Genomic DNA, 72,089 nt, shown 5'->3' with positions numbered 1-72,089 from the left:
CTGCTCCAAGACCTGGCTGGCTGGCTCTTCATTGGGAGTTTAAGTTGTCTTTAAACCCTCAGACTCTGCATGTGGAGGCTGTGGTGAGTATAACCCAGGCAGGAAGCCTGGAAGCCTGGGTGGCCATCGGGACAGGAAGAGCCTTGGCCTGTTGGAGGAATTCTCCTCATCCTACAGTGTGCCATGCTGAGACAGACAGGCCAGGCCAGAAGCGGGTAGGTGCGCCTGACAGACTGCTGCTCAGAAGAGAAGAGCAATATGATAAAAAATGGAGGTTTGGAAGCCCAGAAAAAAAAGGTGGAGGGGAGAGAGAGAGAATTTCAGGGAGTGGGTCTGTCTGTGTGTGTGTGTGTGTGTGTGTGTGTGTGTGTGTGTGTGTGTGTGTGTTTTTCAGGCAGCTTCTGGGGAAGAATGATCAGGGAAGCTGTTGGTTGCTGAGTGAGGTATGCCTCTGGAGGTAGCCAGGCCCTTAGGGTTCCTGCAGGGGTCTGAGACAGCCTATCTCAGAGAGACTGTGAAATCTAGATGAGGCTGGGCCTCTAGAGGGAAGAGGCAGGTTCCAGAGGTGAGCCAGGCCTGAAGATAAGCAAGGCTAAGCAGGGCTCCCTAGGATATCACAGCTCCACAGCTTCCCTGAGGAGAGAAGACCCCAAGCCCTGATATCACACCCCTGGGAGACTGAGGCAGCTGCGGTGAGGAGGTGCTCTTGAAGGGGCTGGAGTTCATTCCGCCTTGGAAGTGTGCATACTAGCCGGCTTGAGTCCTGCAGACTGGCCTGCGCCTTACAGACCTGGTTTTAGACCAGCTCCTTTATCAGAGGAGGAGGAAAGGAAGGAACCCCGAGGCTATGAAGCCGGAGACAGAGGGAGAGACAGACAGGCTGCTGAAGGGAGGAGGGCAAGGGCAGGGAGAGAAAAGGAGAGGAAGAGGTGCTGCCTGTGGTAGCAAAAGAAGGGGGCTGGTGGTGGGGGAGGTGGGGGGACAGGAAAGGACAGAGTGAACAAAGAGGTGAGAGGCTAGGGAGGGGGAAGAAAGATGTAGGGGGAGGTAAGGGAAGGAGTCTGTGGAGGATGTTGCTTGTTCACAGAGTAGGCTCTGGGGTCTGAAGCAGGGCTCCTACTGGGCTGCAGCTGACAGCTGTGGGTGGCCTTGCAGGCTGAAGTACCGGGATTAGTTCTTGGGGGGAGGGCAGAAGATAGACACCCAAACCCCAGTCACTTACTATTGACAGAGCGTCCTAGCCAGGGCTGCACCCTCCTTTCTGGAATGCCATTTCCAGGGAACGCAGGCCTGCCACCAAACTGTAGATGTGGACCTTCGAGAAGCAACTGTGGGGAGACTTGGCAAACCTAAGAGCGGCTCTGGTTTCACATCCCACCACAGAGGGGAAGGAAGGGCAACTCCTGCAAAGGAGAGGGGGTTCTCTACCGGCAGAGTGGGTGGGGCCTCCCATGCCTCATGCTATCTGTAATTTCCATCTCCAAGGAAAGAAGAAAACTGTGTGTGTGAGACCAGAGCAGAGCCCCAAACAGCAGTGAAGTGAGAGGGAAACGGGCAGAAAAGAAGCAACTGTGAGGCAGCCTTGAGGGAGGGCTGGGTGCAGGGGCAAGAGGCCATGGCCTTGTAGTACTGTACACCACTCTAGGGCCACAGCCAGCCAGTCCTGGCTTGGCCAGCACTACTTCAACTCCGAGAGCTGTCCCTTCCTATGTGCAGCGAGGAGAGGAGAGATTCTGACTCCATGGGGCTGTTGGGAAGACAGTGTCCCACAGCGTGGCCTGGAAGATCAAACACTGAAGGAGAGTGAGGGAAGGGCCTTTGGGCCTGAACCACCAGTGGGCCCAGGTGTTACACATTCACCACAAGTCAACGGTCATTGATTGTGGTGGTGGGCTTTTCACCTTACCTCCCACCCCTCCACTCCCCCACCCCACTCCTGCCCAATCCCCTCACCAGGCATGGAGCAGCTAGCTCTGCCACCATATCTATGTTGAAGAGGAAGTGTGGGGTTACAGGACTCTACTTAAAGTCTCCTAGGTTTTAAGGAAGGAAACACAGGAAGGAGACACAGTGAGACTCTGCCCCAGTCCAGGAGAAGGAAGGCAGCCTCTATCTCTGAGGGATGGACAGCTGTTCCCTGGCGCTTAGCAGTTCTGGCTCGCTCTTGCTCTTCTGACTGGATGCTGGCCAGGGTTTGGAGAACTAGAACTGAAGAGTACTGGCTTTAGGCTTAGGAAGGGAATGAACTGGCTCCTTTCCGTTTTCCCTGACCGTTTGTGTTCTGAGATGCTGGAGGGTGAGTAGAGTCTCCAGGAAAAGGCAAATGCAGAGTGGCCAGCAAGGCCCGACCTCACAGATGGAAGTCCTGATTGAAGAGTGGAGGAGGCTGGCCACCCAACAAGTAAGGCACGTGTGCGTGTCTGTGTGTGCAGTGTGAACGTGTGTGTGTCGCAAGTAGCATGTGGATGTGAGGTGAGTGTGTGTGCGGTATGTGATGGTTGGGAGGTGTGGGGGTGTGATATGAAGGGGAGGGTAGCCCTGTGGGAAGGCTGGCAAGGGCTGAGGAAGGGGGGACTGAGAAGGGGGTAGTGGAGGCCAAGGCAGAGGGAGAAAAAGAGAGGGGAAAGTTCCTGGCTACAAGGCCACAGCAAGTCCTCACAGAACATCCGGGTGGTCTGACAGAAAACTGCCCAAGCATCCCCTGTCCCTCTCTCTATGGACACCTGCCTGTGTGGCCCTCTGCCTGATGACAGGCTCCACTGGACTCCAGTGTACATGTCCTGGCCTCCCCTGCCCTGCCCATCCTGATGAATCAGACACAGGGAGCTGCATTGGGACCATCGGTTCTTGACATATGGAAGGGATAAGCTGTGTTTTTGGTTTGATGTTTCGTCCAGTGGTTTCCTCATTTGAATACTGTAAGGACTCAGTGTACCTCAGTGTGGCTAGGTGAGATGACAAATGGGCTGATGGTCATTGGGTGGTTATATTGTGGTGACTAACTGGCTGTGAGTGGGACCAACCCCGCCACTGGTAGGGGAAACTTGTTGAAATGAAGGATGCTTGAATGAACCTTCTGGCTTCAGTTATGTCTAGTGCTTTTCTCACAGATGTTAAAGGTTGTGTAGCTAAACAATATGTTTCCATCAGCATAACAACCTCTGACACAGGTCACAGGGTTACTCTAGAAGTTGCATAAGTTGCTTTTCAGGAACTTGGAGGCAGCTCAAGCTGGTTGAAACTGGGGAGCCTTCCCTTGGACCTATGTCAGTGGCTGATGACCCTTTGACATCAAAGGGCCAAAAGTCCACTTTCAAGCATGTGAATGGCTCCTCAAAGAGCCACTCTCAAGCATGTGAATGGCTCCATTTCTAAACACACACCCTGGGAAGAGCCATGAAGCTCCTGGGCCCAGACACCCATAACTTCACTTTTCTGTTAATACCTTCCCCACACCTCAGACCTTCCTGCTTCTGTGTTCTGCAAATCTGGGGAGACAGTTTGAGCCCTATGTTCCTGTTTCCACACACTGGACAGCCTCGAGAATAAATTATTTGGGGCTGGCAAGGTGCCTCAGAGGGTAAAGGTATCTATAAATGGGCAATAAACATTTTGAAAATGAAACAAAAAAACAGTTGCATTTTACACTTGCCTCAGAAAAGAATAAAATGGGCAAGGAAGATGGCTCAGCAGGTTAAGGCATTTGCTGCCAAAGCTGTCCTCTGGCATACACATGCAAGATGTGGCACTCATGTACACACACACACACAAACACACACACACACACACACACACACACACACACACACACACACACACTTTTTTTTTGGTTTTTCGAGGCAAGGTTTCTCTGTGTAGCTTTGGAGCCTATCCTGGCACTTGCTCTGGAGACCAGGTTGGCCTCGAACTCACAGAGAGCCGCCTGCCTCTGCCTCCCGAGTGCTAGGATTAAAGGCGTGAGCCACCAACGCCCGGCTCTCTCTCTCTCTCTCTCTCTCTCTCTCTCTCTCTCTCTCTCTCTCACACACACACACACACACACACACACACACACACACTAAATAAATAAAAAACATAAATTTTTTTTTTCCGAGAAAGGATTTCTCTGTGTAACAGCCCTGGCTGTCCTGGAACTCACTTTGTAGACCAGGCTGGCTTCGAACTAACAAAGATCCCAAGTGCTTGAATTAAAGGCATGTGACACCACATCCCAGCAGATAATAAAAAAAATTAAGGGTAAATTATTTCTCATTCCAATATTTAGGACTGTATAGCAAGCAAAACAGGGCTATTCTAGTGACAGTGTGACAATCATGGCTGACTGCAGCTAGACTAATGGATAAGTCTGACCAACTAAAGGATGAGTCAATCAGGAGGCTGACTCAGAGTCTGCATGACTGACTGTATGGCTAGTTGATGACAGTGGGTTAATGGATGGTCAGTTGGTCTGGTTGCCTAAAAATTCATACAGCCTAAATAACCAGTCAATAACTGACTGATGGATGACTGACAGACTGAATTTGATCTCCTGAGAGTGTCCAGTGAAGACCTTGATTGATGGCTGTGACTGACAGGCTAGCTGGCTGGGAGGTGGCTATCTTTTTCAGACTAATTGTATGACTGCATGTCTGCCTGTGACCCCCGAGTGGTGGCTGCCTTGATGGCATGTCTGCTCCTTGGAGAATTACTGACTGGCTGTTGACCCATCAAGTCAGACTATGGCTGCCTCTGATGGGACTGACTGCTCAGCAGACAGAATGTGACTGTACCCAACTGACAGGCCTGGCCACTTGCCTTCATTATTGGAAAGTGCTCGTGTGGCTGTCCTACAGAGTCTGCCTGGCTGGTACCTCATGGTGTGAGTGGCTGTGCCTGAATGGATGGCTGTGACAAGGAAACTGAGTGTAGTTGTGGAATAATATCCTAAGGACCAGGCTTGACTATATGGCTGACTGATTCTTATTTGTTGTCTGGGTGACTGATGCCTACTGACTAGCCGCTGGATGTTGACTGGCTGGCTGGCTGACAGATTGAGACTGACCTGGAGACCTGCTGACTGTAGTACTGACTCAGTGTTAGTGGGTGTGGTATGTTAGATTGTAATTGAATCTGCCCCCAAGACAGTGTATGGCAGATTGATATTGGCTGGTCATCTAACTGACCCTAGACAAAAGCAGCCATGACTGAGTGTCCCTGATGATGTGGCCAAGTTTGGTTGTCCTTCATTAGCCAAGTGTTTGCCTGACTGGGTATGCTAACGGGCAGACTGGTTGATGTTGGCCAGACTGCTGGCTGGTTGTGACTCACAGTGCAAGCGACTGTGTCTTGCTGTGTGGGCCTGGCTATGTGTCAGAGTCTGACTGTTAGACAATGGCAGGCTGACTGACTTTCCTGGCTGGCCTGTAAACACAGCCTCTACCCTTCCCAGAACCATTAGGGAACCGGGTGGGAGCTGGCTCAGTGTGAGGGGACAGAGCGGCTTCTGTGGAAGAAGGAGGCAGGAGCTGCCAGGGGGAGAACAGGAACAAGCCCAGCCCTGGAAAGTTCTCTGCATCACCCTTGCAGGGGCTGGGTCACTGGCACACATTCTCTTAGCTATGTTTTTGGCTCAGTCTTACAGGGCCTCTGTTTGGAGTCAATGTGGGGAGGGGATGTGGGGGAGCCTATAAAAACATTTAAGCCAATAACTCACCGACAAGGCTCCAATTATAGGGGATTGGGGTGTTGGGGTGGGAGTAGGCTCAAACCCGCCGACTGCCATTTATGGGGCTTGGATTAGGGCCAAACACTGCCCTAGAAAACCCAGGCCTTGTAACGCAGGGCTGGGGAAACCTTAAGGAGATGTAGTGTGTCTGACAGTCCCACCTCTATTACTGACGCCATTTTATAGCTGAGGAAACAGAGGCTCATAGCCCTTGAAAGCCCAGGGTATTGTCTCCAACCCAGGTCAGCTGGGGCTGGGCTGACCCTCTAGATCCCGGGCAAATGTCACCTCCAGTCCTCTCTTCTCCCCTGCAAAGGAGCAGTCAACCGTCTGAAGCAAGTTGCCCCACCTCTCAACCTCAGTTTTGTCATCTTGGAAAGGGTTAATTTTGAATGCTGTTGGCAGAACTCAGAGTGCATGCACAGGGGCCTCTCCCTGACTGAATGTGTGCCTTGATTTCCTCTCGAAAGGGAACATCAGTCATATGCCTCTCCTGTGAGCCTGTGGAGAGAGAAAAACACACCCCAGACATGCTACTTTGTCTCTTTTCTGTGACAGAATGCCTAATAACAACTTCACGAGAGGAAGGGTTTATCTTGGCCCCTGGTTCAGAAGATAGAGTCCACCATGGCGGGAAAAGCATGGCCACGGGAGGGAAAAGTGGCTCCTTACACCGTGTTCACAGTCAGGATTCGGAGAGAAGTAATGTTAGTGGGCAGTTGCTTCCTTCTTTCTCCTTTTTTATTCAGCCTAGGACTCCAATCCATAACGTGTGCCACCAACATTCAGGGTAGGTCTTTCCCCCTCCGTTAAACCTCTCTGGAAATGCCCAGTGGTGTGACTCCTAAGTGATTCCAAACCCAGTCATGTTGACAAAGAAAATTATCACACCAGAAAAAGCTCAGTGCCTGGCTCAGGAAGCCATCAGATGTTGTGAACGTCTCATGATTATTAAGACTCATCCCTCAAAAGGTATATTAGGGTTAATTAGGATCTCCTGTGCAAAGGTCTCTGGGAAGCCATGATGCATTCCCTCGGTGTGACTGCTGTCCTTTCAAAACAACCAGTGTTGTGCACACACCTGTAATTCCAGTGCTCAGGAGGGAGGAAAAAGAGGAGCAGAAGGTTAAGGTTCAAAGTCAGCCTGGGATCCAAGAGACTGTCTGAAAAAAATGAGACATAAAGCCAAACAAGGGCACTGGGTGAGTGGACATTTAGACAGAGAAAGACAGTGTTTACTCACAGGGACAAAATGTCCATCTACGACACAGGAGACAGGCCTGGGACAGCTCCTTCCCTGTAGCCTCTTGGGATGCAGCCTTTCTGTCAGACTTCAGCCTCCAGAACCAGGGACAATTGATGACAGCTGTGTTTTTTAACCACCCAGGTTTCACAATAGTTCTTGTGCTCAAATACAGAGACTTGTCAACCTCAGACAGGTCGAATGAGACTAGCCTGAGGCCTCTTTTAGTCCCAGAGGGCAGGTGCTGCTCTTACTACCTCATAGGCTCCCAGAGCTCTGTCCACCAGGTACTCTGTTCTGGGAAGGCTGGGATAAAGCAGATCAAATGTGAATTCAATTATGGCTTGGAGGTCACAGATGAAATGACAGCAAGGACAAAGCCAGGACTTTGCTGTGAAGCCTGTGAGGGGAAAGTGGTACAGTTGTCTCCACAGCTACAGAGCAGAAGAACAAGGCCTGCCCTTGCACACAAAGGAGAAAAAGAAGACATGGGCCTAGATATGGTGGCTCATGCTTGTAGCAGCAACACTAAGAATGCTGGGGCAGGAGCATCACACTAGTTTGAGGCTAGCTGAGGCTACAGAGTGAGTTTGAAGCCATCCTGAGCTACATAATAAGAGGTGGGACAGCCTGGGGTGAGTAGTGCTAGGTTAGCTAAGAATACAGCATGAGTTCCAGGCCAGCTTAGGCTATATGCATGCGGCTGTCCCCTCATACCAGGCCACATGTGGCAACCACAGCTCTGTGAAGCATGTGGGAACTGAGGCAACCATGAATCTGTTCGCTATTAAAATTGGTCTAGTTTTCCCCTCCATTTAGCAGAGGAAGCTCATGTTACACAGAAAGGTTAATTACCCCCAACTTCCAAAGGCTCTCTGTTGCAAGCTCCAGATTCATTTTCTGCAGGAGGACCCCGTGAATTCCACATTGAAGGGTTTGGCTTAGTGAAATTGCTCTCTGGTTCTGACAGACCCCAGATGTAGCTGCCTCCCAGAAGGGCCATGCAACTGAGACTACCCAGGCACCACCAAGCATCTACAACGTGGGCTTGGTGTTTCCCCAGTGTGTGTGTGTGTGTGTGTGTGTGTGTGTGTGTGTGTGTGTGTGTGTGTGTACATGCACGTATGCCAGACAGAAGACAGCCTCCACTGTGTATGTGTGTACGTGCATGCATACCAGACAGAAGACAGCCTCTGGTGGTTTTCCTCAGGAGCTGTCCATTTTTTTTTCTTTTTGACAAAGTCTCACTGTCCTGCTGTTCTAGGCTGGCTGGCCAGCAACAGTCCTTACCCCATAGGGAACCTCCCGTCTCTGCCTCCCCAGCACTAGGATTATCAATGTGTGCCACCACGCCCAGCGTTCTCACGTGGATTTTGAGGATTGAGCCCAGGTCCTTGTACTTGACAAGTACTTTACCAACTGAGCTGTCACTCCAGCCCCTCCCCTCCTTAGAAAAGAGACCACCATCTTTTCACAATATGGTTGCAAAAGAAAGAGGGTCTCAACTGGGTCGGTGGTGGTGCGCACCTTTAATCCCAGCACTTGGGAGGCAGAGGCAGGTGGATCTCTGAGTTTGAGGTCAGCCTGGTCAACATAGTAAGCTCCAGGATTCACAGTGAGACCCTACCTCAAAGACAATACAAACAGTAAATAGTCACAAATTCTGAGATTACAGGGAGATTAATCTCAGGGCTACATCCACAAGGTCTGTTTGTTCCCAGCTCTGGTGAGGCTAAACTGTCTATTGCTTCATAAGTAAGGCCTCAAGGAAGCCTGAGAGACCTGGAGTTTCCACTGATAACTGAAATGGCAGGGTGCAGAGCAGGCCTCCAGCACCAAGCCTGACCCTTTCTCCTCTGACAGACTCTTCCCTGCTTCAACCCGCCTAGCATTCAGGTCTCACCAGCAGCATGTGAGGACTTCCTTAGAGTGGGATTGGTATTCGTCTGCCCGGCCATTTTCTCCTCCTGCTGACCTCAAGTCCATGTGGCCTTGGTGGGCTATTGCTGTGATGGGGTCCTGGGAAGTAAAAGTCTGTGACCATGCTGAGCCTGTGACAGTACTGTGGACCTAGCTTTGGCTCCGGGGAACTGGCATATGACCTAAATTCCTAGGACTTACAGCAAGCAGATAAAAATAATCCATGCATGGATCATTTCTGAGCAATATGGATATAGACCAGAACTCATAAGAGGCAGCTTTCTCTTCCGACACAGTACCCTGACTGCTGGATCACAACACAAGCAACTGTGATAGCTTTTCTGGGCCAAGCATTATTCAAGGAATATAAAACCTATTAAATCCCCAAGATAAGCACTGTCTCCATCCTCATTTAATATAGGTGGAGAGGCCAAAGTTAAGTAACTTGTACAATGCATAAATAATGGTGCTGGAGAAATGGCTCAGCGGTTAAGAGCACTGGCTGTTCTTCCAGAGGACCAGGGTTCAATTCCCAGCACCCACATGGCAGCTCACAAGTATCTGTAACTCCCAGATATGACACCCTCACACAGACATACATGCAGGCAAAACACCAATGCACATAAAATAAAAATAAATTATAAAAAAGAACAAAAAATGTATGCATAACAGATAATAGCCTCAAATCCAGAGCAAGCAGGAAGGGACAAAGTCAATCAGGTCCATGGTTGGACCTGATTCCAACCATGCCTGAAGCTGGCTCCAGATTTCTCAGCAACACAAGCCAATTCATACCTTGTGTTGGTTTGCTCAAGCTGCTTTGTTGTACTGTCTGGTATACGTTAAAAAAGAAGTCCTGCTGAAGCCATGGCAAAGTATATTCTTGGATGGGAGGCAAAAATTGTAGTGTTGCTATGATCCATTTAATAGGATTTTGTCTATGGGCCTAACATTGCCTTCTGTGGTTCTGCTGTTAAACTTGTTCTAAGTATGAAATGAAAGCCACTAGTCCAAGACTAGATAGTAAGCAGCAGATGAGTGAGAATCCACTTGGGGCTGCCTGACTCTAGTGTCCATGGCCTTGACCACTTCTCCCCAGACTTACAATTTCATGAAGTTGACTTGTACCACACAACCTAATTACTTCAAAATCAGCATCAAGGACTGTAGCAAAACCACTGGTACTAGCTGGGTGGTGGTGGCACACACCTTTAATCCCAGCACTCGGGAGGCAGAGGCAGAGGCAGGTGGATCTCTCTGAGTTTGAGGCCAGCCTGGTCTATAGATCGAGTTCCAGGACAGCCAGAACTATTACACAGAGAAACTCTGTCTGGAAAAACCAAAACCAAAACAACAAAACCCACTGAAACCAGAAGTTAAAGTAAAATAAACAAAAAACAAAACACAAAAACCAGATTTGGGGCTGGGGATATAGTTCACTTGGTAAAATGTTTACCTAGCATTCCTGGTGACCTGAGTTTGATCCCTGGCACTGCATAAAACCCGGCATGGTGGTGCCGCCCTGTAATCCGGCACAGGAAGACCAAGATCATAAGATCAAGGTCATCTACAGCTATTAGTGAGTTTTGAGGCTAGCCTAAGATACCTGAGATCCTGACTCAAAACCCAACTAAACCAGATTTGGACTGAGGGTATAATGCAGAGTGAGAACACTTACCTAGCTAGCGTTCTTTTCCACCCCCAGCATAGAAAAGAGTTATTACATGGGTTAGTCAAGCTATGTAATTTTCATGTGCAATTCAGTTCACAGTGGACAGTTCACTGGGGTTAGTAACTCAAAGTGACCAGCCGTTACTGGCCAATTTCAGAGCATCTCCCGAGCCCTAAACTACCTTGCAAGCTAGTTTTTCCTTCCTCTGTCCATCTGCCAAATGATAGTTCATAGCGGCTAAGTCCCATGAGATACAGGCTCCAGTCTGAATTCTTTCCACTTAGGAGCTGTACAAGCATCTGTACTTTGTTCCATCTTATTGCTAACTCTGGAAAGCACATGACATACTACATTTTGTTTCTCCATTTCAGGGTATCTGAGTTTTACTAGTGGCAATTATGATTTCACCACTTTTTTCCCCCTCTTTTTGGGAAATGGTCTCATGTATCTTAGGTTAGCCTCAAACTTCCTCTTCAAGTGCTGGGATTACAAGCAAGTCACCAATGCCCAGCCTCCTGAGGAGACTGCTTATTTTTCCAAAACAGGGTTTCTCTGCGTAACCCTGGTTGTTCTGGAACTCTGTAGACTAGGCTGGCCTCAAACTCAGAGATCTTCCTGCCTCTGCCTCCCTGAGTGTAGTTTTTATTTCTTGGGTTCCATTGTTAACCTTTTGGGGGTTCCAGTTTCTGCTTGCCAACACTTGTAACTATCCATCTTTATCTTAGCTGTCTTAATGGGTGTGGGATTCATTTCACCAAGGTTTAGATTTGCATTTCCCTTCAGCTAATTACTGTGAGCACATTTTATAGGCTTATGGGCCATTTTTACGATTTCTTACAATGTCTGTTCAGATCCTTTAGCCAATTTTTAATTGGATCGTCTTTTCATTATTGAATTGTAAAGGCTCTGGGTGCTTTTTCAGCAACACTCATTTGAAAAATGCCTCTCCCTTCTGTGAGCATCTTTTCACTTTAGTGATGGTGCCCCTTGAAGCCTCAGAGTTTTTATTTAAGGGAAGAAAAGGCGAGAATGGTCCCCGGACCTATCAAAACTTTCCCAATATTGCCATGTTCCCCCTACTCCTATGCCCAAAAGAAAGGCTGATGGGGCTGCTAAAAGAGATAAAGACTAGATGGTGGGTGAGTCACATAGAAAAACTGTAAGGTTGTATGCTGAACCAGCTCCTCCATGGCTGGATCTTGAGCGTAAAAAGGCTCCTGCAAAGTTGGGAGAGAAGGTACCCAGAAGGAAAACAGGTGAAACTAATGCTGGCAAAGATGAGGGAAATCCTGCAGAAAATGGAGATTCCAAAACAGGCCAGGTAGAGAAAGGGGTGGCTGAGACCACAAGCAAGTGCTACACCAGGCCCAAATGGCTGTGACAGGCATTTTTGCAGTCTGCCTTCTTTCCCATGATCCATGAACATGGGAGACCTTTCTACTAACCTAGGTATTTGATTTCTTCCAATAGTTTCTCAGAACATAGGTTTTACACTCACTTGTTACAAATATTCTTTAAAAATTGCATTTATTTTACATTTTTGTTGTTAACCTTTCAGTGTGTGTGTGTGTGTGTGTATGAAAGTGCACACACAGTGCACATGTGGAGGTCAGACTTGCACAATTCAGGGTTCCAGGGATTGAACTCAGGGTGTGAGGCTTGAATGCAAGTACATCTATCCACTGAGCCATTTAGCTGGCGGATCTTTTTTCAGGGAGCCAAGCAAGCTCGGAGTGAATGTGTATGGAGCAGATGAAGTCCTCAGTGAATGTGTATTGTTGTCATGGGCTCAGCCACATCAAGGACCAGTGCTTTAGCCCCATGGAAGTGGTGCAGCCTTCCCTATACAGGTTAGGCTAGGAACTGAGAAAGCCTTCCTCTGGCCTGAGTACAAACGTTGGTGGTACACACAAAAGCTAGCAATTGCTGCTTCCTCCTCCCCGATGCTGACAGCCTGAGACTGCTGCCTAAGGAGACTAGCCACCCCTTGTGCCGTGTGGTTCACAGTGAATACACTGGTGGGGAGTTGATGCTGCTCCGTCACGGTACACACAGTACACCTGACCCCAGTTTTTCTGTACATGTTAGTGTGGTTGTCTTTTTCTAATTTCCTCACTGCCCCTTGCCAGGTTTCCAGGACTAAGCTGTTCTGGGTGCAGCACATCGTAATTGTCCTACCTTCATTTCCAGTGTGTTGACTGCAAATGTATGGAAGTAACATTGATTTTTTTACACTGTTCTTCTCATGTGCAGTACTCCTGAACTTCTTTCCAGGTTCTTTCTTGCAACAGGGTTGGGTTTTTTGTTTGTTTGTTTTTGTTTTTTTGTAAGAGTGCTTTGGACTGTGGGTGTAAAAGATGATGTCATGCTTAAGGACAGATAATTTTACTTCTTCCTTTCCAATACGGATGCCGTTTACTGCATCTTCTTACCTAATTCCTGGCAAGAATTCCAGTAGAAATGAACAGAAGCGGTGACAACAGAGAACCTGGTTGCGTAGAGCCTTAGTCCTCACCCTGGGATTTTACCCAGATATTCTTTGTCAGGCTGTGGAAGTTCCTGCCTAGCTTATTGCCCACCATTGTCAGGAAGGTAAGTATCAGTTGAACAAAAAAAAAAAAAAAAAAGAAAAGAAGAAGAAGAAAGAAAACAAAAATTAATGCTTTCAGGTAAAGATGGATTTTTTTGTTTGTATTATTTTTGTGTATGGGTATTTCATCTGCATGTATATCTATAAACCACATTCATGCCTAGTGTCCATGGAGACCTGAAAAAGGTGTCAAGTCCCCTGGAACTGGAGTTACAGATGATTGTGTGCCATGTGGGTGCTAAGAAGTGAACCCTAGTCTTCTGGAAAAGCAGACAGGGTTCTTAACTGCCAAGCCCTTTCTCTAGACCCTGTTTGCTTTTAAAGCAAACATACAACAATAACAAAAAAAAAAACCCCACAGGTCTGGAAAGGAAAGGAAACACCAAGAAAATATTTGAAGCTAGGAAACAGATATGCAGGTCACTGCCTTGAGAAAGCCAAACGCTAAGCCAGCTTGCAAGAATCAAGAACCAACCAAATTCTCCAAAAGGCCAGTGATTTATGAATCTGTGGATCCTTTAATTCTAGACACGCAGAAGGCTGGAGAGAATTGGTTAAAAGCTGCTGAACAGATCTTCAGATCTGATTCTTGGGCCTCTCCTTCCCCAACAGCCGCTGGCAAACACAGTGGGGCTTGAAAGCTCACTGTCGGGACCTAGAAAACAATCCACCAAAGTAAGGTGCATCCATGTGCAGAGCTTGCTGATCAAGAGCCCTGCAGGGTCTCTAGCACCTTGTGGTGCCTGGAGACTATTCAACAGACCTTGTTGGTCCAAGAAAGTATACCCCAGCTCAAAGGGGCCTTTCTGTAAGCCTGACTCATTCACCTATTATTTAGCTACTTGTCTCATTGCTAAGATAAAATACCAACCAAAGCAACTTGAAGAAGGAAAAATTCACTCTGGCTCACAGTTTGGGGAGGTCCATCATAATGGTGGCAGGAGCTTGAGGCAGCTGCTCACGTGGATCTGTAGCCAGAGAGCACAAGCAAAGGGATGCCTTTCTCCTTTGTGTTTATGTACCACCCAAACACAGAGTGAATCTTCCCACCTCAGTTAAAAGAATCCATAAACTCCCTTACAGACAAGCCTGGTGTGTCATTCCAAGGTGATTCTAAATGCTAACAGGTGGACAATGGAGACTAATTAACCATCATACCTACAGACAGTTTCTAACAGACTTGGATTGCCAGAGGTTCCCTTCCTGGAAATCTTACTTACCAGGTCAGAGGAACTCATTGTACCACCAGGGAAAGTCACAGACTGGCACAAGCTGCCACTTCTTCCATGGGACTTGTTTTGTAGACAAGGTTTCACATAGCCAACTGGCCTGGAGTTGAGTCTATAGTTGAGGATGGCCTTGAACTCCTGTGCCTCCTGCTTCCACCTCCCAAGTGCTGGGATTACAAGCAACACTCTTGGTTCTGAGGAACAACCTTCTATATGACTGAACTGAGCATCCCCCCAACCTCTCCCAACCCCCACTCTGGTTCCTCCCCTCATCTTCCCACAGTGGTATTCAAGAACTCCCAGAAGCTCCAAGTCTGTTCCTTATAGCTACGTAGCAGTCACCAGGCCCTTCGCTGAATGTGAGTTTGCTGTGACACTCCCAATAATAAGAATGAAGTTAAAGCTAAAATGGCTTTTCTTCTCTTAAGTCTTGCTATTGAGTTTGTTTTATGAACTCAGTGATGAGGAGTGAAAGAAAGTTTTTCTCTCCCCTACATCTTGGGTTAGCAAATATTTCTTCCTCCCCACCTAGACACTGTATTTCGGGCAGGTACAAAAGCAACCATTCTCGAGCCTTCTAACACAAGCACTTGGGGAGATAGAATAAAAACAGGGTCCTTCCAAGTCCCTGGATTTTGGTCCTGAATATATGTTGAATTTGCCTGTCATTCCCACTCCACCGCCTTGTTAACATTACTTCCTTCCTGCAACCCTGCAGCAGTCTTCTGGTCAGGTCTCGGGTGGTGGGAGATCTTCACAGGCACTGAGGTGGATGGTCATGGCCAGCTGCCAGCATCTTACCTGCTTTCGGGAAGAAAGGCTTGTGGAGTGGGGAAGGACTCATGTAAGCTGCAGTGTGACTAAAATGTTATCTGGAGGGCCTTGTTGGCATGACAGCTAAGGCCAGCAGAAAAAACAGCATATTCTGACCATCTGCCAGGAGCCAGGAATTCTTCGGGTCATAAAGCCTTGCAAATATCTGATCATCCCACAAAGCAAGGATCACGGAGGTGCGATGTTCTCCAAGTAACAGAGCAGTTTGTATGTAGTACTTAGGCTCAACAGTCCTTTGTTGGAGCTTGGGATACTCAGTTAACTGTTCTAATGGGATGTGGCTTGGTTGGTATAGTATAGTGCTTGCTTAGCATTCAGGAAGCCCTGGGTTCAAGCCTCAGCAGCTTCTGTGGGTTAAACTTCAGTTTCATGATGGCAGGTATTTAGACTGTGAATTCTCCTTCAGAATTATAAAGGAAGAAAAAGTAGCAGAATGCAGTCAGTCCTATTTAGTCCTAAGAAGAATGAAATTATATCCTCTTCAGGAAAATGGAAGGAGCTGGAGATCATGTTGAGCAATGTAAACTGGACTCAGAAAGACATATTGCATGTTTTCTCACATATGGAGAGAAACATGTTAAATTTGTAGAATGTAGGTTGTATACGTATACCCATGACACAACAATAGAAGAGGGACTATTTGGGAAGAGACTGGACACGGCAACCCAGGATAACTACAGGTAAAACTCTCAACAGAAAAACAACTTGTTGATATCCCCAGGAAGGCCAGAGGACATTGAGGTTGAAGCAGAATGAATGAGAGCCGGAGGATGGAAAGGAGAACCACAAAATGCTGTCTTCTTGACGTAATGTGACCATGGCAATCACAAAAACACAGTAGCTGTTATCACCTACAAAGGACCAGAGGTAGGGTGGCTAATAGGGCAAAAGAGGTCTGCAAGAATGGGGAAGAGTAAGAAAAGATGGGGAGGCATCACAACAAACACACTATATACAAGAAACTTCAGGCTGGCCTCATCCTTAGAGATCTGCCTTCCTCTACCTCCCTAGTGTTGGGATTAAAGGCGTTTTAAAGGGGACAAAAAAAGTAATTAAAACAATGAGGTAAAATTGATAACCAAACAAAATATTAATAGGATAGTAAACATTGAAAACTCAAACTTTTAGTGGAAAGCCACATTGAGTGTTTAACACGGGTTGCACTGGCCAACTGTCAAAGTCACCCCTGGATTTCATTTATTTATATGTGGCCTTTAACCAAATGGTGCCGCCTCTAGGCCAGGAAAAAACAGTACCAACTAAAAAGCACAATAAACCAATCATAAAACAAACTCCTGTTATCAGTAAGGTTATCAGTGGATATAAGAGGACAAATTCAAAAAAAAAAAAAATCTGTCTCTTACAAGAAATGGTTCAATAGCCACCTCTCAGGGCATCAGAGACCTGGCAAGAGACCAAGGTCAGAGTGCATGCTCCATCTGTCTTAGCAGGGACTACACACCTGTGAGGCTGACTTGCCCAAGATCACCCAGTCCTCAGAGGTGAGCCTCTCTCGGCGCCATCTACTCCACAAGTCACTTCTGGCTGATCTGGCTTGTGATTTATGGCTGAGACTGACAGAACTGGGAGATGTAGCCTAGGTAGATCCTGGTCTAGACTACACGGTGGCACTCAGGTGGCAAGGTCCTTGGATCAGGAGTCTGAGGATGCTCTTCAGGCTTCAGAGCTCAGTCCTGGCATTACTAGGAATCTTCCAATCTGGCTATGTTCTGCAGGGAGCCAGATTCTTTGAAGAGTTCTGGGTGGTTTCTTCCCTCTGGACTCCAGGCCGCTTGGCTGGCCTCTTTGGATGCCTAGCTTCAGTTACCCAAATGTTGATTCAAAAGTTTTTGAGTGAATTCTGTCCTGTCCTCGGCAGGAATGGGTTATCAACGTCTGTGGTAGAAAAGTCTGGTTCTAGATTTGGCTAAAAGAAAAAAAAAAAAAAAAAAAAAAAAAAAAAAGACTAGTGACGTCTAGTATGGGCCCATGGTGTGAAGCTGCAGCAGCTTGCATGCTTGCCCTGCAGGCATAGGCAAAGGCACCTGTACAGCTGGGTCTGATAGTGCAGGCCTGCAATCCTTGTTATTCTGGAGGCCAGGGCAGAAGAACCGAAAGTTCATGATTTGCCTGGTAAACTTGGGGTGGCCATCTCAAAACTAAAACTGTAAAAAAGATCTGGGATGCAGCTCAGGAGTAGAGCTCACCTGGCATATGCAAAGCCCTGTTTATGTTCAACCCCCAGCAGCAAACACAGGACTAGGAAAGCATCCACACAGTAGGCCTTTCTCAAGTCTATTGTCCTCTCCACCTCACTGCTCACCCACCCCTAGCAACCTGTGAATGCATCATCAAAACTGAAGCCTGACTGGTCTGGATGCCCGAGAGCCATCCTAACCTCCACCCCCACTTTGATTAATGCTAGGCAGAACATCACATGCATACCTTTCACTCCAATGTCTGCCTAGGCCCACTGTTGATATTTGCAGGTATGACCTATGGTTTTTCTAGAAAAATCAGAGCCTTTCCTGTAAGACCAATCGTCCCCTTCCACTGGGCAGGCCAATTAGGCCATGGCTTCCATCAATGACAAGCCAACAGCACTTGGCTGGTTACCAGCTTGTCTCCAAGACGGTTCTACATTTGTCCTGCTTTTATTTCCAGCCAAGATCCAGGTGAAGGGGCAGAAGGCTTCCTCTGGTCCAGGCAAGAGCTGGCTGTCCAGGCACCGCCAGCCTTTTATACATCACTCTGGCCTTGTGCAATTCCTTCAGCAAGCACCTCTTATCACACTGAGGTCACACTTGCATTTAGCTTTGGCCTCTCAATGAGGTTAGTAATGTACCCTCCTGATAGTGTTCACACATATCCCACAAGCAGTTCCATCCTCCCAAGTGTTCTCAGTACTACCATCAGTGGGATCCCCACAAACGGCCTACAAGTACCACAAGCATGGGAGGAAGAGCAGAGAACTTTTCTGCACCAAGATTTCTGGGACAAACATCAGCAATGCCCACACCATTGCCCCTGAAACCATCGCAATCCTTCTGAAGGTGATGAAGTGCAGACAGGGACCATTTGGTAAGTGGTTCTTGAATGAGACAAGACTCCGTCTGCACTCTTCCCTTCAGCTCAAGCACAGAACCAGACCAAAGTCCTCACAATGAATCCTCAAAGGCGGCAGCAGGTAAGAGGCCAGCCTTCCTGTGTGGCTTGTGGGCCAGACAAGGTGTTTCATTCCATCTGGTCACAACAGGCTTAATGGACTCTGGCAAAAGCAGGGGCTGTTTGAGGTCTTTCAAACGCTGGGAGACATCTCCAGCTCCCTCCCTTGGATTACCACAGCCTATCTGAAAGGAGCACAGACACAATCACTTTCTTCCAAATTATGATGGTTCTTTGGCTCAGCAATTCTTTCTTGTACTACGTTTGTGATCTATACATGACAACACTCAAAATAACTTCAGCTTGTGCTAATTCAAGAACAGAAGTAACTATGTTTTCTATCCCCACTGGAAACATCCCACAAGTGGGAGAGAAAAAAAAAATGAAACTAGGCTTTTCTAAGGGCTGAAGTCTATAGAACAAAAATAATCATCTCCAATGTAAATTTTACTATTTTATTTGTGAAAAAACTACAAGCAGAATTCATAAATAGACATTTCTATTTAAAGCAGGAAAATGATAAAGTGGCTTCTAATAACATAGTCGTGCACATGCCAATAACAGGAATATATTAACATCTTTTATTTGCTAGACAAAGAGCAGTGTCCAATATAAATTTCCCCCAAACATTTAAGACCTGTGAATTTCTGACCAGTTCACAAAACCACCGACACTTTAGCATGAAGAGAAAACAAACCTAACAGACTGTCAGCTCTAAGACGGACGGAGCAGAAACTTCCAAAGCATTATACAAGCCATCTTTCTGGGCAAATGGAAAATAGAGCTCGTATAAGACGTTAACAAAAGTTCACAAGGGAAGATTATGTTCTGACATACTTAACAAGCATTCGCTATCTGTCTCCAACAAACAAAGCTAAGGAAATAATGTAACCATCTTTACACAGTAAATTAAGGTTACAAGTCATACACAAGAACAGAACTGCTTGCGCGTTAGAAACTGTTCAGCTCCATTGTCACACTCTAAATGTTGGCTCTTAAACCATTTTCGGTAACATACAAGCAAAGGTTATTATATATTCAGCAATTAATAAATTCTCAATAATTTAAAGATACGGTAGCTTACAAATGTAGACTGAGAATGGTCTTGATAAGGCAGGCGAGACATCTTAGTGGAGCTAAACTCACAGAAGCTTCTGCCAATATTTTGAAGTATCCAGATCCAAACTGAAAGGTTTTGATTAAAATATTTTTGTGGGTATCAAGATGTCTTTTTATCTTCTCCCAACTGCATGACTCGGGCAGAGCAAGTCAGGTCAGCTCTGTGCATGTGCACACGAGTGTGAAGGATCATGTACTAAACATACGGGAAACTTGCAAGCCTTAACACTGTGCTTTTTGTTTTAATATGCTTTCTGTGCCACTGAATACCAAGTATTTCTGGTCTTCTTAAAGTCTCTTTGTAAGCTACACTAGTGTTTTTACCTACTGAGTACTATAGTAGGGCAAACTGTAAATGCAGGAAGCTAATAGGAATTCCATTTCCAGAATGCATGCCTGAGGATGTCATCGTTTAGCACCTACCACACCTCTCCACCCCAACAGAGCCTGTGACAGCAGCGACAGGGCAGCCAGGAACATCTGATTGCTTAGACTCCGCAGCTGTCAGCTGCAGTTTCTACCTCAAGGCAAGTTCACTCCACTCGTTCTGAAGCCTTCCCTCCCTTCACTTCTCCTCATTAATTTATCACGGAGGCAAAACTGAAAAACCAAGACACCAGCGATGAATGAATTAGTAGCCTATGAGGAGCTGGTAAATCAGCCTTTCCCACTAATCTAGGGGGTCCAATCACTTTACATGAAACTCGTTTTGAAAAAGTACACAGTGTTTCTGAACAAAGTGCATACCAACACTTATTGGTTCAAAGAGCAGTGCAATCCACATGAATTTGGTGGCATTTAAATTTTTTAAAAAGTTAATTAAAAAACTTAGCAATTCCTTACACCTCTGGAAAATAAATATGGCTGACTAATTAACCCTCCCTGAGACCCTTAATAAAAGGAATATTAAAACTTTAGAAGGAATGTCTTTGCAATACCCCACTAATATTAAAATGTGGATTTAAAATTCATAGTCAAATCACTATGTATTATATATTCTGATGCTTACAGAAAGCACCTCATTTCCTTTGGTTCATTAATAAATACTTTAAAAAGGTATTTAAAAAGGTAAGTACAGCTTGTATCCCAGACACAAGCACTGTTTTAAAAAGAGGGGAGCATTGTCCATGCTTCTGCGAACAGGGGCCCAGCGACAAATAGCACTGCCTTTGCGGACAGAACGTAGACTACGGCGCATCAAATGACTGGTTTTAATGTAAATGTGAATGGAACCGTTCCTGTTGGCTACTCAATTCAAGCTGTTAATATGTTCTTAACTTGTTGCCTCCACAGATAGAAATTAGTTCTATTATTAAGTAAACCCGGTTAACACCAAAATGTGGTGTTTCCTTACACACTCTTCCACGAGTCCTTAAGAGTGTGATCAAATAAAGGAAGGTTAACACCACGTTCTCATGCTTAAAGTGACTTAAGTACTACAAACTCAGTGGATATGAAGGTAAAGTCAGATAGGAGAGATACCCTGAATCTAAGAGCAAAGCAGAACCACCCGAATTTGGGGTGAGATGGGGTGATAAATTGTTATTAGTGGTCTTTGATTATCCCCACCACCCCCCCAAAATGGTAAAAAGTGAAAAGATACTTCCAGGTTCAGTCAAGCTATCCCTGTTGAGAAGACAAAGACCACCTGGTTCACTTTTCTGGGACGTGAGCTTTCCCTGCATCTTGCCCATGCACCCCTGCAGTCCTTTTCCACACAAGGAGCGAAGAAATGACCCCAGAGACTGGAAGATCTCTGTCAGGTCTAGATGTGTGGTTGACAACCATTGTTGAGTAAAATGAACCATAGAAGGTTTTAAGAAGAAAACAAACTAACAACTGCATTGGTAGGGTGAGGGTTTGGAGGGTGGGGGTGGGGTGGCAAACAGACCATGATCACAAAATCCACCACTGCAATGTCACAGGGGAAGTAGACACGGGACTGCTTCCCTAGATGGTGTGGATTAAAAATGCACTACTGCAACCCTAGAACTAAGAGACAGCTGCTAGATGTGCCTCAGGCATGAGCAGAGGTCTGAAAAAGGCCGGAATTCAAGATACAGAACACCGTATTTTCATGAGTGCTTAATAAGAACAGCAATGTTAACATGTAACCGTAATTTACACGAATACTTGGCATTCTGGAGCTAGTTTTGTTACTTCCAAATGGTCAAAGCCCTCCAACTGAACCACTTGTGATTTGTCAATTATCCCATCGCAAATGCAGGCTATCTGGAGCAGTCTTTAAATTTGAGATCACATTGTTTAAAAAATATATTTTTTATATCATCCAGTACTCTTAAAGACAGATGAGAGAGTCAAGTTCCCATGTAAGTTGGAACATACTTCATGTAAGACTGATTTTAATATATTTCAGCACTTTCATAGAAGGGACTGTCCCAGATCTGTGTCAACTGTTCAATGTTGTATTCACTTCACAGTGTATCAAGCACCAGCGTTGCCATGGATTGGTTTCAAATAACCCTTTATATATAATTTTATATTTATATATATAGTTATATCAAAACTGATAGTACAGAGTATAGCTGGAAGAAAGAACTAAATTTAAGAGGATATGCTGACAGGATGGAGTCTGTGAACACAATAAATAAAAGTTCCCTCCCCCCTCCCAACCCTCTTCAACAAAACAGAAACAGAAAACCAGTTGTAATGTACATGGAAAATTGTGCACAGCAGATTTTTTTATATAAAAAGTAGATTCAGGAGCACATCCAATTATAAATGATTGTTAGGAAAATCATATAAAACAATGGAATACATAAAAGTGTCAAGAGTAACTGTCAGGGTACGAAATTCCTTGGTAGCCAGATGCCCATGGCAAGCAGAACCTCTCCTGGTGGCATCACTACAAGGCCGTCCACAGAAGACTCTCGAGGGCGCAAGCAGCAAGGGCAGGTGGAGGGTTTGAATCTCATACCCTGATTCATAGTTTCACAATTCCATGTGCAATTTCAGAAAGATTCATCATTTACTGCTGACATGTCGCCCTTTGGCGTGGAGGAACGGGAGGAGCCTTTGTCTGTGCTCTCTGACCCCGAGCTGCTCTGGTTCTGCTGTTCTGACCCTGCACTGGAGGTCACTGTGGAGGAGGACGTAGAGGAGGATCGAGTCTTTTCCTTAAAGTCTGTGATAATGACGGTGACATTGCCCACAGTTACGGCCAACTGCTGTGCGGTGCTCCTGTCCACGTTCTTCAGCCGGGGCCTGAAACATGCCAAGGGAGCCACTTAGGAAGTGACAGCATCAATACAAGCCTCCCCACAAGCTTGTGCCCATGGACCTAAACTGCTGCCACAGAAGCACTGTTGCCATTAGCTGTAGGTGTGCTGACCACTTTTACAGTAAGAGAAATAAACGACCACCAGCTAGCAGAATATTTCATCACAGGTAACAAACTACTTCCTCCTGGTCTGGCCAAGATGATCTACAAGAACATCAGTAGCCTTACTTCTCTAGCTCCTCATTACACCTCCCTCAGCCTAAAATTATGCAGTAACCCTGGGCTTTTGATTATGATTAAATCAACAACAGTTTCACAGTACCTTGAGGTGTGATTTGTTTCGCTGGTCTTTGTTGTAGCATTAGCAGACTGTATACTGTTAGCTTCACTAGGAGGATCTTTCAGAATATCAGACTTTGGTCTAAGGGGTAAAGCAAAGATCCACAAAAATAAAAATAAGTCATCATTTAAAATCTCTGATCCAAGTGCAAATTAATATGTTGTATTTAGTGTCCAGAAACTTACTTTGTTTTCTTGTTGGTATTTTTCTTGGTGACACTGGGGCTGATGTCCTTATCTTTCTCAGGTTTCTCTTTGTCGGGCTTTTCCACCTTCTCCTTCTTCTCCTTCTTAGGGGGAGGTGGAGTGGCATACTGTTGTGCCACCTGCTGTGCCACCAGCTGGGAATTGATGCGAGGTTTCCTACAACATCCAACACAAGATACAGCATTAGCTAGCGGCTGTGTGAGTACTTTCTTAACCATTTCATTATGGCAACTGTCCATTATCCCATATTGTTTCAATGCTGTACGCATAGCCTTCAAAAGGAGACATCAAATGCACTTGCAGTAGATATGCACACAGTCCTTGCAATCATCCAACAAGTTATAAGAGTGCTACAACACTTCTTTTGAGCTGTCATTATTACACAGACAGCTTTCAAACACATCTGCTGCAGAGGGCTAATCTTGGTTTATTAAAGGGACAGTGGTAATCCCTTGAAAAAAAGAATGAAATTAGAAGTATGACATCCACTCCTCAATCTAATTATTCCAACTGGGCCTGCTCCCCTGCAGCTGTGATTGGCACCAACAACACATACAGGGCAATAAAAGGTTAACTGTGGCTCATACAAATTCCCAAAGGGATGAAGTCACTGTGGAAAAAAACCCTCAGACAAGTGATACATTGACTGTGTCGTAACGTTATGTCTGCACCAATCTCTAGCTGACACAGGCTCTCTCATCACTTTGTGTGTAGCTTCTAAATAGTGCCAAACACTTTTTCACAATGCAGGACCATTCACAGACCCAAGGTAGGGGGAAGGAATGCTAGCCAATGTTTCTATATACAGCAACCCCTCCTCTGCAGCCACATAACAGATCTGGTAAGTGAGGTGGTGCCCAAGCTATTATAAGGCAAGTGGCCCATCCAGCATGGCAATACCGGGCAAGGGGATGGATGACCTGTCAGGTAGAGATGATTGAGATGAAATGCTATTTACCACAACTGATCACTGAAGCTTGGATGAGACAGGACTCCTAAAATACTAACATAAAATTTCCCTAGCTAGACATTCAAGAAGAACCAATGCAACAAACCCTAAATGGGAATATTCAAATGAATTCTTAGCAAAGTGAAGGCACTAGATGCTAGAACACAGCAGAGCTGACCAGAGCAAAAGTCCCAAGCAGAGGACCTGGAACACCACAGCCCTGCACAGCACCGCCTTCCACATAGTTCGGCTATTCCTCATGCGGGACTGTTAAATAAACAAGGTTTGCTTGGGATAGCCCTTGAAAAGACATGCTGTAAGGGGGCAGATGCTATTAACTATTCCAATAAAGGTACAATCTCAGAGAGTGTCTGCTCTCAGCCTCCAGCAACAATGGCCTTGATCAGGAAACTAGTTACCTGAAAGCACAGTTCTCTAAGGGAAGAATTATACCCCAAGATCTTTATCAATGGTTCTCAACTGTCCTACTGCTGTGACCCTTTAACACGGTTCATGTTGTGGTGACCCCCAGCCATAAAATTATTTTTGCTGCTACTTTATAAATGTGACTTTGTTACTATTATGAATCGTAATGTAAAAATATGATGCATGACCCTTGTGAAAGGGTCATTCAACCCCGAAGGGACCTCAACCCCACAAGTTAAGAACCACTGCTCTGGATAACTGAGTCAAGCCCTTGCCTCCAAATTCACCTTTTGGTGAAAAGGTGCTGCCTGTTTTAACAATGAAGCAGCCTTCAAAGAAGAATATAGCTGCAAATACAAAGACAATATGAAAGCATTTCATAGACACCAAAGAAACGAAAACCAGTTGTTTACAGGCATTACTATAACAAGCTTTTTAACCACCCTGTGCTGGGGGTTGTGAGTTTTCCCTGCATACAACAAAGCCCTGGGGGTTCAATCCCTTGGCACTGCTAAACCTAATGAATTTGAGGCCGGCCCAAGCTACATGAGGCCTTGGTGTGTATGTAAAGAAAAGTACCACAATCTGAGGGTTCTTTCAATTAAGCCCAATGCAAACAAACTGTACCCAAGAGATAGCACCTGCAGAGCATTTCATATAGACAGGACTAGAGGTGCCCAGGGGTCTCATGCAAGAGCCCCAGTAAAGTTTTGTGGTATCTTTTACCAGGCTACACTTTATACCTCAATGCCAGGTAAACAGAGCAAATAAATAGCCAGGCAGTGGTGTCACACATCTTAATCCCAGAAATCAGGAGGCAGAGGCAGAACGCTCTCTGAATTCAAGGCCAACCTGGTCTGCAGAATGAGTTCCAGGATAGCCAGGGTTAGAGAAATTCTGGGGTGGGGGGTGGGGAGGGGGGGCAGAGAGAAGGCAAGACAGCAAATATCCACTTCAGGTAAAGGCAAAGGAGGATATGAATACATGGTTTTGTCTCCACTCTGCTGACTTTCAGTCAGGTCAGCCACTCCTACAAATCAGGGCTGCAAAGATGAAGGGACTGCAGGCTGTCAGCAATGGCACTTCTCAGGCAGAGGTGGTAAGAGCTTGGGTGAGGGGAGGGTTGTAGCCAGAGATATAAGTACCATGGAGATCAGAAATAATGTCTGTTTTGATACAAAGCACGTGTGCTAATATAGTCTTACAGAAGAAGTAGAGACAGAAAGAGTTCCTGTACCTCAAACCACCTGTGAAAGCCTGGCTGTGGGTAGAGCATCTTAACAGCACAACCTCCAGCTCCCTACTGTAGCTCTCTGGCTTATCCAGGATACAGAACTCCTGACAAGGCCAGGCTGCTGCACTAATCACATGCTGTAGTCGACAAACAGGTAAAATGTCTAAACACTTATGCCAATGTTGGGCACTCACATCAGCAAATATGCTTTAATTTTTCAGCACAGGCAACAAGCTTCACTATGGACAGGGCAAAATCCATATATGCAGAGACTAAACGATGGTCCATTCATACTAGCACAAGCACATCAGTGTGTGGGCAGTGATGTGCTATGTTGTACAAGCCAAAAGGAATTAAGACTAATTAGCATAGTATTCAATTATTAATCATGAAAATTGACCCAGCTTCTAAAAGCACCATGTTATTTGAAAATAACTGCTGTATTCTAAATGTTATTTGTATGGCTCAATGACAGATACCTTATAAGCAACCCACCATTCACTCTTCTCTACCCAAACCCTCCACAGTGACAATTTATTACTTTCTTTAGTTCAGATACTTGCTACAAGCTAACCACCACCACCCCGAAATTCCCACCCCAGTACTTCTGGTGTTAAGGAGCAATTTCATAACCTAAGGAAAATGAAAACAGAATGAACTCTCATAGTAAGGTATCCCTGTGAGAAGCATTGACCTCTCCCCCCTTCAAAAAAAAACATGTATATGGCTGGGCGTTGATGGCACACGCCTTTAATCCCAGCTCTCAGGAGGCAGAGGCAGGCGGGATCTCTGTGAGTTCGAGACCAGCCTGGTCTACAAGAGCTAGTTCCAGGATGGCCTCCAAAGCCACAGAGAAACCGTGCCTTGAACCACCCCCCCCAAAAAATAACCAAACAACAACAAAAAATAGACACCAAAGCATGAGCTGGGTGGTGGTGGAGCACTCCAACTACTGAATTAAAAACTTTTCTCCCGTGTATTTCTCCTGTTGTCTTACAGGTAATATGGGAAGGACGGCTGGGCATCCCAGCACTAGGGAAGCAGAGGCAGGAGTATCTCTTTTAGTTCCAGGACATCCAAGGTTAGACTCTTCTCTCAAAAATGGACAAAACAACAACAACAACAAAAAAAAAAACCAATATAATAAATTCTGATATGAAAAACTTATATTAATATAACCAAGACAAGCAAAAGCTCCTTGGGGGCGCTAGTAGGGGCTGCTTTGGTCAAGCATTTCACTTATGCAAACATGTTACGCCAACAGTCAAGTCCCACCGCTGAGAAGGCAAACTGCAGAACCATTCAGATCAACTGGAACTTTTAAGAGATACATACAAAGTGGTAGACATCACTCTAAAAACCAAGACTCTGGACTTATTAAACACTAGCACTTTACAAAAGTGAGTGAAACACTCTACACATAACTTAAAGTGTCTTTCCATTTATCTCTTCCCTGTGGTACCAGAAATGTACTGTGGTCGTGCCAATGATTTTAGCAGATGCCCCATAAAAGTATACTCTCTGAGTCTTCAAAAAGTTCATTGGCACTGGGCGGTAGAAGCAAGTGTACCTCTGAGTTTGAGGCTAGCCTGATCTATAAAGTGAGTTACAGGATAGCCAGGGCTATCCCAAGAAAAACCCTGTCTCAAAGACCACCCCCCCCAAAAAAAAATCCATAGACAAAATACATATAATAGAATGTCTCGTGTAGAAGAATGTTTCCTAAGATATTTTGAAAATACTTTACGTACTTTGGTGTGTTTTTGTGGTTTGAGTCATGGCATGTATGTGGAGGTCAGAGGACAGCTTGAGGGTCTCTCTTCCCACCATGTGAATCCTGGGAATTGACCTCAGGTTGTTAAGCTTGGTGGCAAGTGTCCTTACCCACTGAGCCATCTTGCTAGCCTCCTAGAACCTTTCTCTGAAGATCAATGGGTTTCTTCGGCATTTTCAGTCTGAGTGGTGCCAGGATCATGTTCCCCCTGAGGCAGTCCAAGTACTCCAACAACAACCCAAACCGCATCTCCCGAAATGGATGAGCAGAGAACAGGTTCCACTACTTCCCACCTGCCCAAATCTAACAGAGGAAGGACTGCTGCATCATCAAGGCCCACTCTCTGATGCAGTGATTTTTGGGTAAGTTGCATCATGTGGCCAAACTTCTGTTTCCTCAATGATGAAAACATTGAAGTAGGGTAAATGATCACTGAGGTTCCTTTAGCTCAGATACTTGCATTCAATATTTAATAAACATATCTAAGCAAGGTGCAGCAAAGTTTGTGGATTACATTGTCAGCAACTCATTTAGCCTGTTTTTACAGTCAGCTATAACATGTTACAAACATTCTACATTGAGCTGGATATGACCAAATCATCATGTTCCAAAAAGCACACAAAACCACCTTGTAAACCACAAAGACGACAATTCTCGAGACAGTTTCAGATGCAAATAAACTTGATAAATCAAGCCTCCTTCTAAGAAACAAGACATTAAAGCAATTCAATCTGCTGTGTAAATTACTTCATAGCCGTCAAAGACCCTATTTAAAAATCTATGTAACAGTTTTGAAATTATAGTTCGTTTCACTAAAATAATTATAAAACAAAGAATCTGTAATTCTTCAAACAAATATAAAAAGCTATTAGTCAATTACAGGTCTAATAATTACCCAGCTACTTTCTGTAAGTGATGGTTAAGACGTGCTGGATTTAAGGTATCATTTTTTAACAATTCCCCTAAACTCCTAAAATTTCCTCCCCCCCCCCCAAACTTAAGTACAAGGAAACAACAGCTGTGAGAAGGTAACTTACGCTAGCTATAATAGTTTCTATATCACTCGTAATTAACACTGTGCCTAAAACCTCAGGTACAATTGGATGCTTACAGAAGGGGATCTTGTCAACTCCTGGACTTGACACTCTTGAAGGTTTGTTAAACTCTCTCCACACTGTCTTATCCCAGATTGCTCATTCACACAAGGTCAAACTACACTAGACTTTTATATTTTTTGGAAGGTTATCCCTTAGCTTTTGAGACACACCCAAGCTCAAGGCCACTTATTTACTCAGCTCTCTGGCAAATAACTGTAGTCAGGTTTTAGGAAGCTTCAATCCACCCTGGCATGTACCTGCTGCTTAACGTTTCACATCGTAATTTACTACTTTATTTTTGTTTCTCTACTAGATTAGTTATAAGGCAATACCAACCTTTTCAATTTTGCATTCATTACACTGCCAAACCTGCTTTGAAATAATAGCTTCCTGACAGGAGCTCAGTGCTTACTTCAGGAATAGGTATATGTCCTCTAGAAAGTGGTACAGAAGAAGATGCTACATCAACTTGGAGAATAGCTCTGCATTATAATGCCGTACTAACGGTCTGTTTGGGTCTCACAACAGACCTGTTTAAGGCCCTTTGTATATATACAGCTCATCTTGTTGCTATTCCTTAGCAGAAAGCCTTCCCTGGGACAATGTGTTCTCAATGCAAAGTACTTGCCAAGCTAGGCAGTAGTGGCACACACCTTTAATCCCAGCAATCGGGAGGCAGAGGCAGGTGATCTCTATGAGTTCGAGGCCAGCCCGGTCTGCAAAGTGAGTTCCAGGACAGCCAGGACTGTTACACAATGAAACCCCATCTCAAAAAACCAAAAGGGGGGTCTGTACAGTGCTGAGCTTTCCACACAATCATGTCTTAGGATTCTCAGAATCTGAAGTGAGCAAAGGAACCAAACATCAATAAGTTACAGGGCCAGTTCAAGTAGACTTTAACTCAAGTTTATGCTTTTCCACTAAATCATACTGGCTTGAGAAGGAAAATGAGCAGATGCAAGTGAAAATTAAGGAAGTCAGGCAACGGTGGTGTACACCTTTACTTCCAAGATTCAGGAGGCAGAGGCAGGCGGATCTCCTCGAGTTTGAGGCCAGCCAGCCTGGTCTACAAATGGAGTTCCAGAGAAACCTGTTTTGAACCCCCCTCCCCAAAGGCAAAACAAAACTAACAATAACAAAACCAAGCAAACAAAAAGGTAAGGAAGCAAAGAATTGCAAACTGTTTTTAAAGGGGGAAGCCAAAACTTTACAGTGGTATCCAAGTATTTCTAATTCAGTTTTATACTAGGTGAGGTACAAACTCTAATCCTCCACTTTCCCAACCAATCTCAAATTAGCCAACTACTCAAGGACATCCCAACTTTCACTCACAGGACCAGAGAAGCTATATGCAATCTGTTCTACGGCATTGTAGTTTTTAAGTATCTAGGGCAAAGGGACAAAACCTTAGGAAGCTCAAGTCCTTCATAAAGTCTCTGTTTCTCTGGCAAAGTGAGTAAACCTGCTTACTTAACTAGAGAAGCCACACCATCACAAGTTAACTACTCTGGCTTCAAGTGGGATTCCTATACCACCAGCAAGATCTCAAATTGTACAATGTTAGCTAAACCCTTCACACATTATAAAGGTGGTTAAGAGCACTTGATCCATCTTTGGTTACTATGCTGTTTCTTCTCAAAGTTTCTGTGACTACTAGTCAAGTATCCAAATGTGGATTCCCCTCAAATTGCTACACAAACCCAGATGACTTGGGGTTTGGGAATCTTTCTCAGTCTCAAGAATACTGGGATTCGGGCCTACACCGCTAGACCTGGCTCCTTCCACTTTTATCAACTGGAAATTTTCCCATATACTTATTTTACTTATTCTAATTTTACTTAAAATGAATCTGTTTATTTTATCACACAGGGTATAAACTTTTATTGGTTTTAAAGCTCACATTATCATTACAGGTTTCTTCCCTATAACTGTTCCAGCTTTTACCTTGTGTCCTTTTTGACAAACCCCATTCTTCATGTGTTCCAAAGTACCAAATGGTCATTGGATCATCTAACATTTTAAAGTAATACATTCAAAGACCACCAACAGAACAAGTAAGAAAGCCGTGCTCAGCTGGGGTACCCTCCAGAGAGATGAGCTTGACCAGAAAGAAGCTGGTGCTTGTGTGTCAAGAAGCTTGAATTTGAATGTCTATCACACCCACACTAGATGTAGCTAAGGAGATATCTTGGGTATAGAAAGAGGGGAAAGAAAAAAAACCCTCAGAAAGTGGAGCTTTTCCCTCAGGAATAAGGGCTCAAAAACAAGACTTAGTTCATGTGCCTAGAAAAGCAAACAGCCTGTTGTGAAAGAAACAAAAGAGAACTCAGGGTCCTCTCTTCAGTCTCTCTACAACTCAGAGCTAAAGGGTGGCAGTAGCTCTGAAATTGCTCATTCCCTAAACAGCTGCCCCACACTCAAAAGCAGACAGGAAGAGGGCAAAAGACAGTTGGTGCTGCAGTTTGCTTGGCCTGGTCACCGTTTTCAGTTTTGTTTCTAAGAGAGGCATTTTTGTTGTTGTTGTTGTTGTTGTTGTTTTCAAAGACAGGGTTTTCTCTGTGTAACAGGCCTGGCTGTCCTCAAAGTCCCTTAAAAAGTTGTGCAGCTCCACCGCCAGGCTGAGAAAGGAAATCTTTCTACGTTGCCCAGTTGCCCAGGCTAGACATGAGCTCTTAGGGTCTTCTCCTCCTAGTAGCTGAGAATACAGCTGTGCTTTATCATGCCAACAAGCCCTTTATATTTCAAATGTACAGTCTAAGAAGTTGTATCACAGGCACACAGCAGAGTGATTACCACCTCCCATCTTTTGTACCTCTTTCTCAGTTCCATGAGACCACATGTTTTCTGACATAAGGATCAGATCCACCTTTCCTTTAGTTTGATGTACATGGAATGACACAGATTACACTCAAGTGCACATCTACTTGCACTGAGCTTGGTCTCTGAGCTTCATCCATGCTGTGTGTCTATTGTTTACCACTCTCCTATGATAGACATTTATGCCTTTTCCGTGTTTCCACTAAAATGAGTACCAACTATAAATCTTTGTGTGGACGTTAAGTTTTCATTTCTCCGAGCTAGAGATCTATGGCAAGTCTACATCCAGTTTTTTGAGAAGCTTCCAATTTTTCTTTTCAACGTGATTATGCCATTTCACACACACAGTACAGCCTGAATACTGCCATGGTTCTCCATCAGCAACACTGGGTACTAGCAGTCTTTTTCATTTGCACCATTCACATGGGTGTATAGTAGCACTTCCCAGAAGGGTTTTAGTTTTGAAGACATGGTCTCATATAGCCTTGTCTGACACAGGCAGGCTTTCTTCCTGATTTTGCTACACTGGCTGACCAGCACTTCCTCCCTCTGGATCATCTTGTTTTTGCCTCCTAGGACTGAGATTACAGACATGCACCGCTACATCAGGCTTTTTGTAGGTTAAAAGTAGACCAGAAGCCTACTGAATTCCATGCCTAGAGAATTTAACTGAAGTTCCAAGTACTCAGAAAGCAGTACAAGAGTTTCTTTTTTCTTTTCTTTTTTTTTTTGGGGGGGGGGTTGAGACAGGGTTTCTCTGTGTAGCTTTGGAGCCTATCCTGGCACTCGCTCTGGAGACCAGGCTGGCCTTGAACTCACAGAGATCCGCCTGCCTCTGCCTCCTGAGTGCTGGGATAAAAGGTGTGCGCCACCAACGCCAGTAGGAGGTGTTTTTTTTTGTTGTTGTTTTGTTTTGTTTTTAAGACACTTGACTAATTTAGGAGAGAATTAAAGAAAACTTAAAAGACAGCATAACTTTGAGCATTACAGTTTTACAAGATCTACTAATATCAACCAACACTTGAAAATTAAGCCACTAGCTTAATACCTGTGTATTTTATATATGGGTTTTCAAAATCAGTCAAATAGAGACATAGCAGACAGCTGACAAGGACAGAAAAGATAGCAAGAGACAGCTAGCTCCTCAGATGACAAAAATCAAAATTCAAAGAGGTTCAGTGAACTGAACAATGGATTCAATAACTGATAATGAGATGCAAAAGGGCATTTGCTTTTGGGGGAACAGTGTCTCACAATTCTAACTCTTCTGCTGGCATACTAGGATTACAGGAGGCCACCCATCAACTTAGGCTGTCAATATTCTAGTGGGAACAATAATAGTTATCATTTTCCATCAGCTTACAGATGAGTTTTAACTAGGAACTACAGCCCCTCAGTTTTAGTTTCCCAGCTGTTAAAAAGGAAAACATACTTATCCTACATTACTCTTCCAGCAGAGCTAAGAGTACAATGCTGAAACAAATGAAGTCAGCAATATCTCTCTCTCTCTCTCTCTCTCTCTCTCACACACACACACACACTTTTAAATGTTTGTTCATAAAGCATTATCAAGTTTTAAAACTTTAATGAAACCAACTATTTTCCTCCAAGTTTCAGACTTGGAGGGCTGATGCTATAGGATAAATACTCCAATTATGAAAAAACTAGTAAATGTTTACTACACACCTGTCATCCTACCACTGAGGAGACTGAGACACAGGCATGAGTCCAGTATGGTATATACAGCTGATGAATGAGCCCATGTTTTCTAGTGATTATGAGAAGGTAGTGTGACATCGGAGAAGATCAACAGAGGCAGTAGGAGGTGGAAAGACAGAAGGAAATACAAGAGAAAAGGTATAAAAATCAAACATGAAGCCAGTGTTTTCAAGGAAATCCAAACGCAGACTCTGATTAAGATTATGGGAGGGTGGGGGGGTGGAAAGAGTTGTCATCACTCCACCTACTTCCCTTGTAAGAGAAAGAAAGATGAGTTACCCAGAGACTTTCCTTATGAAGAAGACTCAAGACCTCAATCACCTAGATCAAGATCTTCAATGGGCCTCACCAGCTCCTTCCTTCCTAACATGGCTGGCAAGATGGGGAAATAAGAGCAAGAGCTAACTACTGCACTGTCAGTGGAGATAACCAGCAAATGGAGTGGCAAGATTGTAGACTCAAAGGAGAGTGTCTCAGGATGCAAGGATGCAGATTCAAATCCATTAACTGAATGAAAGACTTAGTGTCCTATACTAAAATAGTGCTGATAAAGACCTGGAATCAAAACCAAGACGAATGTGGAAAAATAAAGCAAACTTGGGGAATGTGTGATAGACATTGAGATTCTTGGTGTCCGATGATGAATCATGGTATTTTTAGAATTTGAGAATTGAATCAGCAATTAAAGTCGTCGTTGATCAGAATGGGAGGTATTTTGGTGGGCAAGTGATAAAACATGTTTCTATAAATTAGATAAAATGGAGCTTGGATCTGTGGGAACACGTTTAATTTTAGAGCTACAGTCACCTCCATAACCCTTACACGAATTTCAGACTGAGCAATGAAACATGTGTCAGCCTTACGGGCTGTTGGATGGACTTCTAAGATCCCTCTTTTATTTTGTGATTTTTAAATATAGTATTAATCCAGATGTCTTTAAGATTGCATTAATTAAACAGAGTAATGAATTTATACATTTCACAGCTCCAGGGCGGTATCATATAGCATCATTAAGGAACAATGCCAGAGGTAGGAAATTGCCTGCTAAAGTGACTGGGGCACAGTGATACTCTTTCTTTTTAGTGGTTTTAAAGTCACTATCACTTTATACTAAGAACCTCTTCATAAATGAATACACTTCTGTCTCAAGAATCCTAGTCTGAGCACACTCTTAATGGGCAAGTACAGGACCTACTCCTAAAAACTATTCCCAGTTCACTACAGAAGAGAATGTTCTGAGGTTAAAATGTCTGACATGCTTTCTTCACTGTACCAGGTATCAAAGGGTATCAAAGGGTTTTCTAAAAACACTAATTCTGACGGAGATGCTGATTTAAAATGTAGCACAAATTCATGAGTCAAACACAGGAAACAAACAGGCAAGCTGAGTACGAAATAACTGCCCCTGAAAATAAATCCAATCACAGGCCAGATGTGATGGTACACAATTGAAATCAAAGTGCATGGGAGGCTAACGCAGGAGAATCTCAAGTACAAGTTCTGCTTCATAATGAGAGAACCTGCCCAACACTTGGGAGAGGAAGAGGACTCTGTGAGTTCTAAGTCAGCCAGGACCATACGAAGTGAGACAGGTTCCAAAGCAATGCAGAGAAACCCTGTCTTAAAAAATGAAAAACAAAACAAAAAGCACAAACAAATAAAAGGCACATAATACTATGTAGTAGTCTTCCGCTTAGCCAAAAGTTTTTGTTTCTCATCTATTAGTTAACCGCAATCCAAAAACACTACATAAGAAGTTTCAGAAATAATCAATTCACAAGTAACTTATTATGGTATATTGTTGTAATTTGTATTGATTATTAATTTTATCCAGCCTAACTTAAAAACTAAACTTCACACTAAGTATGTATACACAACTGAATGGATAAAAAAAATGGTGAATGTATGAAGTTGGGGGAGGGGCTCTGGGGAAGAGTGAGGAGGAAATGGAACATATCCCTTCAAGATAAGAAGGGGCTATTGTGGGAGGAGGGGAGGGAGAGGGAGAGGGAGAAGGGATTGACATGTGAAACAAGCTTGTTCCTAATTTGAATGAATAAAAGAATAAAAAATAATAATCATATTTAAAAAAAGATTCAGAGCCAGAAAAAAAAAAGGAAGGGGCTATTGTATTAAGTTTTGAGCTGGACTTTTGTTAGCCCCTAATTTAAAACAGGTTTATTGCTTGCTGGGCCTAAGGCTCCAGGAATGTGGCTGAAGTTATCAAGTCTGTCAGTATCAACTATCCTTTTCAAAAGGGCTGTTATTAACCAAACATGTTCTCTGTCATCTTAGAAAAACACTCTTACAAATGCTGTGCATCTGTTTCTGCTGTGCTGGACCCACTCATGTAGAAATAGGAGGTGAACACAAGAGTTAGTGGAGAAAAACAGGGGAATCGACAGTGTTTTGCCCAGAAAAAGATCACCAGAGGCATATCCTTAGAACACATCTATTCTCTGTGCTATGAGTAGAGCAAATGGGAAAAGGAAACATTATCATTTAAGTCAAATGTCTTCTCCCTCCTCTCTCTCTCTCTCTCTCTCTCTCTCTCTCTCTCTCCCTCCCTCCCTTCCTCCCCTCCTCCCTCCCTCCCTCCCTCCCTCCCTCCCTCCCTCCCTCCTCCCTCCCTCCCTCCCTCCCTCTCTCTCTCTCTCTCTCTCTCTCTCTCTCTCTCTCTCTCTCTCTCTCTCTCTCTCTCGCCTTGGTTGTCCTGAAACTCTGTAGAACAGGCTGGCCTCGAACTCTGAGATCCCCTAGGATTAAAGATGTATGCCATCACTGCCCAGCCTCTGCTGGTTCTTAACTTGGTTGAGTGAGGTCTCTCTTGGAAATCTTAACATAATAGTATGACAACTATTAACTCAGACAATAACTGCACAACAGAAGGTGTGATTTGAGGATCCTACTCATGTTGTTTAGGCTGGATCCAGCAGCCATCCATTTTCATAAAACAAGCAAGAACAGGGATGACTGATTAGGACTCTGCAGTAGTGTGGCAGCCACACCACAAAGACCCTCACAAACCTATGGACAGGCTCACCTGCTCACATGGTGAGCAACTAAGACCTATATGCCAACAACCATTAAGTGCCCAAGGTCTTCAGTAGCACTACACTTTGTTCAGCCCTACCAAGCCTTCAGATGAGGAAAGCAGCAGCAACTGACACATTTAGAACTTCATCAAGGATAAGTCACTCCCACTTACAAAAGACTGTATTTATGCTTGCAATTACTGATTTGGGGGTAATACATTAATCAATACACAGAAATACACCTATTATCTCCCAAATGTACAATAACTTCATCAAGTGATAGATGGCTTGGAGAGACAATATCTAAATTATACATTATTATCAAACCTACTCTAGAGACAATTATTGGTGAATCTGAGTAAACCCAGAAGCGAATATTAATGATCATGTGTCACTATGGTAAGAGAAAGGTGTTAGGCAATTCATTGTTGCATGAGCATCACACTGCATTTACACAAACATAAACCTAAAAATAGTCTTTGTACTACAAACCCATGCTGTACAGTGGTGATGGCTTTATAGCCTAGTCCTCACAGCCCCATAAGGAAAAAAGTAACATGGCAATAAATTCAAAGAAGTGATCCAATCAAGGTGCACTAAGCAGATGTGAGGCAGCTGCTGGCATAACAGGGTGCACTGCTTTACAGTGAACAAGTATGAGTATACAGGAAAATAAAAACAGTAAATTTTTAAACCAAATCAGGTGTGGTGGTGCACACTCATAATACCAACACTTTAGGGGTAGAGGCAAGAGTATAAGAAGGTTGAGGCCAGCCTGAGACCACCCTGCAACACACCTCAGTTATTCATTCATTGTCAATTCTTTTTACATCACCAGCAGTGCAAGTAGGCTTACTTATTAGGTAACTAGGTTACCACACACAGTACTTTATATTTCCAGTATGGAGGCTAGGATGTTACCAGGTTAAGAGGACTGCTTCGGTACCTAAAAACATCATGGGATTACCACTGTAACTGGCCAAGATGTCATCATGTGCACCTGACTTAATACAATGTCAGCATATTTACTTTATTTCTTTAGATCAAGGATCAGCAAACTTTTCCTGTAATGAGCCAAGTAAAATCCTCAAATATAGCAATAAGACAAAAATCAAGAACACTTAAGTAGACCATTAAAAGCTTAATCCCTAAGGCAGCTGTCAAAGAGCAGAGTTCTCATGAAGGAGGTGAGGTCTTCATCTTAGGACAATTCCAAGAAACCAGTGAAATATTTTCTAAAGGAAACTCCAGTCTCCCTGTTTAATTTGCCTTAAGACAGTATTTTGTCACTGTCTCTAAAATTATAGACCCATTAATCTCCTCAGTAGAATTATTTGCCCCAATAAAAGCTCACCATTAAATGTCTTTTCTCTGGTGAAAATATCACTGCAGGCAGTTGAAATCAGTCTGGTGGGCCAATCAATGACCCTGAATACCCTCACAGGAAAAATAACAGGATCAAGCTACATCAACCACAAATGGGAGAGGCAGGTGCCCACTGTGAAATCACATTGCCTTGCTCTCTCTCTCACTTGGCTATGTCTCACTTGATGGCTGAGGACATTTAGGGAAGACCTGATTTTCCTCTAGTGAAATCATCTGCTGAAGGTAAGGCGTCAAGCTAGATCCTTGTAATACAAACAATACAGAGAAACCTTTAGTCTTCAGTAATTCATACACACAATCAATCTGCATGTACACTAGAGTTCCTACTGACAGAGAATTAAAAACTGGATGAAGTCTATGTATGTATGTTTAAAGAAAAGTCAGTATAAAAAACTTTTTATTTTCACATACCTGTAATTATTAACTTCTGATAAAACTTTAATACTTTAAAGCGGGGTGAAAAAGTTAGTCTTTATTAAGCTAAAGGTTCGAAATAGTCAAAGAAATGAGCTTATTTCATAATTCTACTCCATTTTCTTTTCTGCAAAGGGTAAAATGGCAAGTGTGTGGAGACACTTCAATATTAAAAATCATTACCAGGGTGGAGAAATGGCTTAGTAGGTAAAGTGTTTTTGCCACTAATCCTGATCCAAGTTTGATTCCCCAGGACCTACATGGTGTAAAGAAAAGACTGATTCTGCAAGTTCTCTAACCTCCACATGTAAGCAATGGCACACACACCCATACACATTCAAACTGAATAAAATGTACTAACAGTCATTTCCAAAAAGACAATGGGAAGGAGGCTGGCAGAGGGTAGATTTGAACACAGCAACTGAGATCCTTAGGGGAAGAAAAGATTCATCTTCTCCACATGCTTGAAACACTCTGGTAACGCCACTTACTGCCTGAAAAAAGGAAGCCACCTTGGTGTCTATCTTTGAAGGAGCCATTTTGGGTCAATTTAAGAAAGCTGTTGAAGCTGTTGACAAAGGGGACATTTTCACAGGGCCTAGATATTAGAAATCAGATATGATGGTATATGTTCAAGTATGGCCAACTATATCAAAACCTCAACGGGGGGAAGAGCAGAATGCTGCAGGAAAAGCTTCCACTTGACTTGGACAGCTACCACAGCACATATAACTAAACCTTATCCTCAAAGTTATTAATCACAGGTCACTTAATATACTGTTATGGCAAGATCAGGCAAAGCCATTACAGAGATTCCGGCTTAGACAATGCTTTCCGGAGCTTTCCAAACAGGCTTAGGCTTCCTGCAAGGCACTCATTAGCAAAGAAAATTGACTATCCCTGTGCATTTAATTCCCACAACAATTAAAATCACGGACAATTAATGGGCAAAAGACCAACTATGACTTTCTTCTCTCCTGTTGCAAGATTAACCATGTTTTGGTTTTCCCTTTCTGCTGAAAAACAAATTCAGTCCACTTAATGTATTATGTGATAAAAATGAATGCCAAGGCCTTGATTTTTGGGAAAGTGTTGTGTGCAACATCTTGTGTATTCCAGGTTGGCCTTGAATTCACAGTTGACATGCCTCAACCTCCAGAACACTCACATTACAGGAGTGCACTACCATGCCCAGATACAGCCGAGGGAGGGAGAGACCACTCACATTAGAGTTTCTTAATTTTAGTGTTTTAATCTTTAGATACAGTGGTCTTGCTCTAATTCCTTATGATTATACTTCTTTCAATGTTCACTTGATTTTTCTTAGAAGTAGTACTCACTAGAGATGAATCCTGAAACTCATCTGCTATTAATAAGCAAACTCAGAAAATAAACAAGTGGTCTGCCAAAGAACTTAGAATTTTAAATGTTTAGATAGATGATCTCCGCCTCTTAAAAACAAATAACTAAAAATCTTAGCTATGTTATTGGTGTCAATAAAGTCACTGCATTTGGTACAACTGCTTTGAAAAATAACCACTATTCATAAACACTGGTTATTTCCCCTCCAACAGGTTTCCCACAGGACTCCTTAGCATTTAGCCAGGAGGCTCTTTCAACCAGGCCTAAAAGCCACAATGCCATACTCATCTAATGCCTGTCTTCTTCAAGCATGAAAGACCCAGGGGCGTGGGTGTTGTGTTTACACACAGATGTGACTACTGTTCCCTTTGTATCCAGTCCAACCCCCAAAACGTGGCAGCCATTATATGTCTCCTTCCCACTTCCACCTCCGACTCCACATAGCTGGACAGTTTCTGATCAAAGGTCCTGTATCTTAGGTCTAGGATTTATGTGTTTTTATATACATATTTGTAGAACTTCTGTTATGTTCGGTGTTACTCAAGCAGCACATACATGCACGTACAGCTGGCAATACAATGGCAGGTGAAAATAGGCACTTGTCAAGAGTACAAGCAGAAAAATGCAATGCAAGTTAGCATTCCAAGAGACACCAATGCAGGAGAATATTCAAAGAAAACAGCTCTCTGGAATTAAGGAGTAAATAGAAATTGAGGACAAGGAAGGGAATTTTCAACCAAGCATGGGTAGTCTCTGGCAGAAGAAACACAGCCCAGGAGGAGGGAAGAAAATCATCCATTGCTGTTGTACAGTAAAAGGCCAGGGTGGCTGAATACAGAGACCAAGCGCACAGGATGTATGAGAGGAGGTGTTGGGGATTTTCAATGTCATTCAAGGATTACATACTTAGCTACTATGAGTCCTCTATACTAACACCATAGTTGGAAACTTGGTTTTTCTTTCTGGGTAAGTTAAATGCTTCAACAGCCATAGTTATATTTTTTTAAAAAAAGAGGTGACTTGGTAGGCAACCCCACTAGATCATAATGAGAAGTTCTCAACCATGCTTTCCCTTTCAGAACTGTGTGATGCAATGCTGCACATTGAATTGGCTGGGAAGCCTTTAAAAGAACAGTCATCTGGCCTCAGCAACAGATAGTGATTTAACGTGCATGAATGTGAAAAGCCCCTTGGAAAGGTTATTTTGTAAGCATCTCTCACTCAGGGGATTCTAACAGGAAGCCTGGAACTTCTGCAGCAAAGCCTGGTAGGGAACTGATTCTCAGCAATAGCCTACTGTTTCTCACACCCTTCCTGAAACACTACACATCCTCACATTCTTCACTGCTGAGAGATTACAACAGCTTCCAACTCAGATATCCACCTGCCTCCGCTTCCCAAGTGTTGGAATTAAAGGTGTGTGCCATCACTGCCCAGCTATAAACATGTAAATTTTAAAGTAATATTTTTATTGATGCTTTGAGAATTTTATACACATTCTACCAACACCTCCCAATTCCTCATACTCCATACTTCGATGTTCTTTTTCTGTCTCTTAAAGAAAAACCCATAAAAAAGAACAAAGTACAGTTGTGCTCCAGTTTTTAAAGGCTTTATTATGTTTCCCCCAACCCTGTTCATGTCCAGCTAACGATCCCCACTGAACAGGCTGTGCTTCAGAGGAAGAACAAATGGGTTGCCAAGGGTGGGAGCAAAGTACCTAGATCCCTCAGCTTTTTGCCTTCCACAATGAACACACAGAAACAAGGATGGAAGCAGAGAACAATAGTACTCACTAACCATCAAGTACCAGCAACTATAGCTCAGCCTCCAGAACTCAGAAAATGAGCCTCTTCCAAATTTCCTGGTCTTGGGATATTTCACAACACAAACTACAGTGACTCCAGAAGTCCATACTATGGTGTCGTAGCCAAGTGACCAGAGGTCCCTACAACTCCGATCTCCATGTTCAGAATCACTACTATGGCATAATCCAGACACATGCACACAGAGCCCAAAGATCAAGACACATCTGCAAAGGTGATATTCACAAGACCAGGGATGTAACTAAGTGGTAAGAATTTGAAATCCAAGTGACTTTAATTTGCATAAATTCTCTAGTGTACTTAGAGGCTGACTTTCCATTAAACCATCATTGTGCTGGGAAAATGGCTCAGCAGGTAAAGGTACTAGCCACCTAAGCCTAATGATCAGAATTTGACCTGTATAATTCTCTCTCTCTCCTCTCTCTCTCTCTCTCTCTCTCTCTCTCTCTCTCTCATACACACACAGTCCCTGTGTATAACCCAGAAGTCTCATGGTAAGAAAGAAAAAAGAGACAAAACAATCACCCTGGAAACTCAAGGGCCAACGACCCTGGAATATGCAGTGCAGAGAATGATAAATAACCTCAGATTGAGTATCTTGCCCCTAAATCAAGAAATCAGCAGATGTGGTGTCAGATGAAAGCTCATTTCTCAATGTCCTCATATGGGGAAAGGAAGAAAATGGGAAGAAGAAGAAGAAGAAGAAGAAGAAGAAGAAGAAGAAGAAGAAGAAGAAGAAGAAGAAGAAGAAGAAGAAGAAGAAGAAGAAGAAGAAGAATCTTTTAGGACATAAGGACCTGAGCTCCCACCATTGATAGTAGGCCCTCATGACTTCATCCCCTTCCAAATCCCCATTCTTGACAACACACTGAAAACTAGATAGCAACATTTGAATTGAGAGATACAGCCACGGCAAAGGCTAACAACAATAATGACTTCTGTTATTCAAAATATACCACGAAGCTGAAAAGACCTACTTAGCAAAACACGTATTCAAATTACCGAAGGAACTTCACAATGTAATCAAAATAATCCTAATTCTTAACTGAGCTAAAAACTCCAACAGAAATGTGACCAAAGGCTGCAAAGGGGCAGCAAGGGAAATGCTAATCATTAGTCATTCAAGAAATAAAAATTCAGACCACAAGGTTTCACAACACACCCACTCAAAAGACTGTAATATAAGACAACACACCAAGTCCTGATGGAGAAAAGGAAACCAGATCCCTGTGTTGATACCAATAATGTAAAAATAGCACTACTTCAGAAAACAGTTTGTAAGCAGTTAAGAAGCTTCTTATGAAGTTAGTGTTACACATTCTGCTACCTACTAATAGGTATCTACTACTAAAGAAATGCAAAAACACACATCCATGGTCCTATAAAAGGTCCTACCCTAAATGTTTGCAATACTGTTCATAAAAAGCAATAAAATTGGAAAAAAAACCCTACTTATGAATGCAGAAAATGTGGTTTGTTCGGATAACAAATTACATAGCAGTAAAAGAAAGGAAATGAAGTATTGATACAACACAATGTTGCAAACAACCCTCATCAATACGCTGAGCAAACGACTATGTTTGATTCCACTGGGTATTTATTTCTATGGAGAGTAAGGAGTCAACAGTTGCCCCCAGGGCAAGAGAACTGACTGCTAACAGGCACAAAGGATCTTTTTGGGGGTGATGTTTTAGAACAAAACAGGACTAAGGTGAGGACTGCACAGCTCTATAAAAAAATCACTTAAGCCTGGCGTTAGTGGTGCACACCTTTAGTCCCAGCACTCCTGAGGCAGAGGCAGGCAGTTCTCTGTGAGTTGGGGGGGGGGGGAACCGACAGACACGGAAGGACTGGACCCACAACCCAAACAATTTGCATGTACTGTAAATTATTCTATTTAAAAATCTGTTAAATGGAACCCAATCTTCTAGAAGATTTTAGCATAGAAGCCAACTTATTTTTCAAATATTCTTGCATACATTTTATGTTTACTTGTATACAACGTGTTACATTTTCAGACACGAACTACGGAAAGGATTAAAGGAAATTCCAGAGACCTGCTTTTCTTGTGTAAAGCATGAGGTTTAGAACACTGTCACAAAGCATGCATATTTCAGTCTTTTAGTAAGATTCAAGAAAATGTTATTTAAAACTCAGGAACTGGTGACCAGCAAGATCAGTGGGGAAAAGCACTTGTTTCAAAAGCCTGATGACCTGAGTTTGATTCCAAGAACCCACAGTGGTGTAAAGACAGTTGACTCCACAGAGTTGCCTGTGGCCTCCACAGGACAGCCAAGGCAGGCACATGTGCCTCCTCCAATGATAATAAAAGAACCTTTAAAAAATAAAAAAAAAAACAAGCCTTTCAGCTTTCTGCTTAAAGGAGGTTGCAGTGCAACTTCCTTCAGTCACCACAAATCTGGGTTCATCTAACATCAGCTGCTTCCAGGATGCTGCTCAAGGCTGCCCAAGTTCAACCACAACGAGATCATGTACCCAAGGTGCACTGGAGGCTAGGTCAGTGCCACATCTGTCTCCACAAAGAGGTTGGTGACTACATCACTAAGGCAACCAGTGACTGAGAAAGGTCTGAAGATTACAGTGAAACTGATCATTCAGAACTGACAGCCAGACTGAGGTGGTACCTTCTGCCTCTTCCCTGATCAAAGCCCTCCTCAAGGAGCCACCAAGAGACAAGAGAAGCAGAACATTAAACATAGCGGAAATAATCACTTTTGGTGAGACTGTCAATACTGCACAGCTAGAGAACTTTCTGCAACTATTAAGGAGATCCTGGGTACTACTGCATAGTATTGTGGGCTGCAATGTAGATGACCATGAGGATCATATACAAAACCAGGGATAAATAAATAAATAAACAAATAAATAAATAAATGAATAAAATCATGCTAGTTGTGTAAGATAGTAACACTAAGAGAGATAGTACATGAGACTTTTCTATAGTGGTTCTCCCAAATGCAGTGTTTTTCAAATAAATACTTTTCCGTTTTGAAGACAGATCATTACACAGCACCTGTAGCTCTTTGGAATACCAGCATGTGATATATTCTGAGACTGAATTAGGTTTAAGTACTGAAACAAATTAATCTTATGAACAATTTTTACTGAACCAAAGAAATGTGCTGAAAATCAACCACTAATTATTACATTCCTAAACATGGGGGTGGGAGGATGGTGATGGTACATTCAGCACCAACAATTCTCACAAAACAAAAACAATCTCACCAATCAGGAACTTGCTGTCCATATGGAAGCCTTTCTTCAAGACAGATACACATCCTTCTGAACTCTAGGCCCACAAAATTCTGGTGACTAACTGCACTTCTTAAAACCGTGACTGACATCTACAAAATGGATTATAATAGAATAATCTGAGCATCTAGTTACAGTTCAGTTTGTTGGGAGCTCAATTTCATCCTGTTCATTATTCTCATCAAATGGCTTGTTGTCTAAAGTTCAGTCCTCTTGAGGCTAGTGACCTAATGATGGGACCAAGCTACCAGGAAAAAGAAAACCAAGGATGGGGAAACTCTCTCTCTTTCCTCTAAGAAAGGAGTAGCTAGCTAGCTATAAAGATGCAATACAACAGACAAAGCACAGTCCTTTGCTTCAAGCCCTGTGGGAGAGCTAAAGGCCTGTGGGAGAGCTAAAGGACAGGAAGCCCTTAGCACATAACTCAAATGTCAGTAGGAAAAGGGAAATTCTATTATCAGTCACACATATTTTTAAAATTTTTATGTATACAGTGTTCTGACATGTAGATGGTTGCGAGCCACCATGTGAGTGCTGGGAATTAAACTCAGGACCTCTGGAAGAACAATCAGTGTTCTTAACCTCTGAGTCATTTCTCCAGCCCCCAACCACACTCTTAAAATAATTTTGACAACTCTTAGTAATGAAGATGATATCAGTTAAACTATGCTCCCTAAAGCAACCAGCCTGTATAGTCAAGTGTGGTAGTACTCATCTATACTCCTAGTATTGGGAAGGCTGAGGCATCAGAAGGAAGGTCACAATGCCTGGGCTATATTAAATGGTCTCTGTTCTCTCCCACAAACATGTAATAACTACTCAGCATATCAGCATGCCTAAGAAAAATCAACAACTTATAGGGTATTAGTATGATCCTAAAATTTAAAAAAAAGTTCATTTCAAAGAAATAAATGGCATAAGTAGATAAAGTTCATTATTTGTCAGAAGCTAGAACTATAATGAATATTCTACAGTCACTATTAATTTTTTCATAAATAAAATGAAATAAAATACTGAAGGTTGATGTATAGACACAGGAATTCACACATTATTGGTGAAAATAATGGGGTTTCTGAGAAGATGGAAATACTTTTTCTAAGATTTAAATAACCAAAACTCAGACCCAACACCAAAAAGGTCTTGTTATATAGGAATACCTCAATCTCATCTTTTAATATTTAAAAAAAATATTTGTAAAATTTTAACAGCTCCTTTTTCTATTAAAAACTCCTTTCAGAACAGCAAGATAGCTCAGTGGGTAAAGGTACTTGCTGCCAAGTTTGCTGACCTGAGTTTAATTCCTAAGACCCACATGATGGCAGGGGAGAACTCACTCCATCAACTTGTACTCTGGCCTTCATATGCACAGTGGCTGGCATGCACACACGCACCCACACACAAATGTAACAAAAAGTTAAAAGTTAAATAAACTGCTCTTCCCTTGTATTTCTGTATGGCCTTGTGAAGAGCCTTGAGTAAACCAGCTACATTAAACCTGCAGTCTTCAAGGTGAGGAATGTATGCCCCCATCTGTTTTCTGATACATAATATACAACCAAAACGATAAGCTTCAAAGGGGATGAAGACATGTAGAACATTTTCATGCTGCCAATATGCTCCAGGTGGCCCACAATTATCTACAAAGAAAGTCGTTAAGTAACATGACCAATATGAAAGTAGACTACAAATTCTTACAAAAAGAAAGGAATCACTGCAAGTGTGCTACAAATGGTAATTTTTAGAAAGTCATACATAAACTTCCCCCGGAGGAAATCAGAAGGGCAGAGAAACATATGTCAAAGAGAAACAGTTCACACCTTCAAGACCTTCATATTTCACATTAAATAAGGCTTATCTGAGAAGCTAAGTACTGTTCAAGAAGAGCAAGCAAAATCAAATTACAGGCCTGCTAAAATAGCATGTGAGCACTAGAAATCGAGGTGATGCCATTGTTTATATACTGTAATTGGGAATATCTCACAGGAGTGATCATCTGGAGAACCATGAGAAATGGAAATCAACAGACAGTCCTTATTTGATTTCAAGATGTTAAAAGGGTACATGAATTGAAGCTACCAGTCAACAAAACATTAAAAAAAAAAAGAAAAGGTATGAGAAACACTCAGTACACTAACTGTTCTGAAGTCAAAGGTAAAAGCCACACCAACAGCGAAAATACCTGCAGTTGTGGTGCACACCTTTAATCCCAGCAAGGGCAAGAGGCAGGTGGATCTCTGTGAGTTCAAGGCCAGCCTGAACTACAGAGAGTGATTCAGGACAGACTTCAAAACGATACAGAGAAACCCTGAATCGAGCCTCTCCACCCCGAAAAACCCACGAGAAGTCAATAAATAGACTCTACCAAGGCCAAAGAGGGTGTTAGAACAGCTTAGAACTATCATATGTGCTGCTGGGAATTTAAAATTATAGTCACTTTGGAAAATAATTAGCAGGTGATTTTTTTGTTGTTGCTAAGTTAAACAGAGGCCAAGGATTCCATTTCTAATATTTACTCAAGAGAAAAGTACAAGGTTATAGAAAGACTTTTCTGGGATTATACACAAATGTTTTGTTTTGTTTTATTGCTAAGGGCCAAAAACTGAAATCAATTTAAATGGCCATCATATAGTGGACTGTTTTTTGTTTTGTTTTGGTTTGGTTTTTCAAGACAGGGTTTCTCTGTGTATCTTTGGAGCTTATCCTGGCACTTGCTCTGGAGACCAAGCTGGCCTTGAACTCACAGAGATCCGCCTGCCTCCTGAATGCTGGGATTAAAGGTGTGTGCCACCAACGCCCATCGTATTGGACTGTTATTTATCAATTAAGTGGGGTGGATTTCTGGCATTCAAGGCCAGTCTGGTCTACAGTGTTTATTCAAGGACAGCTAAGGCTACATAGAGAAATCCTGTCTTAGAAGAAAAAAACAAAAACAAAAAAAGGGCAGTTTCAAAAAAATTATGAATTTTCAAATAAGCATACTGACTCAAAGGATACATTCATTCACATAAAGTTAAAGAAAATACAAATGAATTTACACAAATTAATAGCTAGATTTGGGACTGAAAAGAACAGGAAAGAAAACGTGAATGGGGAAAATATATGATCAATACCTTCAACGTAGTTTCTCAGACTGCATTTTAGGTGTAAACCTCTTTATATTCAAGAAAGATGGCAAATGATCTGTGTTTTGTCTGACTATAGTATGCTTGGTTTTGTTACAGGACTAATATTGAAATCACACATTAGACCACAAAACTTCCCATAGACAAGTTTTACTATTTATCATCTCTTAAAATCTGAACTTAAGTTAAGCATGATGACTCACACTGTGATCCCAGCACTCAGGAAGTCAAGACTGGGCTACAGTGAGTTGTGCATCAGCCTGGGCTATCATGTGAAACACTAGTAAAATATATTAATGAACAAATTACAATAAAATCATAAAATTAAAGACTACTCGTTTAACATAACTTGAATATGCATACTAAAAACACTATAAGTGAATCATATTTTTGTACAGCAGAGTATTTTCTCACAAGCTTGCTAAATATTTTTAAAATGTATTTTCATTCCTGACTAATTTTTATTGGAACAGATTCTAACATTTTTAAGCTGTCAATTTAGTGTCACAACCACCATTACCATTACACATACACACCCCAGAGACTGTAGCACCCATCTTTTCAGAAGTGATCTACACTACAAGCCTTTCATGGAGGCATAATCTCAGTGATGACTGGAAGAGATCATTCCATCCTGGCAACACTGAAGCTTCACACGTTTGGGGGGGGGGTCACTATGCAACTTTCAATATTCAATAGTGCTGAAATTAATCTTCCCACTCTTCTTCACACCAATATCTGGTCCAAATGGTTTTCTAAGTACAAGAAAATGAAAAGCAAACAAACACAGCCAGCCTGAATTTATTCAAACGTCAACTGTTGGGCTTGGCATGGAGGTACATGCCTGCAATCCCAGCCCTAGGGAAGTTAAGAGTGTGAGGCAAGGAGAAAGAGTTGGAGACCAGCCTGGCATACATAGTAAGACCCTGTGACTCAAACCAAAACAAAACCCTGATAGTTTCTTATTGCCTATCATCTGAGTTTCCTCAGGCTGAGCACTGGGAGGAGAGGGGTGTGATGACTTTCACTTCTGTTGAATCTTGAAATGCCAGATGTAAGGAAAGAAAAGTCAACTTTGCCAAAAGCCTCTACACGATTCCAAGTTGTTTTCTTAAGGGGACTTTTGAGAAGGAGGGGACTTTAAAACAAAACAAAAAGACTAGCCTAATGATTAAAATGAATCTGAGGAAATTCCAGATCATGCAAGTGGAAACTGGCTACTGTTCTGTGCTCATCACTTTGCTTACTCTTCTATTTCTGCTGTGCTAACTCTTAATGGAAACAGAACTCAGAACAAAGATGAAGGCTGTGCTTATTCATTCAATGAACACTACCCAGTCTGCTATCTGAACAGGGAACACATGTCTGCATACTACAGCTGCTCAATCTAGTCTATCTGCCCAAAGATCTCTTTAAGAAAATACCAATGCCACAGCAACATCTAAACTCTACAGTTTAGCACAAATGTCTACTTCTATTATTCGGAAAATTAGTTTGCAAATTGATAACTGATGTATAAACTTAAAATGCAACAAATCTTTTTATCAAAACACCCCAAAGCATTGAGAAAGATGTCTGTTCCACTCAAGAAAAATTAGGTCAAAGAATTCTGACAGCATTAATAAACAATTTAGACTTCATTTATAAAACAGTACCAAAGAGCTGAAATGAAGACCTAGAATTGCCCCTGCTGGTAGAATGATAGTACCTAAAGCACCACCTGGTTCAAGAGCTCTTGGAAAAATCCCTTCATAAAAGAACTACATCCATTCTGAGTGCTACTCAATTGCAAAATCCCTGAAGAAAAGCAGATTTGGAGATCTTGTTTGTTGAGTTTAATCTACCTTTATTGCCACTCCAAGCCATTTTCAGGATCCAGACCATCCAGTCCCTTTGGTGCAGTTTGCATCCAGCATGCAGAGTAGAGAACTTCTGAGGAGCCCACCTGGGAGGGGCTTGCCTTAAAGCAACTGCCTTCATCAGAAGCCTATTTTGCAATCAACTATTAGGTTCAGCTGTGAGCAGAAATGCAAGCATGAACTTGAAAGGGAAGCGTGAGCACAGGAACCATCCTAAAATTAATATAGTGTATGAAAAAAGTAAAACCAGAAACAGAAGTGAGGAATAAAACAATGGCAGTCAGGCATGGTGGTCATGCCTTCAATACCAGCACAGGAAAGGCAAGAGAATCTCTGAGTTCAAGGATAGCCTGATCTACAGAGGGAGTTCTACGACAGTCAGGGCTAAACAGAGAAACCCTGTATGACAATATTTCCAAGCTATTCGCTTAGTTTCTCGTTTGTGCTGCAGGTGAGTGTATACCCTGCTAGTGTGAATTTGCTAGAGATTAATATAGGCATGTAATGGGCTGTATTCTCAGCCCTTGGTTTTTTTCACACCAGCTCAGCGTCAGCTGGCTTTGAATTTGCTACCATATATGACTACCATAAATGGAACATCAGGTGTGTATTGACAGTACTAGGTGCTGTGTATGGAGGCACAGCTTGTCGAAGGCTCTACAGCATGACAAGACATAGTGGTACTAGCATGGTGGGAGAGAGGGAGGAAGGAGCGAAGGGAGGGGGAGGACACTCGGACATCTGATATTCCACATATGGTAGTCACAGAGACCCCAATGTAGATGGGGTCTGTCAAAACTAAGCTTTGCTACAGGGTGTTTCCTTATTTTAATTAAATAAAACAAAGGCGTAACAATGTGCTACCCCAGAGCTGCAGTACAACAAATAATGCTTAAAAACACACTTGTCTTCTGCCCCAGGTATTCTGTGGTGATTCCAAAATTTCAGACATTCTTTTAGGTTGTTTTGTTTTGTTACTGTTTGTTTGAGACAGGGTCTCTCCGTAACCCTGGACATCCTTTAACTATGTAGACCTGGCTGGCCCGGAACTTACATATAAATCCACCAGCCTCTGCCTCTCAAGTGCTGGGATTAAAGGTATGTACCCACAAGGCCTAGCTTCAAGAAATTCAGACATTTGAATACCACTGTCTTCATCCTCGATTAGGAAAAATTGGGAAGGATATATAAATGAAAAATTTAGTAACAAAGCCAGAAAACTGTTCAGTTACATATAAACTGAACATGCCCAATGTTTGTAACATAAAACTCCTTCAAGCAGAGATACCAAAATATGTAAGTACTTATTCATACATCATTAGGGGGGGAATACATTACAAATAAACCATTTTCCCTATTTTTCTTTTCTTAATTTAATTTAGAAACAAGCTTGTTTTGCCTTTCTTCCCTACATATTTTTAGACAAATAAGTTGGCATCATAGTATTTAAAAGATATGTTTAATAAGACCTGTCTCAGAAAACTACAGTAAATCAGAAAACACAGAGCACATAAAATTACACATGTGAGGTCTCAGGAGCCCCCTTCAAAAAGAGAAACTCTAAAACCTAATTATACTCCATCAAATTTTACCCCAAAAGTCAATTAGTGGGGGCATGTTCCAAAGTCTTCAGTGAGCCAGGCCGTGGTAGGGCACACCTTTAATCCCTGCCTCGAACCCCCTCCCCCAAAAAACACTCTTTATTGTGTGAGGGATGGCAAAATTTCACAATCACAAAGAATAGTAGCAGTCAGTTCTTTGTGTAACATATGATGGGCGCCATGTTTAAGGAAGGTTCACAGTTCTCTGTACCTAGAGTAAGACAGGTAGACAAAAAAGGAGGCATTTGCCAACACACAAGCTGAATGTTTACTGACATACATTATGTCTTCCAAAAGCCCAGGACAGCTGCATATTCCCTTGACTTCCTCAGTAACTTAACTGAAGGAACTGGACACAGAGCCAGAGTACACAGTGAAAACAGAGCTCACACAAAGGGCACAGAACTTGTCCACCTGAGTCTGCCCAGGCAGACAAGTGCTTTCCACTGCACCACTTTCCTGCAAAGTAAATCATTCACAAACTCAATGCTGGTGATTTTAATGATAGCATGAAAAGTTCTTTCAAAGAATTGTGTAATTTTCTAAGTCAAGCGAACAACCTTTTTGATTTCAAGGCAGAAGTCAGGATGGAAATAAGAAACACTGGTAAGAAAAAGAAACATAGGAATTAGTCAAACAAAATCTCTTAGTGTATATACACATTGTTAACTGCATATTACAGGCTCTGTGATTAGGCCTTTTCCAGAAGTCTGAACAAGCATTATTCTATTGCTCTTTTCTAACTGAAATAGTCCTAGAAAAAGATGGAATGTTGGGAAGATGCAGAGTAAATTTTTACACTTTGTACATGCTAATTGGTCCATTTAGCTTAATCACCTTTCCTCTGTCCTGCTGAAAATGAAATCCAGAGTTACTGTTCTGTGCAGCAGCTTCTACAACTGCAAAGCTGCAGCCAGGGGGTGGTGGCACACGCCTTTAATCCCAGCACTCGGGGAGGCAGAGGCAGGCAAATCTTTGTGAGTTCAAGACCAACCTTGTTGGTCTACAAGAGCTAGTTCCAGGACAGCCTCCAATGCCACAGAGAAATCCTCGTCGTCCCCCCTAAAAGAAAAACAACTGGAAGGCTGCAGTAACAACTAATTCTCAGAGCTGCTTTGAGTGTTAACATTAAGGGGAAAAGACATAAAACTGATGTGCAAAACACAAAGCACTATACAAATAAGCATTTACTGTTTCAGAATATCCAATGACTTGTAGGCTATGCTCAGGGGCACATAACAGTAATTGTACAGTTACAATCTACATGTTTTTCGTTTTTAAAAAATATTTCAACCTGCATGTGACTATGCACCACATGTATGCCTGGTAACCACTGAAGTCAGAAGGCCGTTTCCAACCTTGTGGAACTGGAGTTATAGATTGTTTTGAGTTGCCATGTGGGCGAAGGGAATTAAACCTGGGTCCTTTGCAAAAGCTGTTTGCTCTTAACCACTGAGCCATTTCTCCTGCCCCCTTTCTACGCATTTTTTGGACTTATAAACTCACAGAAAAATCACAAAATAGTGTACCATGGTCCTATGTAACCATCTTTCAGCTTCTGTGTAATTATAATACAGTGTCAATAAAATAAAATACCATTAGCATAATGCATACTTAAGGATTCAATGCCAATTTGTGATTTATAATTTTTAAAATGATTTAAATTTCAAGATTATTTTGACTCTTAAAGACATAGAGACACTGTACGTATCTATAATATGTAAATGAACATATTCTAATTAGCATTTTCAACTCTTCAAATATCAATTCCTTGTGCTGAGTACCAAATCCCTCTCTTTACCTTTGAGTAATTAACAAACTAGTCACCAAACTATGCTACAGCACACTCCTCCTCACTTTATTTGGGGCTGTTATGCCTCTTAATCCCCCTTTACCAAGTCATTTAGCACAGGTTTACATTCATACAACACAAGACGCCAAAATATCTTCTACAGTATGAGCTTTTAATGTTTTTCCCACTCAGTCTAAAGCCCCTGAAACCATAGAAGCTATATTAATTAACATTCTATTTTTTGTCGTGCAAAAGTATTCCATTTTGTGGAGATACTTCTCATCTAATGAAAGATACTTGGGTTTGTTTTTGTTTTTACTAATTTGGAAGTTTGACAAAGCTGTGAATATCTTTTATGTGATAAGCTTTCATTTCTTTGAGCTAAAGATCAAGGGCTATAAATGCTAGGTCATGTGGTAAGTATATGTATAGGAAGAATCTGCCAGACTATTTTCCACAGTGGAACATCCTCACCAACAATAGGTCTCAAGTCACTTTTATTAACTGTAAAATATTCTACCAAAGCTGTAACATACTTTAAATAACCCAAAACATTTAAAGGTAACTTTATTAAAATATATTAATTTCTTTAATGTATATGTTCCAATGCTTATGAGCATGTTGTAGCATAGATGTGCAAATCAATGGACAACCCACAGGACTCAGTTCTCTCCTGCTACCATGTGGGGGTCCCACGCACCGAACTCAGACTTGTCAGGCTTAGTGGAAAGCATCCTGGCTCACGGAGCCATCTTGCTAGCCCCTGAATCTTCTAACACAATTGTCTACAGAGAAAATTATTATGAGACATTCATTCAAATTCCTCCAAGTCATACCACTGGGTCACTAATACATGTATTCTAAAAGCATGATGTTTTAAATAAACCAATGGTCTATGAGAATCTCCATTTCCCAAGCTAAAATTTTTTCAATCTTTAAAATTCCATTTGCTCCTATTTAACAATGGAGAAGTTAGGGTTTTTTGGGGGGCGGGTGGCTTTTTGGGGGCAGGGGCTTTTCAAGACAGGGTTTCTGTGTAGCTTTGGCTGTCCTGGAACTCCCAGAGATAAACCTACCTCTGCCACCTTGCCTTCACAAGCAGCTACAACATCAGTGTATCCTTGGATTGTACTGTCTCATGTTTGATTTAAAAACTGGTTTCCTCACAGTTAAGGTTTGGCTCCTAGTGGCCACACTGAGAAGCACATAACAAGCTACTCCAGCTCCAGGAGATCCAGTCTCTTCCAGTTTCTGTGGGTACCTGCACTCCTCACATGCACATACAGGCAAAAATATACATAATCTTTTTTAAAAATGTCAAATCTTTTAATAACTGAGTTGTTACTTTAAAAAACAAAAACCGCTTGGAGGGAGAAGCAGGTAGATCTGAGTTTGAGGCCAGTCTCGTCTACAGAGCCAGTTCCAAGACAGCCAGGGGTACACAGTAAATTTTGGCTTTGACATTTATGAAATGACCCTAAAACAGTCTTCTGCCACTTTGTGCTATGCATTTATGTGAGGTAACATCCATGTGAAGCAGCATTTTCAGAATTATGATTATAAAACCAAACTATCAGCTCTGAAAAACACTGAAAAGCTTTATGAACAAGTGTCCAATATTAAGCCAAGACTTAATTATTTATATAAAACTATGTCTATCTGGTTGGTATATAAATTAGCTTTTGTCTCTAATAGACAGTAAAATCACATACACATCAAAGAGTTTTAAAATAAACTTCAAGATTTCTTAACATCAAGTATTGGATTTTTTTATGCCTAGTTTACATGCTGCTATATTCTGAGGTCTAAAGTAGAAAAAGTTGAAGCCCCAATCTGAACCAGCAATTCCAAGAAGAGCTACCCAGACCATCAGCATGACACTGCTTGAGAACCCATGAGAAATGCAAGTTCTCAGGTCCTGCTCCACAATTGCTTATGAAGGCTCTAGGAATAAGACCCAGCAATGTGTTAAACAAGTCTTAGCGGTAGGTTTCACATGCTAAGGTCTGAGAACCATCAATCTATGCATATTCAAAATAAACACACTCAAGTTCTCGTACACACAAGTCTGTTCTTCAGTGGTGGGTTTGGGTAAGGTACTGATAAAAAATTCAGTATCTTGGTCCTTCTAGAATACAATCTACATAAAGCAGAATTTTCACTTTAATCTCTACACATAAGGAATTCAAAAACACGAAATGTTCACAAAACTTGTTCCTTAAATATAGCACCAGGGGAAGTACACTCAAATATCTGTGGTCCAAGGAATGGACTCCTCGAAAACAATTTCTATTGGTGACAATGAGAATGTTACCATTTTTGTTTGCTCTCTACGTATCCTGTAACATTTTCTTCTTAGCTAGGACAAAGACGGGTTCTCGAGTTTATCAATCTTTACTGATATTCTTTTCTTTACTCACACAATAAAAATTTACTAATAGTGAGCTGTAGAGAAGGCTCAGCACTGAATGCTCTTCCAGAGGACCTAAGTTTGATTCCCCACACAGTGACTCACAACCATCTCTGTAACTCCAGTTCTGGGGATCCAGCACCCTCTTCTGGCCTCCACAGGCACCAGACATGCATGTGGTGCACACATACATGCAGACAAAATACCTACATATAAAAATTTAAAAAACAGGCACTTCTTTTCCAGAGGACCTGATTTTAGTTCCCAGAATCTACAACCCTGTAACTCCATCTCCAGGAAACTCTCGAACCTCTTAACTTCTGCAAGCACTTGCACTCATGTACATATATCCTTACAACCCACAAAATTGAAAATACACTAGCAATTTACTAATAATTTACAAGCTGCTGAAGTAACACTGCAGGGAGTACAGTTACCATGTTTAAAGAGTTCAAAATTAGAACTGAGCATGAGTAGTGACCCAGCTCAACTATGCTTTAGTCTTTATCCACCTTCTACTTAGTAACAGATTCACTATGGTTGACACATTAGACAACACTGACCAGGAATTGGTCAAGAAATCTGAATCTTAAAATCAGTTTAAATGACACCCTTCTCCTTACATGGTAAGTGAACCACTAAATGGTCTTTGGGGGGGGGGGGGTAAAGCAGCTTGAATGAAGAGTCTGACTTCCTAAAGCAGACTATTCTTTTAGTACTTGGGAAGCAAAAACTGAGTTTCTGTAATAGAGAAGAGCTAGCAAACCTTGCAGCTTGCATGAAACATGTGAGCTGTTCTTAGAAAGCAATCACCAAGTTTTTCTCTCTATGACTAACCACCACGTTGTCAGATTCATCATGCTGAGGAAACAGGTATTCCTTTAATCTCTTGTCCTTCCAAAGGCCACCTAAGTTTCTTCTGTATTTTGAGAGTTCTTTAATTGTACAAAAAAAAAAAATACATTTTAAGTTTTAACTCAGGTTTTTTTTTTTTTTAACATATCCTTAAATCCCTCCCACTAATTTTTTTTGGGTGGGTTGTTTGTTTTCGGTCCAACCACAAGATAAAACAGATATTCTAAATTGGCTAAAAGAAAAAAAGAAAAGCAGTATCTAACCCTGCTTAAAAATTTTATCTGGGGGGCTAGAGAGATGACTCAGTGGTTAAGAGCACTGGGTGCTCTTCCTAGAGTTCCTGAGTTCAATTCCCAGCAACCACATAGTGGCTCACAACCATCCATAGTGGGATCTGAGCACTCACATACATACATACATACATACATACATACATACATACATACATGAGAGAGAGAGAGAGAGAGAGAGAGAGAGAGAGAGAGAGAGAGAGAGAGAGGCTGTTCTGAGCAACTGGGAGCTCACGGACTCCTGACTGAAAGCTAGGGAACCTGCATAAGACTGAACCAGGCCTCCTGAACCTGGGTGTCAGTTGTGGGGGGGGGGGTTAAACAGTCTATGGAGCCACTGGCAGTGGAGCTAGTATTTATTCCTAGTGCATGAACTGGCTTTTCGGAGCCTATTCCCTATGAAGGGATACTGTCTCAGCCTAAATACAGGAGGGTGAGCCTTGGTCCTGCCATGATGTGACCCCCATGGGAGTCCTCACCCTCTCTGAGGAGTAGATGGGGGTGGGATGAGGAGATGGTGGGGGGATGGAAGGGGAAGGGAACTGGGATTGGTATGTAAAATAAGGTGGTTTTTTATTTAAATTAAAAAATTAAAAAGAAAAAAATTTATGCTTACTTCATGATCCCAACTCTCCATTTCTGAGTAATACTACAGCATAACCACAACTGCCTTTACTGAGTTCATTTTGTCACCATATTATCATTCAATACATGGAAATGAAAATATAGCTAAGTAAATGAAGTGGATGCATCAAGACGTCAGCAGAACACAAGGAATTACTCCAAATTACTCAACAAAATAGAACAAAGGGTACAAAGGTGAAACTACCATATGTGGGTGGCACACTGTCAAGTCATAGGTGTGATAAAATGGCAGAATGCATAGAGGGCTTCTAGCACTGGTCAGTACTCTTTGACCATCTGTAAGCTACACTAGGTACCACTTTTCAAAATTGCTTTATCCCAAAAAAATCAACCCCTTGCTTCATTTCCAGACTTTCCAATGTCTTCTGGCTGCTAATACTACCACCTGGGCTAGACTAAGACAATACTTAAGACAGTAGACATTCAAGTGTGCCACAAAGCACCACAGCTCTAAAGCACTCCAGTGCCAGTGCCTATTTAGAAAACAAAACCCGAAAAACAGGAATATTACTCCTAAGGGCACACTTCAGGGAGACAATGTTCACCTAACTCAGTGACATTAAACACACAACGGGAAAATCCTCATATATGAAGGAACATTTACTAGAACTCAAAACTAAGGCTGGGGGGGATTGCTCTAGTACACATTAGACATTGTTTTTGATCTCCAAAACTACAAACAAAAGTACTGTAACTATTTCTCCAAGTCTTCATTTGCTCTATAGAGCAGACATCTGTGAACCCCTAGGAAGTGCCAGTTTGTATTTTAATAAACATAGGAAAACAAAATGATAAAAACCAACACCCTGTCCTCCAACAAGGTGACAACAAAAGACTGGTAGATCAAAATATAATGTGCAAAAAGGCTTCGTGGAAGGACATCCAGAAAGACAAACATCAGCTGGAACACAAAGAGAAAAAGCCCTTAAAAAGAAAATGGGAGGAAGAACAAACGGATGTATATAAAGTAAGACATCATGGTCCACACTCAGAAAACACCAATTTGGTATGAACAAACATGCTCTGTATAGAGGGCAGATGGAGTGGTTGTAGTTTTCAGGTTCCAGAAATCCTGAAAACAGACACAGGAAAAGACCAAACCATAAAATCTTTGAGATATTCACAATTTAGATTTCCTCCTAAAAGAATGTGAACCAGAAGATAATTTGAAGTAGGATTTGTAAGTAATTTGTGAGGCACCTTTGGAAAACACACTCAGAACTCAGTTATTCAACCTATGGATTGAACTGTCTTTAAGCTGTCCAGGAAGCAGGTCTATTTGTTTGTCTTATGTATATAAGCATGGAGGTAATGATGATTATTAGAGACCAATAATAAATAACCCACCTCTGGGAATTCAAGCATTTGGAGGACAAAGTAAGAATGTGGATGAACTGAGATGTTGTTCAATTGCAAAGCACTTACCTATATGCTTGAGGCCCTGGATACTATCCTAAGTACCTAAAACGTTTTTTAAAAGTAAAAGGAACAGGATGTGCAGTGGCACAGTCCAGTTGTGGTCCATTAATCCAGACAAGAAGGCTGAGAATCCTGACTTCAAGACCAGCATGAGCAAGTCTATACAACTAATATTACATTCAAAAACAATGAGGCCTTCTTCAAGGAAGAGGCTGCTTCCACTCTGCACAATCATACTCCCTCACACCATGCCCATCATCAGTTATCTCGCTTGGTTCTCACTGGCTATTCTTGGAAGGTGGAGTCCTCCATTTACTTTTTTTTTTTAAGATTTTATTTATTATGTACACAATTCTGCCTGCATGTTTTCCTGCAAGCTGGAAGAGGGCACCAGATCTCATTATAGATGGTTGTAAGCCATCATGTGGTTGCTGGGAATTGAACTCAGGACCTTTGGAAAAGCAGTCAGTGCTCTTAACCTCTGAGCCACCTCTCCAGCCCCTCCATTTACTTATCAATGTTGTAGCAGTAACCGATGAGCCTGGACAGGTATGGTGGCACATACGAGACTTAAGCATTTGGGAGGCTGGGGCAAAAGAACTAACTGTTCAAGGCCAGCCTGGGCTACATGCTGAGTGTCATGTCACCTTGGGCTAGTTAAAATTCTGCCTCAAAAATACAAATAAAAGACTGCTGAACAATACAGCAAATGAGAGGTGGGAATCAACTCCCTTTTATGACCTCTAGAAGTTTCACACCTTTCCATCAGTTTACATAAAACCATACCACACCTGTAGGCAAAGACAAGAAGGTCTCTGAGATCGACTCTACCTTAATAAATGCCAAAAAAGAAGGGAGGACAGACTGGAGATACAAAAGGGATTGTCTAAGGGCAGATGCTCAGAGAGGGGACTGCTCAGATGGCCTGTGAATAAAACAGCACTGGTAAAATAAACAAGAACTGCTCACAGCATCGTAGTTGAATCTCGTCAGAGAGTAATGAAGTAAAAGCCCTCTCAAACAGAATTAAAACATAAGGGAAACTAATCACCCCAATGATAAAACATGAGGCAGTATACAAAGGGTTTCTGGGAATATTCTCCAAAAAATCTGATGAAGAATCTGGAACACCAAGTTACAAACATGCACTCCCTTTGTAGAAGTTCATCAAACCTTTAAACTTGTACACTACCCAACAGGTAAAGTAGGTACTACTTAGGGGAGCAAAGACAAAACCACAAGGAGAAAAAGTAATGACAAGGGAACACAAACAGGCCAGAGAGACATCGTTATCGGCTCTCATGCAGAACTCTTGAGCATTTAGTAAAAGATCTGGTTCTGTTAGTTCTTTTGCTAAGGTTTCTGAACCCTGGAGTTCTTCAGCATAATAGATGTACGCCACATAAAATAGTCCAAAAACACAAGCAGTGTATAATCTCCTATCCTGGTAATTAAAAAACACTGAAGGATGCTAGCTGGCTTGAACTTAATATACAACATACAACTAAGCTGGCAATGTAAACATCATACAAACTGAAAGGCTAAACAGCGGCACCACCACACCTCAACAGGGAAATGCAGACAGTAGCACCGTCCATCTGTCTGCAGAGCAGCACCCACCATCCCTCATCCCTCTGTGCTCTTCACCACACTCTTCAGGACATGCTCCAGTAAGAGCTGGATGATCTCAGTTCTCTGCTTATATATTATCTCTTTCTTCTCCATAGTACTTTAAGCTCTATGAGAACAGTAACTTTGTCTTTGCACCACTGTGCATACACAAAGCCCAGACAGCTCTGTGCACAATAAAACCTAGCCAAATGATCAGGTAAATTAAATTACTATTATTATTACTTTGGTTTTTCAAGACAGGGTTTCTCTGTGGCTTTGGAGGCTGTCCTGGAACTAGCTCTTGTAGACCAGGCTGGCCTCAAACTCAGAGATCCGCCTGCCTCTGCCTCCCGAGTGCTGGGATTAAAGGCGTGAGCCACCACCGCCCCGCTAGTAAATTAAAGGTCACCAAGTATACTTAAGATCAAGTCAGTGGCAATGAATCAGTAAGTTCAATACAGTAATAAATAAAAAATAATTACTCAACATCTGGTAAGAGTAATCTTGAAAACTCCCCGCTTTGAAGGGAGCATTCAGCTGGAAAGGTTTGGTAAGGTTTGATGATTTGGAACACAGAGGGAATTTTTGAAATGCATTTTATAGAGTATTTTTATGAAAGATAAACATTACAATGAAGCCAACGTGACTCAAGGTGCAAAACCACAGTTGTGGATTCTCAGGAAATATGGGTAAGAGGCCTGGAAGTCTTGCTATCTGAAATATACTGACAGATGCACTTTGGTTCTATCAAAGATCATAACTACATTGTGGTTTTTCCACAAAACTTCTGCAGTACTTAGTGACTTCTTAACAGACTGAGTTGTCAGGATATCATTATAAGGAAAGTCCAAAGTTACACACCCAAAACTCTGAAGCTCTCAAAGAAGAAACACACAAGTAACTTCTCAAGATTCTTCCAATTCAACATCCGGAATACCTCTATAAAGGTAATAGTTATTTCTCTACAACTGTAAGGGCTTAAAAAAAAAAATCCTTGACGGGCGTTAGTGGAGCCCTCCTTTAATCCCAGCACTAGGGAGGCAGATCTCTGTGAGTTCAAGGCCAGCCTGGTCTCCAGAGCGAGTGCCAGGATAGGCTCCAAAGCTACACAGAGAAACCCTGTCCCCAAAAATAAATAAATAAATCCTCTTTTTTCTATAAAGTTCTAAAAACAGTAAACTTCACAGTATTTAAATAACCAGGGAATAAATAAGATTTTCAATTCAACATTGAGATAAAATATGACATATGATTGATAAAGATGACAGGGATGCTAGGAAGTTAGTCCCAGAACTAGAAAGGCAGAGACAGGCAGATCTGAGTTCGAGGCCAGTTAGTCTACAACAGAGTTCCTGGACAGCCAGGGATATAAAGGGAAACCCTGTCTGGAAAAAAACAAGCAAAACCTTCACAAGAATATGCATAAACTTTTTCAGATGTAAGGATTGCCAGGACAGGTAGGGTGGAAAAAGAGAATCCAACTTTCCAAGCTGTACTCTGCCCCCCACACAGAGTGTGCACACATAAAAGGAATGTTAAAAATCTGGAGATGAAGACAACGAAGTTCTAAATCTATAGTAACCGATCCAAAACATTTCCAACTACTCAACTGACTTTTAAGTAGCTAGAGAAAAAGATGTAGCACTATTAGCAAAGAAACAATCACCGAAAAGAATATACAGCAATGTTGTTCTATTTTAAAAGAGAATATTTCAGGAAAAAAAACAAGGTCACAAAATCAGTTTATCACCAAGTCTAGGAAGTTATTCTGTCCGACGCTTACAAACCAGCAGCACAAAGAATTATGTAAGTTCATGCATTTGTAATGCTTTACTCTTTCTTCCCTCTTTCATTAACAGAGCAAAATGACAAGGAATGCTTCAAGCTACCACTTAGGAAAGGGATCATGTTTCCCTCCCACACACCTGCCTGCTATCTTATACATACAAAAATGCTCCTTCATCTCCACATCTTTGCAAGCTGGGTGTACCACCATGGTGGGAGGCAACCTTCCAGCAGTCCACAACCACTTTAGGCTCCACTGTTAACTTTGCTATTTATCAATGAATGTGAAAAGAGGAAATCAACTGGTATGACAAATGTTCTAAAACTGGGAATGTTGGTGACAACTGCACTCTTTCAAACGACTTTAGAAAAATCTTTTAATTGCACTCCTGAGTGAATGTTATATGTAAAGTATGACTCCAATAAAACTCTTAAAAAAAAAAAAATCATGAGCTGGAGAGTTCGCTCAGTGGTTAAAAGCACTTAAGGTGTTCAGAGGACCAGAGTTGAATTCCCAACATCTATATCAGGCAGCTAATAACCACCTGTAACTCCAGCTGGTCTGGGAAATCTGATGCCTTTGCTCATATGCACAAATAACATAACTAAAAATAAAAAATTACTTCTTAAAAAAAGAAAAAAAAAAGAATGGCTAAGAAATTATAGACTAGAGAAGGCCAGATTTAATGGCACACAGCTGTAATACCCAAACTAGCAAGGAAGGGCCAAAAAGTTCAAAGCCAGCCTAGGCTATATAGTCAGTTACAGGCCATTCTGGATTCTATCTCAAAAGAATAACAGACCCATGAGGCTGGAGAGACAGCTCAGTGTTTAAAAGCACTGGCTGTTCTTCCTGAGGACCCAGGTTCAATTCCCGGCACCCATATAGTAGCTCTCACAACTGTAACTCCAGATCTACAGGATCTGACACCCTCACACAGACATGCATGCAGGCAAAACACCAGTGCACATAAAATAAAAATAAAGCATTTAAAAAAAAAGAAAAACATTACAGACCCAACATGTACTTCAGAATTATCTCTAAATACATACCTTAACCCAGCAGGATCATTCACAAATAATAAAATGAACAAATGTATAAAGAGGTCTTCTCCTAGACCATCCCACTAGATTAGTCAGTGTCTACTCCTTTTCCCTTGGGGCTTTTCTGACTGTCCCTTTCACTCTGCTCTATGCCACTCCACAAAATCCCTATGCTACCTACCTGCAGAGTTAAAAATGCTACTGCATATCACAACAGAAATAAAAAGCTGGCAGCTGATTTTGTAGAAATCAGTTTTCCTTTTCCAAAAGAAATGGGGGAAAGAGTTCCTTCTAGTTGATTCCCAAGCCCAGCCTGTTCCAATGCCACTTTACACACCTTTGGCAGTCTTTACAGCTTGGATTAGTTTACCTGGGTACATGTTCTCCCATGCTTTTAACACCTCCCCATCCCTTCATCTGCTTCTTCCACATCATAGGAGCTTTATAAATGCTCTTTAGATGAAGGATAGTATTTTCCTGCTCAATCGAGCGATATCAACCCTATCCACAAAGGCTCTGTGTCCTATTAGACTATCACTAATTTAAAACTTTTTCCTAGGTTGACTGGTTGATGCCAGCAGCAAAAAAGACAAGAGTAATTAACAACTCCACAATAACTACTGGCCAGCTAACCAGATAAGGCTGTTTAAACACCAGCAGAGAACAACAAAACCATGTGTGTCAGCAAACACTACTTCAAAATTGTCAATTTTCATCTATTACCCCACCATCCAAGTTCCAACCACCAGGCTGGGTTGAAGTTCCTGTAGGCCTGACTTTAATGCCCAGTACCAAAAAAAGACACCAAAGTAAGTTCTTTTTTGTTTGTTTTTTTTTTGAGACAGGGGTTCTCTGTGTAGCTTTGGAGCCTAACCTGGAACTAGCTATGTAGACCAGGCTGGCATCAAACAGAGATTCGCCTGCCTCTTCCTCCCAAATGCTAGGATTAAAGGCGTGCAACACCAGCGCCCAAATTACATTTTCTGTTGCCACCTAATTAATACTATGAAAGAGAGAAAATGGCAAGATCCTATGAAATCTTGGAAGTACAAAATTATCTACAAGAAAAAAAGTTCAAGAGAAAATCCTTTAATAGCCAATATCCCAGAGAAATCAAGGAATACAGGATACAATGGCTAGGAGAATACAATACTGGTCATATTTGCTCCTTATTCATGAAACCCATCGAGTAACAGAACCAAAAATGTTACTTGCATTCCACTTAATGACTTCAACAGATCTCAAACACTGAAGTATTGATAACAACAAAAAAGCAAACAAGCTCTCTCCAAAACAGAGTATCATGATTGGTATTTTAAAGGCCTCATACCTGTAAAATCTATCTTCAAAACCTACACAATGACTCAACTGCATAAAAATCCCTGAAAGATAGCACTTTATTCATTTTTCTTAAGTGACAGACTCAATGTCCTAAAATCTCTATTATCATCTGTGGATCTGAAAACTTTACACAAAACCTTAAAGTCAATACCTTTCATGTTTTTCCAAAAAGTTGGTGGGTGAGGTTTTTCAATAAAAGTAGAAATTGAAAAGCATTTCAATATGAGATGATTATTCCCAGCAATGCATCAAATGTAAACTTTTGAATCTGGCTGAAATTTCTCCTTATCAGCACGATTCTCAAGTTCTTACTAGTTTCCTGGTCATTTACTTGATCATCATCTACAGTAATACTCAAAACAAAACCACAATAAAGAGATTTGGCCTCAGAGGGATTTCTACATGTAAAAAAACATTACTCAAAAATAATACACAGTTACTATTGATTTAAGTAACAAATACATTTCTAAACTTTCATGCTCCCTGATGGAATCCCCGATTTTCTGACAGAACAAAACCCACAGAAAGAGTTTTCCATTTATCTAAATCTATTTATTATGATACAAAAATTTGACATGAATTTACTTAAGGAAAAAAAAAACCTACTAGCTGGGTCTACAATCCCAGCACTCAGGAGGCTGAAGCAACAGGATTGCCGTTTCAAGATTAGCTCCAAACATTGAGATGCTATCTTAGTAGAGAAAAACTACTTACAGGGAAATAAATTTCAGTTCTTGAGTTTTAATTCAAAAAAACTCATAAGAGTTAGTGAAATTCAAAAACAGAGTGAAATTCAAAAATAGCCCACTAGTAACCAGGGCAATTCATTCTAGTTACAGACTTGCAGCAGAGCCTCCTTAATCCCAAGTGAAAGTAAAGCGATGAGACCCTGACAGGACACATCATTCAACATCCAGGTGGAACTAGTCACACTGGCATGCCACTAACTCAAAAGCAAGCACCTGCTGAAATGAAACTTTTGGCCAAGAACCTCGACTCCTGAAAGGTCCTAACTTCACTCTCACTTTCATATGTGCTCTAAAGACAGTTTCTTTAAAGGAGAGCAAGAACACAGTAACTTAGCAACAGAAATCCCAAATAAAAGGTTAAGACACCTGGAAGACTGTATCAGTTTTTACATTTTATCTTAAGTCTATTTTAATGTTACCTCTAGAAGCAGTTCCAACTCATTTGCTATCATATGCAATCAACCGCTCTCATCTCAATATAAAAGAAACCTTTTCAATGTTTTAATACAAAACCATTACATGCAAACTTCAAAACTGTTCATCTCAACATTTCACACTTCACCATTCTGCATAAGCTAATAACAAAAAGAGACACATCAGCACCCCCTATGCACTTTTCAATCCTCCAATATTTATCTTCAAGTGCAAAAAAGAAGAGACATTTGCAACTCAAGACAGAAAAAGGCACAACCCAATCTTATTGTACGACCATAACACCATTAAACTCAGGAAAAAACTAATTCCGGACAGACAAATTAGAACCACTCTGCACATGGCAAAAACAAAAAAGGTCTAATGTACTACAACCCACAGCAGTATCCCCACTTCCTCCCTCCCCGTTGGGAGCCAATACCAACAAGCTAAAGGATGCAAGTGTCAAATAAATCCAGTGTCTGTCTGAAACAAGACGAAAAAAATGGGAAAATTCCCTCCCATAAACCCTTTATTTTAGCACGAGGCACTGCACCCAACTTGAAATGGCAAGCGACCCTACACATCCTCCACCCCCCAAACGTAAAAAAAAAAAAAGGGTCGTAATCAACAAGTTGGCAAAGAGAACGATCAATAATAATAAGTATGACTCCCCTCTCCTCCGCACAAGCAAACAGATAAAGCCAAAACAAGTCTTTCAACAAAAGCTAACACATTGGCCTTCCAATACCTGGTGGAGGTGCCTTTCCGCACATCGCAGATGCTGCATTTAAAGGCTTCAGCGCTGTTCCTGAAGGTGCAGACGCTACAATCCCAAAAGCCTTCGTCTGCGGCAGGTTTCGCTTGTCTTTTTGGCCTTCCGAGGAGTAAGGAACCGAAGGGAGGATGGAGAGAGGGGAGAAACAGACGCTGGTGAGCCGTCGTCATTTCACAGGAATCCGACGCTGGAAACTTCTCGCGGCGACCACCCATCCACCCTACTGGCGGGCACCGGGGCCAGAGGCCGACGGGCAGAGCGGAGCCGTGCGCCCCCTCCGGCCCCGGGAACCGAGCGCCTGGCGGCGACGGCTCACGCGGGGCCGCGCCGGGCGCAGGAAGCGGGCCGACTCGTGGGCGCGAGCGCGGGGCGGCGGGGCGCGGCGCGGGGCGCGGGCCGCGGGCCGGATCCCAAGGCGGCGGGCAGCCGGGACGGCCGGGCGGCGGCGCGGAGGGGCCGGCGCCGCGCGCTGCCCCGCCCCTGCTCGCGCCCTCCCCCCGCCCCACCTGGTTAAATCTCCCTTTGTCTGGGCGGAGCGGCGACGGCGGAGGGCGGCTGAGGAGGAGCCGCCATGGCTGCGGCGCGCACGGCCGCCGGCCCGAGCGGAGCGACACCGCCTCCCTCCGCCCCCGGGTCTCCATCTTAGCGCGCCTCCCCCGCGCGGCCGCTCCGGCCTAGTCGCCGGCGTCCCCGCCCGCCACGGCCGCCCTCCCCTTCCGCCCCCTCGGCGCCCGGCAGGTACCTGGTCGGGCTCTTCTTGTCGCCCATGGTCATGGACGGGCTGGCCCCTGGCGCCCCACAGCTGCGCGCGCCGCCGCTCAGAGGAGAAGCGCGGTCCCGCAGCGTCGCGGAGCGGCCCCCGCCCTCCCGCGCGCCCGCCCGCCCGCCCTCCGCCGCTGGGCTAGAGCTCCGGCCGCCGCCGCCGCCGCCGCTGCCGCGCGCCGCCGCCAGTCTCCGGACGAGACTAGTCCCCGCCAGCGCCGCCTCCGCCGAGTGACTGACGAGGGGCGGGGCTGGGCGCCGCACGTCATGCGCCGGCCAGCCAATAGGAGGGTGACGACCGGCGCCGCGGGGCGTGGCGGGGCGCGCGGGAGGCGGGGCGCGGCGGGTGGGCGGGGCGTTCGGCGTGCGTGCCGGGAGTGTGTGCGCGCGGGGGGCGCGCGTGCCTGCCGGTGGCCCCCGCGGCCCCGGCGCGTCTGAGCGTGCGAGCCCGGCGGGGAGCACGTGGCCGTGCCCGCGGCTCCCCGCGCCTCTTTGGCGGCCCCTACTCGCCTCGGATCCCTGTGCGGCCGCTACTGGGACTCTCGCCCCGCAGCCGCTCCACTGAAGTAGTTCCGCGCAGTTTGCGCGCGCCGCGGGGGGCTGCGCCTCGAGGCCCGCGGCTCCCGCACTGCCGCTTCTGCCACGCGGGGCTTTGTGACCGCCTCCCCTGAGTGGCCCTCCCCGACGACAATCAGCCCCGCACCCTTCTGGGCCCGGGCACCGGAGGGAACTCTGGAGAGGGTGTGGCGGAGCCGCGGGCCCCCGCAGCCTAAATAGGGCGTTTCCCCGGGGAAGTTGCTGTTCAGATCCAGGCAACCACATGCCTCCTTTCCAACCTCGTGCCGTGGATCCTGCCTCAGAGAAATGAGGCTCCTAACGCTCTTCCCAGGGAGGGCACCGTGGATGGAAAGCACATTGACCTGTACCCGGCACTTAGGAAGTGCCTGGGCCCGATTCCACTCCTTCGGGCGTCTGAGGTTGGGAGGTGGGAAAGATTCGTACCCCTCACTTTCTCCCCTGCTCCAAGCGTGCTCTTGCCACCGGTTGTGTCTCAGGGCCCTCTACCCCCAGACACTGGCAAGAAACCATGGGGGAACGTCTGAAGATTAAAGGAAGCCCCAGGTCGGTGAGGAACTGGACCAGTGGGTGATGCTAAAAGGTGGGGGCAGGGATGGGGTGTGGAGGACAGATAAGAGCAAGCCCAGGCAAAAGAAGGTTCTTATCAAGACTGGCTCTTGGGAGAAGAGCAGAGCTGGAGACCCGCTGAAGCTGCCGGAGAGCGGGAAGCAGGAAGTCTTGGGATCTGAAGGGAGAAAATAAACGAGGGAGGCTATGTGACCAAGATAAGCTTGATCAGCACTAGATGTCCTCCAAGCAGGCACACCCAGAAGGGCCAAGCTGCAAGGGTCAGCAACCTCCCAGGCCTGGGCCGCTTACTACTTAGGAGTGAAGGAGGAAAGAATCCCAGGGACAGAGATAGCCAAGGAATGTGCATGTTAAGGCATGGCCCAGGGCCAGCTGCCTTGGCCTCTAGGGTCTGCCTGGCATGCTTCCAGCACTCTGCCCCTGGTGCATTAAGAAAAAAAAAATCCCTTTGGAGGGGGAGGCAGGGAACCACTGAAATTGCTGCCGCTCAGTTCCTGCCTATCGAAAAGGTCCTGGGTTAGATTACCCAAACACTGGGTAAATACACAAAGAATGGGTAAAAGAAGAAACAATCTCCTGCAAACCCTTCTTACACCTCAGCACATAAAGTCATGGCCTTGTATGCACCCCGGAGGTGAAGGTGTGCAAAGGTTTTCATCATTCCAGTGCAACCGAGCCTCAACCCCAGGTAATCACTCTACCTCAGCTTTGGTCAGCCAAGGTTAGCTTGGTGTCTTCATGAACTATCCCTGGGGTCATATGATATGACTGGGGTGGAACTTTTTCCTCCCTGTGGTAGAGATGGAACCCGTGGCCTTGGTGGTAGGCAAGCATCACCACTGAGTGACAGATAGATATCGGAGCCCCTGGCTAGCACTTCTTACTCAGTGGACTATCTTTGATATTTTCCCATTCTATTGCCTACATCGTAGTTCACACTCCTTTTCTCTGCTTAATCTTGTAGAATCCCATTGCAGTCACACCATCATTAACCCATAGGACATTTACTTTTTTCAGAATGTTTTTCTGTGTGTGTGTGTACATCTGTCCAGCAGTGAGAGGGAGAGAGAGAGAGAGAGAGAGAGAGAGAGAGAGAGAGAGAGAGAGAGAGAGATTGGTTCTTGAAAGCTTTTCCAAAGGAGAGTTTCCAGAATAAAGAGTTCATTTCTAGAGCTCTTCTTTCTAGGAACTCACTAGGAGACAGCAGATTCAGGAATTCTGATCTTTGACAGTAGTGGGAAATGAGACTCTGTCAGAAGTGTCTTTTTAATTCCAGGAGTGAATGGAGAGCCTACCCCTAGATTTTGGAGTCCATGCTCCATGGCAGGATGGCTCTAGGCAGAAGGCACTGCAGCCCTGGAGTAGGGGAGCTAATTGAATTGGATGGCAGGCAGACCTTCATCCAAGCATTGTGAGATGTGACCATCCTCCCTGGTCCTCTGGTTCCTTCCTGTCTTGATCTTTTGCTCAAGTAAAGCAGCGAAGTAGCTGGGCGGTGGTGGCACACGCCTTTAATCCTAGGACTACCGGAACAGAGGCAGGTGGATCTCTTTAAGGCCAGCCTAGTCTACAGAGCGAGTTCCAGGACAAGCTCCAAACCTACAGAGAAACCCTGTCTCCAAAAAAATCAAAAGAAAAAAAGAAAGAAGGGAAGGCAAATATGGTGTAGCTCAACTTTAATCCTAGCACCCAGCATCAAAGGCACGTGGCTCTCTGAATTATAAACTTAGCCTGAACTATATAGTGAGTTCCATGCCAGCCAGGGCTTATACATAGACCCTGTCCAAAAAAAAAAGTGGGGGGAGGGGGGAGCACTGCTATATTCCAAAGGAAGGATCTGGAAAGTTGTCAATGTAGCTTGTTCCTGCTCCCCTCAAGCTAACTCACCCAGGCTGGAACTCTGAACCCAGAGAAATACCTAACAAAGACATGATAAACAAGTGGGAGAGGTAAACCTGTCTCCAAGTACCTCCAGGCTTGCCCCAGGCCCTCCTATATCACCCTGATGATCTGAGTCTCCAGCTATGGTCTAGGCTGTTTGCACCAGTCTACGGTGAACTGAGGACAATGAAGGCCAAATGTGTTTTTCTTTTCTTAGATGGTTCATTCATTTCAGTATTCATTCTTTGTTGTTTTGTCTTTGTTGGGGGGAGGGGTAGTTTCTTTTTCAGATGGGGTCTCATGTAGCCCAAGTTGGCCTAGAACTCATGGGCCTCCTAACACCACTCCCCAAAATAAAGAGATGTGTGCCCCACTCCTGCTTATCCTGACTTTAATGGATTAATGACAATAGTATATAGTAGATTTTCTTAAAATGCACTCAGCTGACCACCAGTTCTATGCTAGGTTTCTCTCCTCACTCTCAAGTGATGTCATCCTGAAAGGCTTTTCTGTACTGAGCTCTCAATGACTCTACTGAAACTTCCAGGGCTAGTGGGATTGGAAGGAAGAGGAGGGGGGAAATATAGTATCAACAGGTGGCCAGAAAAGTCAGCCGAGAAGGGCAGAGACTTAAGAAGGTTAAGATTTCAATTGTAAACCGGGCAGTGGTAGCACACACCTTTAATTCCAGGCAGAGGCAAGCAGATCTCTGTGAGTTTGAGGCCAGCCTGGTCTACAGAGCGAGTTCCAGGAAAGGCAGGGCTGTTATACAAAGAAACCCTGTCTCAGAAACCCAAAAAGATTTCAGCTGTAATGGCTAACAGTTGATGCCCTACTTTGCACAGAATGCTGGGGTTTAGAGAAAATTATTTCTTGGAGGGACCAAACACCTGGAGTGTCTCAGGAGTAGAGTAGAACAGAGCTAGATTCCCTTAAGGATCCAAGGTGTGTCCTGATATCGCCGGGCACATCTAGAGCATCATGCTGGAGGCAGGACCAAATTCTAAAGTAGAAGCCCCAACCAGAGGTTGGTGGATTGTCCTGGTCATCAGTGCTGAAGCTTACTCAGATTTTGCAGTGTCAGCTGTGTGAGGTTTGTCAGACAGGACCTTTCATTGATCTGTCCCTTGCACAGAAGGAAATGCCACGAAGTCACAACTATGCTGTGCTGTGGCACATACACGTACCCATAGATAAACAGACAAACTGCTGGGGTTACGTGTTTGTTTGTTTGTTTTACACAATTTACTAAAATTAAACTAAATCAGGACAGGTGTGATGGCATATGACCTTAATCACAGCACTCAGGACTCAGGCAGGTGGATCTCTGTGAGTTTAAGGCCAGCCTGGTCTACAGAGTTAGTTCCAGAAAATGAGAGCTATGTAAAAAGACTGTCTCAAAACAATCAAACAGAAAAGGAATAAAAGTCTAAAATATCAGGAAGAAAATATGAATAGGAAAGTCTCCTAGCAGTATATAAAGATTCTTTACATAATTCGTGGGAAACAAAAGGTTCAGGGCTGGAGTTGTAAGTGGATTAGTAGAGTGTCCGACAGAATGCAGGGGCCCTGGGTTCCATCCCCCACAGCATGCAGGAGCCCTGGGTTCCATCCCCGATTCTTTGTAAATCAGGCACAGCAACAGCACACCTGGAATCCCAACACACAAGAGGTGGAGGAGAGTGATTAGAAGTTCCAGGTCATCCCCAGCTACACAATGAGTTCTAGGCCAGCCTGTGCTGCATGAGACCCTGTCTCTAAACAAACAAATGAAGTTGTCTTCCCTTTGAAAGTTACAGTTGAGAAAATGAAAAGGTAGTGTGCTTGCCTAGCACATCAGAGACCCTGGAGACCCTGGATTCAATCTCTTGTACTACATAGATCTGACATAGTGGCTATGAGCACAGCACTGGGGAGGTGAGGCAGGGGGATCAGAAATTCAAAGTCCTCTTCAACTATGTTCAAAGCCAGCCTGGGCTGTAAGAGAGACTGTGCCCAAAAAGAAGAGGAGGG

General features: G+C 43.2%; 1 protein-coding gene across 1 annotated transcript; it reads right to left on the bottom strand.

Annotated features, from left to right (window-relative positions):
• Nucleotides 1-18,798: 18,798 nt before the first annotated feature.
• Rybp (RING1 and YY1 binding protein) lies at nt 18,799-67,188 on the bottom strand. Its single transcript, XM_027428973.2, has 5 exons — nt 67,030-67,188; nt 66,261-66,386; nt 23,243-23,419; nt 23,040-23,138; nt 18,799-22,701 (listed from the first exon to the last, which is right to left on the bottom strand). The coding sequence occupies exons 1-5, from the start codon at nt 67,059-67,061 to the stop codon at nt 22,449-22,451; spliced, it is 687 nt and encodes a 228-aa protein (XP_027284774.1). The 5' UTR covers nt 67,062-67,188; the 3' UTR covers nt 18,799-22,448.
• Between the last annotated feature and the right edge of the window lie 4,901 nt (nt 67,189-72,089).

The sequence above is a fragment of the Cricetulus griseus genome, chromosome 8 (assembly GCF_003668045.3).
Source record: "Cricetulus griseus strain 17A/GY chromosome 8, alternate assembly CriGri-PICRH-1.0, whole genome shotgun sequence".
NCBI classification, from domain to species: domain Eukaryota; kingdom Metazoa; phylum Chordata; class Mammalia; order Rodentia; family Cricetidae; genus Cricetulus; species Cricetulus griseus.
Note: the sequence above shows the minus strand (reverse complement) of the source record. Positions and strands in the feature narration are given on the sequence as shown.

Excerpts from the sequence above, each read along its gene's own strand:
- Rybp (XM_027428973.2), bottom strand. The coding sequence starts at position 67,061 with ATGACCATGGGCGACAAGAAGAGCCCGACCAG. Across the intron at positions 66,387-67,029 it reads GACAAGAAGAGCCCGACCAG|GCCAAAAAGACAAGCGAAAC; the intron begins GTACCTGCCGGG and ends ACTCCTCGGAAG. Across the intron at positions 23,420-66,260 it reads CGGAAAGGCACCTCCACCAG|GAAACCTCGCATCAATTCCC; the intron begins GTATTGGAAGGC and ends TGGATGTTGTAG.